At 41.3% G+C, this 72,089-nt stretch overlaps 3 protein-coding genes and 1 long non-coding RNA gene across 8 annotated transcripts; 2 read left to right on the plus strand and 2 right to left on the minus strand.

The window, feature by feature from the left end:
- Positions 1–1,595: 1,595 nt before the first annotated feature.
- LOC106405999 (F-box protein At3g08750) lies at positions 1,596–5,103 on the minus strand. The gene is made up of 8 exons (XM_013846571.3): positions 4,950–5,103; positions 4,605–4,868; positions 3,855–4,313; positions 3,648–3,760; positions 3,429–3,569; positions 3,265–3,346; positions 2,039–3,165; positions 1,596–1,819 (listed from the first exon to the last, which is right to left on the minus strand). Coding segments are annotated over exons 3-8 (1,521 nt in total). The 5' UTR covers positions 3,912–4,313; positions 4,605–4,868; positions 4,950–5,103; the 3' UTR covers positions 1,596–1,818.
- Positions 5,104–12,100: 6,997 nt separating this feature from the next.
- Positions 12,101–19,611, plus strand: LOC106389039. Of its 2 annotated transcripts, XR_007325960.1 has the most exons (5): positions 12,139–12,489; positions 12,849–13,066; positions 13,137–13,276; positions 13,423–13,679; positions 15,631–19,611. It is a non-coding gene; the product is annotated as an uncharacterized LOC106389039 (long non-coding RNA). The 2 variants fall into 2 exon arrangements; XR_001277953.3 differs by lacking the exon at positions 15,631–19,611 and having other exon boundaries at positions 12,101–12,489; positions 13,132–13,276; positions 13,423–14,565.
- A 6-nt stretch (positions 19,612–19,617) lies between these two features.
- Positions 19,618–23,591, minus strand: LOC106406782 (RNA polymerase I-specific transcription initiation factor rrn3-like). 4 transcript variants are annotated; one of them, XM_048762290.1, is made up of 16 exons: positions 23,436–23,591; positions 22,977–23,067; positions 22,805–22,888; positions 22,652–22,723; positions 22,486–22,557; positions 22,164–22,376; positions 21,953–22,063; positions 21,765–21,869; positions 21,560–21,676; positions 21,367–21,435; positions 21,114–21,220; positions 20,916–20,999; positions 20,737–20,821; positions 20,494–20,607; positions 20,231–20,397; positions 19,618–20,049 (listed from the first exon to the last, which is right to left on the minus strand). In XM_048762290.1, exons 5-16 carry the CDS (start codon positions 22,546–22,548, stop codon positions 19,800–19,802), a joined length of 1,485 nt encoding a protein of 494 aa, XP_048618247.1. In that variant the 5' UTR covers positions 22,549–22,557; positions 22,652–22,723; positions 22,805–22,888; positions 22,977–23,067; positions 23,436–23,591; the 3' UTR covers positions 19,618–19,799. The 4 variants fall into 4 exon arrangements, with proteins under 4 accessions (XP_048618247.1, XP_048618248.1, XP_048618246.1 ...); XM_048762291.1 differs by having other exon boundaries at positions 22,977–23,080; positions 23,436–23,563; XM_048762289.1 differs by lacking the exon at positions 22,977–23,067 and having other exon boundaries at positions 23,436–23,567.
- A 10,170-nt stretch (positions 23,592–33,761) lies between these two features.
- On the plus strand, positions 33,762–34,929 carry LOC106431304. The gene is made up of 2 exons (XM_013872113.1): positions 33,762–33,932; positions 34,102–34,929. The coding sequence occupies exons 1-2, from the start codon at positions 33,762–33,764 to the stop codon at positions 34,927–34,929; spliced, it is 999 nt and encodes a 332-aa protein (XP_013727567.1).
- The last annotated feature ends 37,160 nt before the right edge of the window (positions 34,930–72,089 follow it).

A 72,089-nucleotide genomic window follows, 5' to 3' on the forward strand; every position in this document is an offset into this window, starting at 1 on the left:
CTTCCCCACTCTCCATAACACCTTGCCCCTCAATCTTCTTATCTCTCTTTTTCATCGTGCAAACCTTCTCAATATGATCACATTTCTCACCTACACTGAGATGGTAACCATGGGTAGTAGAACTCTGCATTAAACTCCTTCCCCTCCAATGTGAAATCAATCTCCCTTGGCAAGATCTTCGACACATCCACATTTACGAACACTTTAGCCTCTTCAAAGTTAGAACAAGCAATAGTCTCAGGAAGAAGAAGCACAGGGAACCCCACAGTGCTAGTCATGAAGCTTAATGCCTCCCAAGAAAATAAATGCAAAGGAACCTTTTTCAAATGGACCCACATCGGAATTGCTTCTTCCACCTACTTCTCTTCTTCCGTTTTTGACGTCCATTTTTTAACCACCATCGGTGCACCAGCAATATTCCACATCCCCCTTTTGATTATCTTCTCACGAGCTTTCGAATTTGACACCTTGAATCTCATTGTCGTAGCATTGACATCATACACCTCCACTTTGGATTTCGAATCCCCATAGCTCCAGATCTTATTCACGAACTTTGGCAATACGTGGCGCAATATCCAGAAATTTCCTTACGACAAAATCCTCCCACATAGGAGTTGAATCCGAAAGGATCCCATCCGGAAACACCACCTTATGCTTACCATCCTTCGATTTAACCTCAACCTCATACTTCTTCAGACTCCTTTTATCTTGCACCACCGAAACACAACTTGGATCTCCCTTCGTAAAATCACCCACCATCGATTCCTTCTCAACCTTAGAGGCTTCACAAACCTCCTGAATCTCCCGAGCTCTCCCTGGAGGCTCAGATGAACCTGGCGAAGAAGCCAAATCGATCAGAAAATCCCTAGACTCTATCTCAGTCGAAATCGCCTCAAAATCGCCTTCTTACCAAAATGCATAGTTACCTCATAGCGATTTCTTGAACACTGATTGAAACTAGCCTATAAGTCAAATTCGATATCCAGGAAAAGATGACCATTGCACAATATGTAACTCTATAAATGTATCAAAAATTGATTAAGTCAATTGATGTTTCGGTTGCACATAGAGTAGCACAATACTATGCAATGATATCAGAATAAATTTTTCCCAAAATTCCAAATTAATTATTTTTCAATGGTAACTTATAGGTCTTCCAAATCAGAGAATTTATAAGCATAATAATTAATTTTTCTTTTTACTACGCCTTCTTGCTCCTGTTTTTTAGTAATAAGTAATTTTTCTTTTTGCTTCTCAAAGTCCTATTTTTTCCTTTTATTTTAAAGCAATTGACAATTCATGTGATATGAATTTCTGTGATCCCAATAAATTACCGTAATTCCAATTGTCAATTAACAAAATGAATTGTGAACGTATGAATGTCTAACGATATGTTACAAAGTGAATGTATGGTGTATTCATTCAAAAAAAAAAAGAATGTATGGTGTAACAACATTGTTCAATGTCTGTTAACGTGACACGGGAAAATGGTGCCGTTTTACTGTTCAAGACTTTTAAATTGTCGTTTTACTAGTTCAATTTGGCCTACATAAATTATCAAAGAAAGTAGAAGGCGTGCTGCAAGACATCTGGAGTAAAAGAAACGGGCCATAATGAGATTTTGTTCAGATATCTAAAGCAAAAGAGCTGTTGCAGAATTTGATCAAAGAAAAGCAAACATCTAAAGCAAAAGAAGTGTTGCAGAGTTTGATCAAAGAAAAGAGGTTCCATGAGTTCCACAAGTCACAAAAGCATGGATTTGGATTTGTCACAGTAGGTGAAACCGATGCTGCTGTTGTGTCGTATAGATCAACTGACTCTGCAAAAGAAATGACACGGAAAATAAAAAGCATGTACGGTGGTGCGCTAAATAGACGGGTTCTGTAAAAAGCATGAACAAAAGGGTTGATGCCAAATCGTGTAATGTTGCAGTGATTGAGATCACTTTCATCCTCTAATTTAAAAACCAGTCAAAACTAATCTCAGAGGTCAACAACAACAAAAAAAAGACATCGAAAACAAGAGTGATAGATGTTACCAGTAAGTAGTAGGCGTGCTACCAACTATTGGAAGTGGAACAAGGCTTGGGAAATATAGGTAGCCCACATTAAGCGTAACATCCCCGCCCTCCCTTTCGTTCACAATCGTAGACTCAAACCCTAAACCACCCTCCTCATAAAGTTCACAGAAAACAAATTTGTCAAACAACATAGGACTTTCCGCTTTGGCTTCTACTAGGCACCATGCCATGACACCATTGTTTTTCCCAAGCGTGTAAACAGGATGAGAAAAATGCCTCTGCAAATTTGGGATTCTAGCACTCATAGTAAATTTCCTCGTAAATGACTCCAAATTACTCTCTGTCACCCAAACTTCAATCACTCTGGTAGAAACAGATTGCTGGATGAGAGAGAGGCGATCCCTCTCAAAGCTTCCTAATCTAAGCGTTCCTTTCCCGTTATTAGGACAGTCCACAATAGATTTGAATTCTTCCGTGGAGAAATCAAAACTTAGAATGAAAGCCACCGGTTTTGAACTCTCTTGTAAACGCTTCCACGCAACCCAATACATCCTCCCATTGATAGACAACCCTTTACTCCAGCTCTCTATTATCCAGTCTCTCTTAGCCTCAACCGTTTTCCAACTATCGGTTCCGAACTCATATATCTCAGCCTGTTGTATATCATCTCCAGAAAAGTGACTGTTCTGAAACTGTGCCCTGTGAATAAACCTCAAGACTTTGTAGCTGTCAGGAGATGGTTCGTTGTATCCAAGCCCATAGAAATCAAAATTCGTGAAACCACCGGAGGGAGGGTTGATCCATCTCGCTTTGATCAAAACCGGATTCCAAATTGCTAGCTTGGCATCCATAAAGCTACAAAGGACCAATCCTTTGCAGTGAACCATAGAGGAAACAGCCCCTGCACCACGAAAATCCTCTGGAGTTTCTAATTCACGCAGAACTCGGGTCCCCGGATTCATTATCTGAACGGTATGGTTGTTATCTACTCTGATGAAAAACTCCAGTGCTTGATGCATCAGCAGCTTGTAGTTGTATGCATTGATTTCTTTGTTCACCGTTCTGAACCGCACAAGATCTTCAACCTCACACCTTGATAATATTTTTCTCATTACGTCAAATGGGAGTGGCACTGTGTAGGCTTCCTAAAAAAACAATGCAGAATGACGATATTCAAAGTTAGACACGTGCCCAATCAAAAAGTAACACCATGCAGACTGTCAATTAGTATTTCATCCACTCACAGAGGTATTATCTTTTTCCTTTGCAGATTGCTCATCCGATGTATGAGCTGCTTCTCCCAACACATCTGCTTGAACGGATGGTCTAGAGAAACAATGCAGGTGACTTAAAAAAATCGGAAACTAAAAGAATAAAATAAACGCAATATAGAACTAGATAAGCTTACCTCAGATCAATGGGTATAAAGTGATTCGGCCAAACTTCTGCGAGCCAAGTTGTAAAATCTTTAGCACGAGGCTGCACATCAACTGATTCGGTGATTGTGCCATCCTTAGCAGGAGGCTGCAGATCAAGTAATTCGGCCAAGCTGCGACAGGAAGAAAAGATACATAAGTATGCAGGGTATATATCAAAATGGATGTGAAAGCTTGAGTTATATAGTTACATTGAGAGAAAATAATAGAGGTCGGAACATGATTTCTTCAGCTGTTCATGAGAAGATGCATTGTCTCCACTAAGCTCCAGTTTAGCACTATCTTTATCCATTTGGACAAGTAACTGTCAAAAAAAAATGTTGAGAAAAAGGAAAATAACCGAAAAAGAAAGGAGGAAACGAAGACATTTATAAAAGGTGATGAGTTATGGATTTAACCTCGTTCTCACACTGAAGGAGATCGGCCAGAGCAGTATAATATGTTTTGAAAGCCATCTTGCAACTGTTCTTCAGTTCTTCAGTGACGTCGAGACCCTTAAAGAACTAGAGAAAACCTTGGTCACATTTAGCTAAAGTACAGGAAAGAAGAAACAGAGATGGGATAAAACATAAGTTAATCTAGAAAAATCTTCCATGCTCAGCGAAATCAATTAGCATTGGCACATAAAGTGGGATGCTAGCTCTGTCTCTCAGTCGTTCAACACTGGTAATATCCTTAATAACATTGACGAAGATGTCGCAATCTCTGATTACTCCGACATAGTAGAGCACCAGAAGAAGTAATAGGATCTTGCTTTTTTTAAACCAGTCGGCATTTCCAGGAGAGAAGACTTTCAAGAAACTTTGTTTTAAACACGGAGAAAACTCTTTGTGCCGCTGATGAAGTAGGGAGCAAATCTGTCAAAGCATACAGGATATCAGGAACAATATAAGGCATTTAAACATGCTCTATGCTACTTTTATGTGGCGCAGAAGAAAGAACAAACTGGGAAGAACCAAGAAGGGCAAGGTATTTCAACTGAAAAGGAGGTTTGACATAAACTATACAGAGAGGAATGCTGATCACGAGAGTTGCAAGGAAAAAAGAAAGTGTCACTGCTGATCTACTCCAGTCGGCAACATCCTAACAGTAGATAACTTGGTACAAATAGAGCGTGTTTGGATACTGTAAGAAAGTGAAGCCGTAACCTGAGCAGCTGCTTGTACATTTGAGGACATGATTACGGCCTTGCAAATGGCATAAACTGCTTCACTAGTGCGAACATTTACACCTCGCAGATCATCCAACGTCTTTTCTAGCTCCTCCTTATCCATCCGCTCTAAATCCTGGAGAAGTTCTGCCGTCTTCCTGCTACTAGTATCCAGAGTCCTCAGATATGCTGAATCAGGTCGTTGAGGGTTGAGATTAAGTTGACGAAGAGCCATTATAGCATCGTGACGAGCAAGAGCTTCCTACAATATCGGCAGAAATCGAATTAAGCTTTTGGAAACGAAAGATTCATAGTAAAATTCATCCTAATCCCGAAATCAAACCTCGTCTCCCCGTCGTCGCCTAGTTTCATCCATTAGGGTTAAAGCCGAAATTATGAGCGAAGCAGGTGACCGCTTTCTTCTTTTCGATCATATTTATTAGGTTTTAGTGTGTTCACGGGCTGGGCTGGGCTTTTTCCTTTCTTTCGGTTCAACTTATAAGTTGATTGACCAAAATTATAATACATTTTACACGCGTATGTGCGTGTGTGTTTTATTTTAGGCATTGGCCAGCCTTGGGCATTCGGTTCTCAGTTCCGGTTTCAACTTGGTTTTTCGGTTCTAAAGACTTATGATTCTTCACCGTTTAATTTGGTTCTAGTTTGGCCTTTTTTCGTTCTCATTTCATCCTTAAAAATGAAAATTTTAAAACTATATTTTCAATAAATTTACTCAAGTTTGATTTTTTAATCTTTCATTAAGAAGTTTTGAATGCTTGGAGAAGATCAGCAGAAAATCTCACTAGATCTATGTACGATATTCAAAAAAATCAGATCTTTTTCGCATAGAAGTTTTCTGATCAACGCAAATGTTAGTTTTACAATTGACTATTTTGTGAATTTTTCATGTAAATCTTCTCTGGAAGCCTACAAATTTTCCTTTGTAAACGTAAATGAGACTTCCACATCATATGGCTCCATCCTGAGCTTCCGTCGTCGGCCCTTGTCATTAGACCAAAAAGAAAATCGAGTCAATTTCCCGAAAAAATTACGAAAATCGAAGTTAATTTTGAAATTGGCCAAAATTTTTGAGAAATTTGATTTTTTTTTCATAGAAAACTGCTGAAGAAATATGTTGTGAGTAGATTTTTTGAAAAGTCTTCTTACTATTATATGAAGTCTTCAAAGTGTCGCAAGCAGTCTTCCAAGATCAGTTTTGCAATTAATTAGCAAACCTTTAGAGAAGTCTTCTCTATTTTTATTTTTGAGATTTTTGCTCAAATCTAGGTTTTGAGGACAGAATTCTTGGGAACTTTTTTATACTTCTGTAGAAGTCTTTTTTTTTATAAAGTTGAATATAGTCAATTGCAAAACTAACCTCACAGATGTGTTAACCATAAGTTCTTTTGTTGTCCATTTTTATATACGACTAAAATACTCTTAGTAAAATCTCTAAGTATAATCTTTATTTGAGTGTCACAAATGTTCAATATATTGTAATAATAAAATGTCTTGATATAAATGTGCAAATTACAAGAACTTAGAATATTCTTAAACATAGCTTCATTATTTGATATATTTTCAAATTTTGTATAAGAGAGTTCTTATTTATTAGAAAGATTTTTGAGATTTAACAATTAATATTTTTAAATGTATTTGAGAGGAAGTTATGGAAGTTGATTTTTTTTGAATAAATAGGATGAATATTCTATAAATCTATAATTAGTTGAATTTTCTGTTTATACATTAGATTGTGTAACTGAAAGGTACAATTCGTGTGATTAATTTTAAAGAAGATAATATATTGCAGCAGATCCCAGATTTTAATATTATAGAAGATAATATATTGCAAGAAAATTCCATTACTTCTTTTCGAAAATGATTGTTTTACTTATTTACAATATTGCCAATATCATCATACACCAACCACCATGAACAAAAAATTCAAGCTCTAAATGCACCTAAAATAAACATCTACATCTTCATATTCTTATTTCTTACACACACAAAGCATTTCTCTTTCATTTTCTTTCTTATTTCATCCCAAAATCTCAACTTTTTATTTCAAACTTTAAAAGCTTATTAGAGTTACTCAAGTTCATTATTCTTGGTCAAGAACGACTGGATAACTTTCATTACTAAGTAATGTGTGCTTGGAGAAGCTAAACATGAACCACACCGGTTCTTTTTTTTCTTTTTTTTTTGACAGCAAGAAATTCACAGACTCATGTTGACTCTGTAAACCATGTTGGTAACTCCGCATCCATGTGAACGACAAATGACAGTTGCTTCCTTGCACTACGTGCCAAGCTATCCGCCCGAAGATTTGCCATCCGAGGTACATGAACGATGTCTAAGTTGAGGAAACTTCCTTTGAGAAGCTTGATATCTTCCAAATAGCTTTCAAATGCTGGTCATTCTTCTCGTTCCGAAACCATCTTCACCAATTGAGAACAATCCATTGTAAACGTAACCTGGAACTTCTCTGCAAGTCTTCTCTACCAAGGAGACTTCTACGGAAGTCTTCTGATCAATGCATAGGTTAGTTTTGCAATTAAATTTCTTCATGTTTTTTAGAGAAGATTTTGCTGGTAGTTTTCAAAAATTTTCTTTGTTAACAAAAAATAGTAGACTTCCCTGGAAGTCTTCTCGGATAAACATGTTAGTTTTGCAATTGACTGAATTGTGTCAAAAAAATAACTTTCTATTAAAAATCTTCACGGGAAGTCTTCTCAGCTGTCGATGGAAGGCTTCTCATTGTCGGTGGAAGTCTACGCAGGTTAGTTTTGCAATTAAAAAATAGAACTTAAACATTTAATTTTAATTAGAAGACTTCATCGAAGTTTTCCAGATTTTTATTCTGTGATTCTGGTCAAACCTTTGGTTATCAAAAAAGACGTTTTTGGAAGTCTTGTGGCAGAAGACTTTCACGGAAGTCTTCTTTGAAAAAGTCAAATATGGTCAACTGCAAAAGTCAAATATGGTCAACTGCAAAAGTAAACTCTGCAGATTTCCACCGACAGTGAGTAGACTTCATGTGAGTGTAATAAGTCTTCTTTGGAAGTCATATTCAGGAAGTCTTCTGAGAAAAGGTCAAATACCTTCAAAAAAAATTTCAATTGCAAAAACTAACATGTTTATCCGAGAAGACTTCTCTGGTATTTTTGATGCAGCTCAAATCAACCCTAGAACCAATTCTCTCAAATAAGAGATCACATATAGTACTTAAGGATGAAATCCACAGGGAGCGAGAGAACACAATATATTATATTTTATGTAAGATTAATGATGCGCCCTGGATCGAGCACCGTCCTGTTTGGTTCATGGACACGGCCCAAGGTGGCGTTCTTGTTTACCAGCTCGATCAAACCGAGGTTTTCATGTTGGATCTTGCCAGTCCTACTGCCCGTGTCATTCCATCTGATCATTCCGTCCATGCTGATCATAATTTCCCTTTGGATCGTGCTGATCAGACCGTCCGTCCAGACCCATCCAATCACCCCGACTGTCCAGAACGCGCCTCGTCCGTCCTGCTCGTTACCGCGAAGGAACCACTTGGTTCAGACAAACCTGGACGTTAGTCATTTATGACCAGATCTGGAACTCAAGATATTTTCTACTTTGTCTTTAATTTTTAGATCCAGATCCAGATCTAGATCTAGATCTATCATTAATACTTTTCATGTGTTTTTCTACTATAAATATGCAAACACTTCTATCAATAAAATCATTCCATTTTCTTTCAACTTTTTGAGTCTTTACTCTTTGTTTTTTTGTTTAGAACTTTTCTAGTTTTCTTGGTGTGGTTAGCTCCAAGCAAACGCCCTTGTCCGTTGGTCTTGTGAGTCATATCAAGCAACGGTTCAAGATCGCCTCTTTGTTGGACCGGTGAGTCACATCCGGCAACAATCTGGTTCGGGAATATCAAAGGCCACTCTTTTCCAAATCCGGTCGAGTGATCCTTTTAAGGCGTATCAAAGTGGTATCAGAGCCACTCTTCTGGTATCTCTTTCCATTTCATCTTTCTCATCTATCATATTCTTCATTAAAAAAAATCTTCTTCTATATATCTTGAATCTTGGCCCCTCATTACCATCCATTTAAAAAAAAAAAAGATCTACGATTTAAAAAAAAAAAGAGTTTCAAGTTTGATTTGTGGATTGGTGGTGGAAGAGAAAGCCTGCTGGCTGAGGAGAAATCCAGCCTTTGAGGTGGTTAAAACGGATTCCAAAAGCTAAATCTCTTATCTTTCTCTCGTTCCAAAAAAAAAAAATCCCCTTGTTTGCTTGAAGTTTGTCCATTGGGATTCCTTGATCTGTTCTCTTAGAACATTGAGAAGAAACTTGTGTGTGATCACCTAAATCTGAGAGAAACACTTGAGTGGGTGAGATTAAACACTTGAGAGTGTGAGGTTTTATTTCCTAACTTTTGTGTTGAGATTTTCAAGTTATGATGTTTGGTCTTCAAAGGAAAAGTAGCAAGGAGAAATCCCCAGAACAAACTATCTCTCAATCTTCATATAAATATTCTTTGAATAATTTTGATGAGTTTGTTAGTGTGCAAGATAGGCCAAACAGGAGGTGCAATGAACCTTTCAACTCGTCCCAAGGTGAAGCTGATCCAAAGAGGCGATTCCTTCAGTTTGTGTCCAAGAGATATGTGACAATTTTGAGAAGGGAATGATGAAAGCCCTCAAGGACGTCAGTAAGATCCACATGAATAGCACATCCACACGTGCACCTGTAGCTGAGCCATCATTGTTCATCAGTGAAAAACCTAAAGGTAAATCTGAAACCCATGTTGAAGAGTTTAAAGATTTTTCGGATTCTTTATCTTTGATGAATCTGATGAAGAGCCAATTGAAAGCTTGTTTACTTGTGAGAAAAATTGTGATCTTCCTTTTCTTAAATCTGAGTTTATGAATGATAATGAACATACTAATGTAGAACTAACCATTTTGCAACCGGAGCACCCGAGTAGTCTTGTTTTGTCTCAACAGGTTTTTGAGGAAGAGCCACTGGATTATCCACATCAAGGACCACGTCTTGACACTAGAAACCCCTTGGATGAGGATCTAGGTCCTATCTTTGATGAGGAGGACGAACATGGCCCAGTCTTTGAAGAAGAAGCAACAAGCATCACCTCCATCGTCATGGATTGCCATCTATGCTTTGATCCCAGCACAACACATGCCTATTTGTCTCATGATCTTCAAGAGCACTGTGGGAAATCTGCTTTGATTAGTTCTCTGCCAAATATGTTTGTAAAGATCAGTTCTCATGATGTGATTCGTTTTGGTCTTGACAAGATGAAAGATTTTTGTGTTTCAAAATCTGTTTTGGAAAACGTAATTAATTCTTTTAAATTGTTTAAACCTGAGAAGCTTCTTGATCAAAAATGTTTTCAAAAAGGCAATGGAATCAGTTGTGACTTTATTTTGAGTTTTGATCACTTCTTAAAGCACAGCAAAAGCTTTGATCATTTTGAAAAATCTCTTGAGCTTGATTTGAAACAAAATGATTTTTGTGATCTTGATTTTTGCGATTCTGTTTTGCAGCCTGATCTTGGATGTTTTGAAACTAATAGAAATTGGCATCTTCTGAGATCATTTTGTGATAATTGTGTTGTTTTGAGTTTTAATGACATCTTGGTATACAACACCTTCTTTGACAATCGTTTAGATCAATTGATAGATGTTGTTCAAACTGAACTTACTCTTTTGTGTTCAGATGTTGAGAAGGATATGCATGTTCTGAAAATGAGTAATATTGTAGAATGCCTTGAAATCATTCTGGTCTGCAATGTTTACTTTGATGTTCATCTTGAAAGGCTTAAATGTGTGCTACTTGTTCTTGGAAAAGAGATCTTGATTTTTGAATTGAACAAGTACTTGTCTTGCACATATGATCCTGGTCTTTTAGTGTTTGTTTTGAGTATCCAGGAAAGACAGGTTCATCCTCTGAGAAATGAAATCATTGACCTTTCCCAACAGCCTGAAATTTGGAGAAGCTTTGTTGTCCAAACCGGGTATCTTGGAAATGCCAGCGATAGGGGTTCAGTCCAAAACGGATATCTCAACATTCAGAAGGTCTTTTGTCATTAATCCAATTTCCCTGGAAAGACAACTCACCAAGGATTCACTGAGGCTTGGAATAACTTGAAAAGCTTCACGGATGAAGGAGTTATGAATTTTCCAAACCGAAAGTTCTCCAGCCCGTCTATCCGCGAGTACCAGACTTCTAAAGGAGATTCAGGCCCAAGAAAGAAGCGGCCTGAGCCAAAACCGATCCTCCATCAACCAAAAGTGTTTCCTGTCTAACCCAAAATCACTTTGTTTTGAATGAACATGATAAGCATGATCATTTCCAAGGAGAGCAAGCAATGATGGACGCCAAAGGACTTGGAATTATTTGATGAAAACGACTTCAAAACTCCAAGGAAGTTTCGCTCCAAATTTATCCTTCAATGAATTTTACTTGTTTTTAAATTTATTTTTGTCTGATTCATTTTCTTTTGATTCAGGTAAAATGGATTTGAGGACAAATCCTTTTGAAGAGGGAGAGTATGATACGCCCTGGATCGAGCACCGTCCTGTTTGGTTCATGGACACGGCCCAAGGTGGCGTTCTTGTTTACCAGCTCGATCAAACCGAGGTTTTCATGTTGGATCTTGCCAGTCCTACTGCCCGTGTCATTCCATCTGATCATTCCGTCCATGCTGATCATAATTTCTCTTTGGATCGTGCTGATCAGACCGTCCGTCCTGACCCATCCAATCACCCCGACTGTCCAGAACGCGCCTCGTCCGTCCTGCTCCTTACCGCGAAGGAACCACTTGGTTCAGACGAACCAGGACGTTAGTCATTTATGACCAGATCTGGAACTCAAGATATTTTCTACTTTGTCTTTAATTTTCAGATCCAGATCTAGATCTAGATCTAGATCTATCATTAATACTTTTCATGTGTTTTTCTACTATAAATATGCAAACACTTCTATCAATAAAATCATTCAATTTTCTTTCAACTTTTTGAGTCTTTACTCTTTGTTCTTTGTTTAGAACTTTTCTAGTTTTCTTGGTGTGGTTAGCTCCAAGCAAACGCCCTTGTCCATTGGTCTTGTGAGTCATATCAAGCAACGGTTCAAGATCGCCTCTTTGTTGGAACGGTGAGTCACATCCGGCAACAATCTGGTTCGGGATTATCAAAGGCCACTCCGCAACCTTTGTGCGACCCCTCATTCCATTAGATCTCCTCTTCGAATTCATATCTTTTCCAAATCCGGTCGAGTGATCCTTTTAAGGCGTATCAATTAAGCTAGGTAAATCTTATACAATAAAGGAGAGTTGTCTCTCTCCTTAGGCTATCCACATCACCAACTACATAGGGGCAATTCATGACATATAGGGGCAATTCATGACATGTGTCATACTATAATTCTCGGATTTTGCTTCCTGTTAGCGTCTTGCAAAGTGGGTTTTCATGTTTGCAGAGGCCCAATAGGTAATTTAGGTATTGTAATTGATTCAGAATAGGTCCAAAGGCCCCATAACGCAACTCCTACATTCCAATCCGACGATTCAAAGTTCCCAGCCACCGCAACCTGTTCGTAACCGTCGACGTTAAACTTTGCAATCACTACAAGCTTTCAACGACTTCTTAATCCTTCTGCATATAATACATATATGGACTAGAAGGCATGAATCCACGTATCTCATCGTTTCTCAGTTTTCTCCTCTCCAAAACTCTCCAAAACTCTCTCTAAGGGCGAGTTTGACTATGGCGATTCTTTAACTGATTCTGTCTGATTTGAAGGCTGGTCTTGTCAGCAGGCTCCTTTGTTGTTGGGAAGGAATAAGGTCGAGAGCTTATTGGAATTGAAAAGGTAATTTTTGTCAACTGAATATTTTAGATCTTAAAATTATTGGGAAATGTTGTGTTGTTAATGGTTCAAACAACTGAAGTTCAATTTCGTTGCGGAAGTGGGTGTGGATAAAAGTGTTTTCAAAGAATTTCTCTACCGAGTAAGAGCTCCGCGGTGAAGTTGGTCGTGTCCATTTTGGATACACTTGTGTTGCTAATTACACTTTCGCATATTTAGTGTTTTCAATGGATCAATCCTAGATTTTTGGAATTGATTTATGGGGGATGATGAGTACTTTTACATAGATCTCCCCTGGCTATAATTTGGAAGTGCTCTGATTTTTTAGCGACGTTTTGGGTTCTTGATTTTTAAAATCGTAGAATCCAGTGGTCAAGTTTGTAGGAGTTGTAAACGCGAAAGAAAAAGTTATAGCAGAAACGATGCATCAACTCTCCCTGGAGATCAATGAGGTTAATAAGAAGAAATTTTATAATGCAAAAATGTGGGTGAGCCAATGTTGAATTTCAAGGAGTTGCAAGAGTTCAAGCATGTCGTTGATGATGCCCCTACCACTACTACAAACTTGGCTGAAAATAAGGTATGACTACAAACTACTGTATATAGATTAATAGAAAACTTTGATCATGAAAATTTATTCTTTAGGACAGATGAGCATGAATCTAGATGGGGAACTTCCATGAGATGATCCACTACATTACTTTGCTGTTCATGCTGTCAAGAGCATCCAAAACAGATCTAACTCTTTGCTACTTTATGAACTTCAATAGGGTGTGCATGCAACCCTGAGGTATGCCTACATGAACAAATTAACGATTCTGAATTGCAAGAATGTATGGTAGATTTGGCTGTCCTGTACCTAACATATTTTTGCAGTCTTTTCCCGCTTCAGGTTTGAGTAAACTTTCTGAGTAGTTTCATATTTTGTTCCAACAGACCTTTTTGAGGTTTATGGAGCTTCGTAGATGACATCAGGACTGTCGTGTATACACGCTTTGGAGATGTGTGCTTTTTGAGCTGTGAAACATGACTACTATATAGTGGAGTTATACGGGCATGAGATATCTTTCAAATGGAAAACCTCAGAAAATGGAAACGTACATCAACACATATTTCAATCCGCTATCCTAATGGAGTTTATAGAAGGATGATCTTCTTCTTTTTTTTGATCAATAGAAGGAGGATCTCTAAAGGTATCTTCTTTCTTTGAAATTTTAAGTCTATATATATAAGGAGAAATATCCAAAATAGCACATTTATAAGTTTATATTACAAAAATAGCACTCAAAAACTAAAATGACCAAAATAGCACATTTCTAAGTTTATCGTTTGAAAATTTTAATTTTTTATTTTTCAAAATTTGAAATCTTATCCCCAAAACTTCATTTCTCAACTTGAAACCCTAAATTCTAAACCCTAAACCCTAAACCCTAAACCCTAAAATCTAAACTCTAAACCCTAAACCCTAAACTCTAAACCTTAAACCCTAAACCCTAAACCCTAAACCCTAAACTCTAAACCCTAAACCCTAAACCCTAAATCCTAAACTCCACCATTTAACTCTAAACCCTAAGTTTGTGATTTTTGATAAAACATTAAGTGCTATTTTTGTGACTTTTGACCTTGAGTGCTAGTTTGGGAACAAAAACTTGATTTAGTGCTATTTTTGTCTTTTTCTCTATATATAAGCTCCTCCAACTTTATCGTAGCAAAAAATGATGAATATGATTAGGAAAATATGATTATATGAGATCAACACGGGAACCATGTGTTTGATTTGATCAAAAGGTAAACAGTGTGTTACATCAGGTAAAGAATAAGATTACTGGGTTCGTTGGAGATAGTTGGAATTATCCAAATTTGTAACTTTCGGTGACGAACAGACAAGTGGTGACTAAGCTAATGGTTTGTGTTTCCTTTACGTACTTGAAACATCCAATATAACCTGTTGTTTCCATCATATAGATTAGTTAGCTAGCAAAGGACTCTAAACTGATGCGTTTTGGAATATATGATGTTTTTGGTCGACATATATTTCTGACTTTACAAATCAAACACAAGAAACACACGTTAATCGTCCGAATCAGACCCACAATGTCCAGGAATATTTTAAAAATGGTTACTTAATTATTTACTAAATTCATAACAATATGAATTCAATCGGTTTTTCGTTTCCATGTTCAACCTTGATTAGCAACACTTACAAACCACCATCAAAATGCGAAGGGCATGGGGTTTTGGAATTAGGATTTAAAATTTAATAAAATAAAAAATAAATACTAAAAAATGATGGCTGACCAAGACGCATGTGCCATACACATTGGAATTTCTGACTCATTGGAATCGATCGACACCCCCACTTTTCCATCGATCGATTCCAATGAGTCAACAGTGACCGATGACCGCAACAACACGTCGCTCGACGTTGATCAGCTGGTTGACCATTTCGGTCCACCTAATCATTGTTACCCACACTTTGCCTTCCACCCTCCAAGCAAGAGAGGATGTGATGATTATTCCATAGGCAGTTGGGCAGACAGTGGTTTCCATGAAAGTTTTGCAGTTGACACTGTAATTACTTCACCTAACGAGAAACATACAGAGGAATACGATGAGGATTATTGGAAAGAACGTGCAATAGAAATGTCTTTGCAGGATGAAAGATTTGAAACACATAAGTTCACCAACGTTTCCAACATCGTTCGACGAAGTGCACTCCACATCGGTCGATACCCACCCTCGTCCAGCAAAACAACCGCTCACATCGATCGACACCCATACAGGAACATCGATCGATATTCGCGCTGCAGCGAAAATTCAGGAGCAGGAGAATATTCCCTCTCCAACTAGGTTTATAAATACCTATTTAAAATGTTTTGCACCTCTGAAACCACCTCCACACACCAAAGCAGACACACAAGCAGAAAAGATGAACACTCTTCCATCTACATCAACAGGAAAATCCATGAAGAGCAATCATCTCAAGAACAAAAGTTCTGCAGAAATTATTCTGCCCTCGATCGATGCATCTGTATCAACATCGATCGATACTACTCTAAACCCTAATCTTTCTATTTCTAAATTGAATGATAATGCAAACATTGATTATGGTTTTCTAACACCTGATGAATTTGGTATTTTCAGGGACCCAGATGGCAACGTACGTGCAATAGATGGAAGGATCTTACAAGTGTCCATAGAGGACATAGCAGATATCCTTCAAGTGGCCAATGGACCTGACAACCTATTCTCACAGCAACGTGGCACTCCAGCAGTCATTCAAACCGATCCAAACAAACACGTAGGAGTCGCCACAACAAAAATCAATCCAGATCTTTCATACCAACCAAAAAGTCAACCATCGATCGACGGGACAACTGAGACAGGAAGCGAGTGAAATCGCTCGATGGTAAGTCGCCGAGATCGACCGACGAACACATAATCACATCGATCGACGCCGAGTCTACACCAGCCAGCGAGCAGCTGATACACAAGACGATAGAATCAATGCACAAGGAACTGACAGAACTTTCAGCATACGCCTATGACAACATAGGCTTGCACCAGGTCAGCATTGACAACATTCAGGATAGGCTACATAACATCTCCAATGTACTTGAGAAGATGAATGACAAATAGACAAGAAATGATGAGGCCACAAGAAGTTTCATCGCATCTTGGTCCAGAATGTGCAGAGATGACGTGGATGCTTGTTTTCCAACAAGCAGTTGTTTCTCCACCAAATAGCCACTCACTACCACAGTCAAACTAAATGACTATAACCAAGCGCTGAGTGGGAGAGAGTGGGAGACAACCCACTATTAGGTATTTTATTTTTGTTTTATTAGCTAGCATTTATTTACTTTCGTTTTATTTCTTTCAGATTTAGGAGACCCAAGTAGGAGGACCTGAATATCGACCGCCGACGAAACGTCGACATCGCTCGACATAGACAACCACACGACGATCGATGTAACATTTTCCCATCGATCGATATCTAATCCGGTCAGATGTATCTTCCCTACTTGTTACATTTCGTACATCATGAACTATTCCATCATAACTCCGGCTGAGTAATACTGGGACAGTGTAATTTAAGTCTGGGGGAGATTTACTGATATAATTTATTTTATTCTTATATAAAACATATGATCAGCATGACCTTTAACAAATCCCATAGAGAAGAAAGCTTTAGATAACTTCTTGAACCATTGACGTGAAGCCTATTTAAGACCATAGATTGGTTTTCTCAACCGAAGAACATGACGAGAAGGAAGAGAGCCCCCCTGTCTTTCAGCATAGCCTTAGATGTATATCTCTTTCTCAAACTCACCATTCAAAAAGGCATTTGAGATATCAAGCAGTATTAAATACCATTTCTTCGAATCTGCAACTTTCAACAACAACTTGATAGTAGCCATTTTGGCAACATATATTCAGCTCTCGATGGTTCCTAATCTGAAGTTATCAAAGAGTGATGGTGTGATTCATGCTGATGATGGGATGTATAGACGGATTGTGGGACGTCTCATGTATCTAACTATCACTCGGCCTAACATATCTTTTGATGTCAACGAGTCATGTCAGTAGTCTTATGCTCCATGGACATCTCATTTGAAAGTCGTTTACAAAGTCTTACAATACATCAAAAGTACAATTGGTCAAGGTTTGTTTTATATCCATCAAGCGTTTCAACTGAGAAAGGTCCCCAAATATCAATATGCAACAACTCAAAGTTTGTGTTACAAATGTTATTGAGCAATATATATGGATATTTCTTCTGTTACACAGAGTCTTTATTCTTGAGTTTTGAAGTTCCTAAATCTTCAGATATCACATCCAGTCTTAAATATGATGGCTGACCAAGACGCATGTGCCATACACAAACATCCACGACTGAGTTAACTGAGGCTTGAAGATTTTGCGTGTCCAACACATAGAGATTTCCAATTCGTCTACCCTGACCAATCGTCAATGCCCTGGTAGGATCATGAATGAGACTCGAAAAACGAATAAATATGACACGAGAGTTCAAGTCTCTCATCAAAGAGCTGATACTGAGAAGATTCAGCCTGAATTCTGGTATGTATAACACATTTATTGAGACATATGTGCGAGTTGAGTTGAACCTTTGCAACACCACTAATCTTAATCATAGATCTGGTTGGTAGGTTAACATAACTCTCTACTGATGTATCAGTAGATATAAACAGTTGTGTCTCATGAGTAACATGGTGTATAGCACCAGAATCAAGCACCCATGTTTGAGAAGACAATGTATGCTGAGAGACCATTTAAATACCAACAAAGCTATATGTTGTTGATGAAAGAGAGATACTAGAATTAGATGTTCTCGCTTCCATGGTACCAGTTGCTGGAGATGATTGCAACTGAGATGTGAAAAGAGCGAAGAACTGCTGAATCTGATCCTTTGAGAGACTACCAAGCATATTCTCAACATTAGAAGTCTTGTGCTCGGTAATAGGAGGTGAACAACCATTAATCTGAGCAGCCACCGTTGGAAGAGAGTTAGACTTATCCTGAGGTTTGAATTTGGAAACGAAGCCTGGAGTAAAGCCATGCTTTTTATAGCAATGTTCAACAATATGTCCAGGACGCTTATAGAATGAACAAATAGCTTGTTCATTCACCAATGGAGGAATTTCAGAGACTTGAAACGTAGATGGAGAAGGTGAAATAGAAGAGAATCCCTTATGACACATCTTGATCCAAGATATTATAAACTTCCACCAATGAAGGCAAGACTTTCATCATAATAATTTGACATCTAATGATCGCATAAGAATCATTAAGACCTGCCAAAAACTTCACAATCTTGGAACGTTCATTCTTCAATTGATGCTTTGCAGCATTACCACATATACAAGGCTGATCCGGTTCATCATAACTCTCAAGATTATCCCACAATTTCTTCAGCGTATTAAAATATTCAGAAAGATACATTGAGCCTTGATGAAGATCATGTACCTGTTGAGTAAGATTAAAAGTTCTCGGAAGATTTTTCATGTAAAAAAGACCTTGTAGGTCACACCATATGTTAGACGCAGCATTCAATCGGAGAATACTGCGATAGATCTGGTTAGATACGGAATTCAATAACCATGACTTGACCATACTATTGCAGCAAGACCAAATACGAAAACTAAAATGAGATTCTTCAGGACGAGTGGGAGTTCCATCAATGAATCTTATCTTGTTCTTAGCATCTAAAGCAATTTTCATCTCAGCACTCCAAGCATCATAGTTTGAACCATCGAGTTGTATGGAGATAAGTTGTAAACCTGGATGATCGGAGTTATTCATGTACAGAGGAGACTGAGTGATATCGGTGAGATTCGCCATGGAAAACACGTGTGATGTATCAGTTGATGGAGCAACAGAAACCGGAGGAGAGTGAGTCACGGCGTTCGATCGAGACGAGTTTCGAGTAGTACTGCGAGGTATCTTGTTTATGGACACCATCAGAGCTCAAAAACGATAGATAAGAATAAAAAAGGAGCTGAGAAACGAAATATCAAAGCGGAGTCAAATGATAAAAGAGTTATGTGATTGGTCTGATACCATATTACGTATTGAGAACGAGATCAATGAAGAACGAAAGCTTTGGAGAAGAAGAAGTTTGTTAGAAGAAAATGTATATTGATCTGTTAATCCTATCGGTTGTTTACAAGTTAAGGTGTTTATATACAATACATATTTACTAAACCGAAATAGATAAACTGAACCAGCGAAAGAGAACCAATTCAGCCTAACTAAATAACCCGGGTTATACTTCAATAATCTATTTTGTTGATATGGAACCAGATTGGTTCAGAGTGAAGTATCCTTGGAAAAAAAGGAAGATGTAGTGATGGATTGATCTGGGTTGATTTTAATAGAGATTTAGATGAGTTGGCATCTTCTATATATGAAAGATGGTCCGACAAAACTCTATCGAATCATCTGAGATCTTTTCAGTTTTATCAAGTGACGTTAATAGGGAGTTTGAAGAGTGCACAAGCCTTTGGAGTCTAGACTCGCAGTGCTTGTTATGTAGATTAGCCATGTGATTGTATTGTTTGCTATCTGTCTTAGCTTGTATTTTCGATAATAATGAAATATATAGAAATAGAAAAAAAAATAAATAAAAGAAAAAAAAACGTATGATGTGATTGACATTTCTTAAACTGAACCGATTTAAAGGTTTTATAAAGCCAAAGTACACACAAAATAAGGCAAAAAAAAAGGGGGTCAACTTGAAAACTCAAAACACATATTGCAAAAACATTTAAATAAGAGGCGCTCCACTGGGGTCAGAGGGATTGGCTTGGACTTGTTGATGGTCTGATTCTCGAAGGCATCTTCGAGAGTCTCCATGTGTCCCGCATGTAAGACTGCTTAGGAGTTATAGACATCCTCTTCACGTCGTTATCAAGAACGGGGTCATCATCGTAGTCCTCATCATTGTCTGTATCTCCAGACACTATGACTTCCGCAAAAGCTTCATCTTCGTCATGAGTCCTTTTCACCATTGACCAGTATATAAAGTTCGGAGAGATAAAGCTTCAACATTTGACAAGTAACAAACGGGTGAGTAAAAATTATATAATGCAACTACTTGCACATCATCGTATTCAACACAAGAAGAATCTTTTTCCAATGATTTCAAGATATTCACTAGAATTTGCATTAGAGATGCGCAAGCCGGGGTAACAACAACAAAAATAGAGTTCAGATAGTGAACCTGTTGGAGATTTTGAACAAGCACGGGTCGAAGGAGAAGAAGCCACCAAAAGCACGAGAGGTCTCAGACTCAGGTAGGTCACCGAAAATGAAGGCTTCCGAGACAATGAACAGACCACCAGCTTTGGCTTGTTTAAGGAACTCAGAAACTACATATGGATTGCACTCCTGTGTCACACACAAAGTTAGTGCAAGCTTTACTGCATATGATACCGTGGTGAGATAAAACCGACTCCAGTGACACATGAGCTATGGGCGAGTTACCTTCAACGGGTTTAGTTTGTGAGATAAAACCGACTCCAGCGGTGTAAGCAGCAACTGGAAGCGAGGAACATCTAGGATTGATCTCATTCGGAAGCATAGCACGTACATGATTGCCTGAAACAGTCACAGTTATTACTTGATATAACCAGACGCAGATAGGCCAAAACAACTCCTTTACAGGGTAAATATGATTGATAAGTAGAGACGTAGAAGCAATAAGATGGTTCTAAAGTTTGACTATACCTGACATCCAGAATAGAAAACTAGATGGCCAGAAGAAGCACCAACATTGTATGTTCTGCAGTAATCCGCACACTCATCCACCAGTCTAGGAAATTTCAGACACGAGAGAAACAATGTTACAACGAAGTGAAACATTGAATAAGATCAAAATAATCTTCTTTTTGTCAGCCTCTTTCTACCTTTTTAAAATTCTAGCCACAAAAGAAGCATGCAAAAACTTTCCACGAGACAAGTAGCTGGCTAGATAATCCACTGCATTCGTCCTGTTTAGTAAGGGGGAGAAAACAAAACCCATGTAAAAGTGGTGAGTCTGTTGAACAGAGAACAGAATTAGCTTGATGATATCTTGCAGCCATGAAGGATAAGATGAAACTCACCTAGTAACTCGATCTTTGTTGCTGGAGAGAAATATGGCCAACAGCTTACTGGCAAATTTCACACCACAATCTTCAGGATCTAGTGAGCACGCATAGAACAACAGGAACTGCAGACGAAAGCAAAATGAAACACATCTCATTCCAACAACGAAGTAAAGTGTTAGGAGCCTAGCCTGACGAATCATCTAGATAAGCCTAAGGCATGACATCTCATGCCGATGATGAAGTAAAGTGTTAGGAGCCTATATATTACCTGTGGAAATTTTGGTTTGCACGTCGTCAGAATTAAGTTCTCAAACAAGTCGAAAAGAATTTCAAACACCTGCGCCGAAACCATGAAAAACAGAACCGGAAAAAAAAAAAAAAGATGAATGCATCTACCAGTAACCACAAAGGAAGGAAATGAAAGGAAAGATATGTTGATGAAGCACAAATTGGTGACATACCTCATCCAGACGACCAGCATTTTGACAGGATTCAAGATGCTCAAAAGATAGGACCATTAATTTGTCCAGCAACTCGGAGACTTTTGAATAATTCTGATTTAGAGACTGCACTGGACACTGCAAAAATAAAAATCGAATTTATGAATCAAAATCCAAATTTTCATAGCAAGAGAAAAAGCATCTTGTAGTCACATTTAAAACCTACCTCCTCTCCTTCATTCATGGTCTCTTCAACTGCAACTTCAAGTTCCATATCAAACAAGCCTAAAGTGGAGTCATCTTGGGGAATATCATCCCGCTCAATTTCCACCTACAAAGATGATAAAGCACATCATTCACTTATCATTTTACTTGGTGGATATATTATACTTGAAACAGTTTCAGTCCACTTACATCAAGATCTAGCAACCTCAGCATTATCACCCTAAGGATCCGGTCGCCAACAACCTTTCCGATTGAGCTGTTCTCCAACTTCAACGAGGCATCCACATATGTCACTAAACCCTGCAACCGCAAGACAAATGAAATAGTTGTCAACCACAGGTATAGGCTCGCTGTTACAACACTGACTAAACTTTTTTTTTTCTTTTTCTTTTTAACTTACATGGCCTTTGTTGTATATGTTAGGCATTCTCTTGACGAGTATGTAAAGTATTTGAGAGGGAGCCGGGGGAACTAAATAAGAAATCTTGTGAAGAGCAGAGTGCACCAAGGAAGGAACTTCCCGCATCTTCTTATTGAGTATGTGGGGTTGCGAGAGTAAATTAAATATGAGCATCTCCAAACAACAATTCAGATACTTTCCCCTAGTAGTGGCCTAGAGATGGAAGACAGCAAAAACTGTCAAAGCAGATAATATATATATATATATATATATATATATATATATATATATATTTGAGGTTGACATGAGGGGAGCTGTGTACCAGTGATATAATTAGCTCCAGCAATGCATATACTACATTAGGTGGGTGATCCCAAATTTTCATTCCAAGAATCTAAAGAAAATAATAAAAGTCAGAGAAAGAGGTAAGGTATGTGTGAATTCAACTCTAAGCTTCATGAAATTAAAAAAACAAAAAAAAAACTTACACGAATAAGAAGCTCTTCATGGTGAGCAGCATCTAAGAAAGTAACAGAGCGTGATAGAAATTTCAAGAGTGTCTGCAAAGCAAGTAAGAGTCAACAATATATGTCTCAGCAACAACAAATTTAAACCGAATAAAGGAGAAGAGAAAGACACACCTCTTGCTGTGCAACAACATCGACATGAGATTTGTTTTGAGTGTTCAGTATTTGAACAAGCTCAGTATACTTATGGGTATCCTCCTGGAATTAGCAAAAGACAATACTTTAAAAGAACACACACAGAAACATATATGTCTATACAAATGTGAAGAAGCAAAAAGACTCGCACTTTTGGCTGATGCAAGGGCCTCCCTAATGTCAGACACACAAGCTGTGTCTCTTAACTCAGCATCTATGTAATATTTCTTCGATTGAAAAACCTATTAAGCAAAACTTAAACAAATCGACTCATCAACCTGTTATCAACAATGGAATGATGTATATAATAAAATCATGGATCAAAACACGCTGAAATGGGTGAAGAAGAATCAGAAGTTAAAGATTTTCCCGAAACAATTCTTTTTCGCAGATATGTTAAAAGTAGACTAAGCAAAATTAAGTTCCAGAGCTAGAAAGCAAACGTTCGGACAGCCCCAGTAAAAACAAGTTATAGTTCCGGAGTTCAGGATAAGAGTACGATTTAAGTTAAAACACTTACAGTGAGATACAATTAAAGCAAATGAAGCTAATGTCTCAACACGGACACACAAACACGAATCGAAAATCAAAGATGTCTGAGAAGTCTTACATCGAGCTCGAGCGCGGTGGTCTTGAGCCAATTCGGGGTTGAACCCGATGCGGAGATTCCCTTTCTACAAAAGACAAAAATGACAAGAAGGAGATAAGAATCACAAAACACCTGAAGTCAAGAAAACAGATACAAAGATTGATAAGATCTTGACTAACCCTGTAGTGTTATAAATACATGATATGGATATGTGGATTGCTATTAACCATCAAGGAGGTTTACATCCGACCAGACTATCCGGTCCGTCTACACCTGTCTCCGGTCCGTCTACATCCGCCCGAGACTAGTCAAGATGAAGACTCATTCAACCGGAGCATTTATGAGCTTTGACCAAGACTATATCTTTGTGGTCAATATGTAATAAATGTGTAGATACTCTCCTTGTTGTAAACCCTTATGAACCTCCACTATATATTGATAGTGAGAGCTAATGAGAAAGACACAACTTTCACAACAACACTTCTCTCATATTTCTAACACGTTATCAGCACGATTGTGCTCTCCACCTGAGAAATCTCTCTCAGCCGGCGATCCTCTTTCCGGCCAGCTCCTCCGGTGCTCAGCCTTTGCTCCACCGGCGCTCAGCCTTCTCTCCACCAGGCCACCTCTCTCTCTCAAATTCCGGCCAACTCTCTCTCTCTCTCTCACGGTGGTCCTCTCAGATTCTTGTGGTGAAAAAGGTAAACAAATCAAAACCTTGAAATCTATAGAACACCATTATGTCTGAAACAATTCTAGGATCTATATGAATCCATAACTTATAAACAATCTATGGATTTAAAATATTGATCTTGTTTCTATGATCCATATGATCCATATGGAACTTGATTCTAAAAGTATCTTGAATCCATAAAACTTAAAATTCTCTAAAGGTTCTATGTTTCTCTAAAAACTTATAAACTTATCAAAATACCTAAAGATCTACATGAATCTTGTTTATAAAAACTTATGAATCATAAAATTATTAGAGAAAGCTTAAACCTTTTTGATTCAATCCTTTTGTTTGGCCATTTTACCAGATGTGATAAACATAAGTGTATAATCTGGCCAAAACAAAATTCCATCAATCCCTTGCTGTGCCATTTTCGGCCAGATCTCCTAAAATCAGTCAACCCATCAATAAAATCGAAATTAAAATCATTCATTGCATATCCTTGACTATTAATATTTATTTTGTAACTATCAAAGTTTTAAAAACCTTTTATGATTTTTATAAATGCATAATCGATTTTATAAATGCTTGTTTGAATTTATTAAGTGCATATCTTTGACTGAAAATTATTTCTAAAGTTTTATAAGCCATAGTCTTGATATGTCATAAGGTAGAATAAAATATGGTTGAAATCATTTGAAATCATTTGATCATATTGTTAATTAAACCAACCATGAACAGATTTTATATCATACTGAATTTTGATCACATAGTTTGCTAGTTAAAATAAAACTTGATCTAGTTTCATCCTTGAACCTGATTCTATGATTAAATTATGAACTGATCATTTGTATACCTGATAGTATCATTTAGTAAATCATTAGATCGAACTTGAATCATCCATGAACTGACCTTTGCATGCATCCAACTATCATATTGTTAAAACTGGACATAGGTATCACATAATTGAAACCAAACATACATGTTCGCATAGCTTTAGCAATGATGATACTAGTGCGTCTGAAGTGGTTCATGTTGTTTGCATCTAAATGATTCACACTGTTTGCATATAGTTAGACAAAATCGGTTTCCATTTAAAATTTAGTACATTTGCTTTATTCAAAATTATAAACCAAGTTTAACCGATTTTGAAAATCTACTTTGGTTTACAAATATCTTGAACATTATAAAAGTTATTTGTCTTGTCCATGATGCATTTTAATCCATCCATATTGATTGACAAAATTTTTATCTTAATGCATATAAAATATTTTCTGAAAATAAAATGCATAATAAACCATCATTATTATAAATCATCAAACTCCTTGGCATATAAATTCAAATCCTGAATTATATTATGAATCCTTACTCCTTTATGGATATTTGATTCAGATGTCGAAAATCAACAACCTTGAATATGCTTCCCTCAATCTCTCCGGAGATAATTACCTCCAATGGGAGCTTGATACCAAAATCCTCTTAAGGTCCAGAAACCTTGGTGATACTATCACTGAAGGCACTGAGCCATCAGACAAGGATAATTACAAGGCATTTGTTGTCATTCGCCATCACCTTGCTGAAGGTCTCAAGGACCAGTATCTCACAATTGAGAATCCTCTGGAACTTTGGACAGAGTTGAAAACCAGATTTAATCATCAGAAAACTGTGATATTGCCAAAAGCCCTTTATGATTGGAGAAACCTGAGAATCCAAGACTATAAGTCTGTGGAAGAGTATAACTCGGCTTTGTTCAAAATAGTCTCAAAGTTGAAACTTTGTGGTGAGACTATTACTGATGCTGATATGTTGGAGAAAACATTCTCCACATTCCACACCAGCAATGTTGTGCTTCAGCAACAGTACCGAGAGAAGGGTTTCTCCACTTATGCTGCCTTAATCTCTTGTTTGTTGCTAGCTGAGCAAAACAATGAGTTGCTCATGATGAACAGTGAGCTAAGGCCTCCTGGTGCTAAAGCATTGCCTGAGGCACATGCGGCCGTAGAGCCAAAAGATGAGACTCCAAGAGAGTCATACCATGGTCGCATGAGAGGCCGTGGTAGATGGCAAGGTCGTAACCGTGGGTTTCAACCACGTGGCCGTGGATTTCAACCACGAGACCATCTTGGTCGCAGCCGAGGCCGAGGCTATAGCCGAGGTCATCAAGCTAACCGTGGGTATAAGTCCGACTTCAAAACCCATGGCTCGAGCTCGACCAAATCTGCTTGCTATCGTTGTGGGATGACCAATCATTGGGCTAATAAATGCAAAACTCCCCAACACCTTGTTAAGCTCTACCAGGAGAGCATAAAGGGCAAGAACTTGAGGCAAATTTGGTCCATTATGATAATGAGAATGATCTGGACCATGAGGATGATCAAGCCCATGACAAAGATGATCATGAGGACTTTGAGACTTCAGACCTCCTTACAAGTGGCTGAATATGAAGATTTCGATATCATATTGCTTTTGTCTTTGCATTTTGAATTCTTGATTTGGCTTTATGTTCTATGACTTTGGCAATTCTATTTATGAAATAAAGTTTTTACTTTATATATATGCCTTATACAAAGTCGAAATTATTAAGAACATAAAACAAAGCCATTAAAACATACTTTAAACCTTAAGTAATATCTAAGGTGTTGACTCTTGTCTATTTTTCAGAAATGAAAGAAGACAAGAACCAGCTAGTAGTGGATAGTGGATCAAGTCACACTATATTAAAAGACAAAAGATATTTTGTTAACCTCATTTTAAAGAGTGCCAATATCAATACTATAGCAGGCACGGCCAGCCTTATTGAAGGCCATGGCCCGGCTCACTTAGTGATGCCTAAAGGCACGCATTTAGAAATTTCTAATGCATTATATTCTCCTAAATCAAAGAGAAATCTGTTAAGTTTCAAAGACATTCGCATGAATGATCTACATGTTGAAACTAGGGGCGAGGGAAAGAAAGAATTCCTCTTGATTTATGAAAATGCCCAAGGCCATAAGAAAGTCCTAGAGACTATCCCTGCTATATCAATAGGCCTCTATTGTGCCAATATAAAATCGAGTGAGGCTAACACTTCAATTCCTAATGAGTTCAGAGAAGCCTTTAAACAATGGCATGAAAGGCTTGGCCATCCTGGCAGATCCATGATGCGCAAAATAATCTCGAGCTCAACTGGCCATTCCTTGAAAGATAGGATAACTATCCCTATGAGCATTACATGTATTCCATGCTCACAAGGAAAATTAATAATAAGGCCATCACCTGGAAAGGTGAGTAAGGAAACATTAAACTTTCTGGAAAGAATACATGGTGATATATGTGGACCAATACACCCACCTTGTGGGACATTTCGATATTTTATGGTCCTCATTGACGCATCGACCAGATGGTCGCATGTTTGTCTATTATCATCTAGAAACTTAGCATTGGCAAGACTATTGGCACAGATCATAAGACTGCGAGCCCATTTTCCAGATTTTCCACTAAAGACTATACGTCTTGACAATGCAAGTGAATTCAGTTCCCAAGCTTTTAATGATTACTGTATGTCCATGGGGGTAAGTGTGGAACACTCCGTGGCACATGTACATACACAGAATGGATTGGCCGAATCCTTCATTAAAAGAATCCAGTTGATTGCTCGACCATTACTCATGAGGTCGAAGCTACCAGTATCAGCTTGGGGACATGCGGTATTACATGCTGCTGAATTAATACGCATAAGGCCATCCAGTGAACATAAATATTCTCCATCCCAATTACTCTCGGGTCATGAGCCAGACGTATCCCATATCAAAACATTTGGATGTTCTGTGTACGTCCCTATTGCACCACCACAGAGAACAAAAATGGGACCTCAAAGGAGGATGGGAATATATGTTGGTTTTGATTCTCCAACCATTATTAAATATCTTGAGCCTACTACTGGAGATTTATTTAAGGCCAGATATGCTGATTGTCATTTTGATGAATCAGAGTACCCAACATTAGGGGGAGAAAATAACAAGCTGGGAAAAGAAATTGTATGGAATCAAACATCCTTATCATGGCAAGATCCTCGGACTCAATCATGTGATTTAGAGGTCCAGAAAATAATTCATATGCAAAAGCTAGCTAATCAATTGCCTGATTCCTTTGCTGACCCGAAAAGAGTGACTAAGTCCTATATACCAGCTTGTAATGCACCAATAAGTATTGATGTCCAAGATGGACACAATCAAGTGGCTACAGAGTCTAAAGCACGTCTTAAGCGTGGTAGACCAATTGGTTCCAAAGATAAAAGACCTCGGAAACTAAAGAAAGGTGCAAAAGAAACCGAGGTCATAGATTGTCCAGACAAGGCCGAAATGGCCATGCCTAAGGTACCAACCAATGAGACTCGGGACGCCGAGCCTCATGGTACTGAAGGTGCTAATGATGAGATCTCAATTAATTATTTAATGTCTGGGACAAGATGGAACCGGAAAGATGTCGACATCAATGATATATTTGCATACCAAGTAGCCCTTGATGTTATGGACTTAGATGAGGATCGTGAACCCACGTCTATACTAGAGTGCACTCAAAGATCAGATTGGCTCAAATGGAAAGAAGCCATAAACGTGGAGTTAGAATCTTTTAAGAAAAGGAATGTCTTTGGATCGATTATCCGGACACCTTATAATGTTAATCCAGTGGGATATAAGTGGGTATTTGTGAGGAAGAGAAATGAACATGGTGAAATTGTAAGATATAAAGCACGGCTTGTTGCACAAGGATTCTCACAAATACCAGGCATCGATTATGAGGAGACATACTCCCCTGTGGTGGATGCAACTACATTTCGATTTTTAATAAGTCTGGCCATCAAAGAAAATTTGGATATGCGGTTAATGGATGTTGTAACCGCATACCTTTATGGTCCACTGGATAACGAAATATATATGAGATTACCAGAGGGTGTTGAGCTCAAAGCTAATAAAGGTTCTCGAGAAGAACACTGCATAAGGCTGAACAAATCCTTATATGGACTTAAGCAAAGTGGTCGAATGTGGTATAATCGCTTAAGCGAATACCTTGCCAAAGTTGGCTATAAGAACGACCCTATCAGTCCATGTATCTTTATAAAGAAGTTTGCAAACAATGGATTTGTTATCATAGCAGTGTATGTTGATGATTTGAACATCATTGGAACCCCTGGGGAAATCGCCCAAACAGTTGAATATCTCAAGAAAGAGTTTGAAATGAAAGACCTAGGTAAAACTAAAGTCTGTTTGGGGTTACAACTTGAGTACATAAAAGAAGGAATCCTTGTGCATCAAAAGGCATATACTGAAAAAGTACTCAAGAGATTTAACATGGACCAGGCTCACCCATTGACCAGCCCAATGGTCGTGAGGTCCCTTGGAGTGGACACTGACCCATTCCGTCCTAAGGACGAGAATGAGAATGTCCTGGGTCCAGAAGTGCCTTACCTCAGTGCCATAGGAGCGTTACTGTATTTGGCTAGCCACACTAGACCAGATATATGTTTTGCCGTGAGTCTCCTAGCCCGTTTTAGTTCATGTCCGACCCAGAGGCACTGGAATGGAATTAAACATATCCTACGTTACCTTCAAGGAACTAAGGATTTGGGTCTATTTTATACCAATGAAACCAAAGATGGTTTAGTAGGCTTTGCTGATGCAGGCTACTTATCTGATCCACACCATGCTCGGTCCCAAACCGGATATGTGTTCACTCATGGTGGTACTGCAATATCATGGCGTTCCATGAAACAAACTATAGCAGCCACATCATCAAATCACTCAGAAATCTTAGCCATGCATGAGGCAAGTCGTGAGTGTGTATGGTTGAGGTCTATGACTCAACACATCCGATCAGATAGTGGAATGGTCGAGGACAATGGTCCGACCATCATATATGAGGATAATGCAGCCTGCATTGCTCAACTCAAAGATGGGTATATCAAAGGTGACCGAACCAAACATATACTACCCAAGTTCTTCTTCACACATGAGTTGCAGAAAGCCAAGGAGGTCAGCGTCACTCAAATCCGGTCAAGTGAGAACTCAGCCGACCTCTTCACCAAGTCACTTCCCACCAGCACATTCAGGAAGCTTACGCAGCAGATTGGCATGCGAAGACTCAAGGACCTTCAGTGATGTCCAAATCAGGGGGAGTAATGTGTGTTGTACTCTTTTTCCTGTCCTTGGTTTCCCTTTTTACCACATTGGGTTTTGGGTTTTCCGGGAGAGGTTTTAACGAGGCAACGTTAGCACATTACAAGCCCGATATGGTTATGGCATCCAAGGGGGAGTGTTATAAATCCATGATATGGATATGTGGATTGCCATTAACCATCAAGGAGGTTTACATCCGACCAGACTATCCGGTCCGTCTACACCTGTCTCCGGTCCGTCTACATCCGCCCGAGACTAGTCAAGATGAAGACTCATTCAACCGGAGCATTTATGAGCTTTGACCAAGACTATATCTTTGTGGTCAATATGTAATAAATGTGTAGATACTCTCCTTGTTGTAAACCCTTATGAACCTCCACTATATATTGATAGTGAGAGCTAATGAGAAAGACACAACTTTCACAACAACACTTCTCTCATATTTCTAACATGTAGAATGCATATCTTCAAGGATTTTAGGGTTTCTTCACCGTCTCCATGAGATAACTTTATATACCCCAATTTTATTAAAATTTGCAATTGGGTCCCTAGCTTTACGTTTTTTTTCAAAATCCGAAAAAAATCATATTAAATTAAAGGTTTATTTGTGTAATAATCATATTTGAAAGATAAATTAGTTAACTAACATTGATTTTGATATAATTCAATATCAGACATTTGTATCACATTTTATCTGGTTCTGTTCCATCGATTAAAAGGTTTTTAGTTGCAAATCAGAAATTAGGTGACGTCTTTCTCTTGATGGAGTCATCCACATATACATTTTTTAACCACATACATATGCACCGAGTATTCTATTCTATATTACATAAATAATATAAGATTATAAGTCCACCTACAACCTTAAATACTAAACATATTCCAACTCTAGTTATCCCTAATCCCACCACAACCCCTGGATATTACACCCTAAGCTCAAATCAGTAAACTCTAAACTCAAGTCTAGATCTTAAACCCAAATATAAACTATAAACCCAAATAAAATGAAACAAAATAAATAACATAATACATAAATTATGAAATTTGTGTGATTACACGTAAGAAGTTAATGTTGATCCCAATCATAACCCTTCATCTTCTAAATACTAAACCCTAATCTCTAATTACTAAATTCTAACCCTGAATCCTAAACCCAAATATCAAAATCTAAAAAGTACATAATACTATGTAATATTAAATTATATTATGTAATATTAAACTATACAATATAGATCACAATACAATTTTCACAGATACATATAAAGATAGTTAGAATTTAAGAATATTACAAACTATATTTCTAAACAAAATAGAACACTTTCTATTAACAAAAAAATGGAATGGAACATGATAAAATAGTATAGTAACATAATAGAACGCATAACAAAGTATACATTTCTATTTTATATGCATAGAATAGAATACAATGATAAAAACTGTTCATCTTCTCCCACATACAACAAATATTTCCTGTAAATTCATATACATACATGTTCTAGTGTCTTCGCTACCGTCGCTTCTGGAATTATGAGAAGCATCTTTTTTCCGTCATCGACAAAGCCTCCTAAACCAATTTTTTCCTCCACAAAACTTTCCGGGAAAGTAGTACGTAACGTCTCAAAATGAGAAATCTATTCATTTTTTCAAATATCAGCAATAAAAAACTTATTTTGTGAGTGTGTCTAAGCAACAAAAAACCACTTTTTATCTTTCACAATCAATAATCATTAATTTTTTTTCTTTGAAGGTTGAGTTGGTGAAAAGGAGGACTAATACAGTATTATTATATAAATGTAATTGTGTATATAGGAATGTTAGGGAAATTGGTTACTCTGTGAATTAAGCTTTTTTCATGTCATACAGCCTAATTTCCCTTAAATTAAAAATCCATTTTTATGGGACCATGAGCTTCCCTGCCCCCACATCTCAAGAAACAATCGCCTATGCCCCTCCTAATCGCCTATGCCCCTCCTAATCGCCTATGCCCCTTTCCTCTTTAATGAAACTTGAATATCCGATTTTATCCTTTTGTATTTTTCAAAATTATTATTTTTTAAATAATTTTGAAATAATTTTCAAAATTATTTAAGAAATAATAATTTCAAAATTTCAAAATTCAAAATTCAAAATTTCAAATTTCAAAATTCAAAATTTCAAAATTTCAAAAATTCAAAATTTTCAAATTTCAAATTTCAAATTTTAGTTATCTACGTACAACTGGTCAAATTTCGTTATACTGAGTAGAATTGAATTTTACTGAGTTGTACTGAGTTGTATTGGTTCTACTAAGTTGTTCTGGTTCTACTGAGTTGTACTAGTTCTAATGAGTTATACTAGTTCCTGTTGGGGAAAATACTCCGATATCATTTCCTCCGGCCTTCAGGCAGGACCAAGACCCTTAGGTCCCCGATAAGTGAACTCTCCAGGTCCCCTCTAGAAGGAACCCTGAGTTCGGTCCCTGGAACCGAGCTCCCTTCCAAGAAGTGGAAAACTTCCGATAAAGAGAACCTTCCATATTTCCGAATATGGAAGAGTTTAACCTAAGGAAACCAACCCCTAGACGACTATATAAGAGCTACTAAAACCCTAAAGCAAAGGATAGACTTCCCCAAGGCTTAGAGACTAGAATTAGGCGGCTAGAACTAGGGTTCTTATTCGATACCTTGTGACCTCCCTTGTTCCCGTTTGTCTGATTAATAATACCTCTCTTCAAGCCTATCTATTTATTATCCTCTCTAAATCCTCACGAAATACATACGAATTCATCAGGTTTACCAACTTGTCCAACGTTCTGTAGTACTCACAACGAGCCTACACAAAAATCCCCTAACAGTTTGGCGCTAGAAGGAGGAGAGTAATCTAACTACGTGATGATAGCGATGGATGAGCACGGTGAACCAATTGAAGCTGCTCAAACAACAGCTGATCTTCAGAAGAAAGTAGATGGCTTGCAAAGCCAAATCACCGACATGCATCGAGCCTGGGAGACTACCGAAGAAAACCCACCTCTCTTCAGAAGTTCAAAGTCTGAAGGAAAAACTTGACGAGCACTCCAAACAGCTGGAGCAAAGCGCTGAGAAGCTAAGCCAGCTTCATTCGGAGAACAACTTCCTCAAGGACCAGAACCAAGCCCTCAACACGACAGGCAACAAAAAGCGTCGTTTCAACACCCGTGTCCGACCTAAGGAAAATCTAAACACGCCCAGCACCGAAGGAGGTACTATCGACAAGCCTCCCGCACTTGGGGTAGCTGGGGCAAGTCGGGAAGGGACCGAGAATCCTCAAATTCACAACCTGAAAGAGAGCGATTCTGAGCCGGAACCCGAGAAAGAAGCACCGGGGAGGGCTGCAGCAACAGAGTCCTCCATAACCGCCTACCTGGAGCAGATCTTCTCTAAGAGATTCGACGCAATGCAGTCCATGGTAGAACGCTTACCATGAGTAGCTTCCCCAATTCGGAGGAGCAACCCGGATTCCTACGCCGATACCCCCTTCGTGGAAGATATCGCCTCAGTCGAGATGCCTAGAAAGTTCTCCTTCCCCAGCATCAAGATGTATGACGGTAGCGGCGACCCCGACGATCACATCGCGCTGTACAAGCAAAGGATGCTGACGGTTGCACTCCCTAAGCAATCCCGCGAAGCCACGATGTGCAAAGGGTTCCACTCTGATCGGACCTGTCCTGCAATGGTACATCAATCTCCCTACCAGGTCCATATCCTCCTTCGCGGGCCTGAGCGACAAATTTGTGGAGCAATTCGCGAGCAGTAGGAGCCTGGAGAAGACTTCAGATGGCCTCTACGAAATCCGCCAGCATCGAGTGGAACCCCTGCGAGACTACATAGCCCATTTCAACTAGGAGAAAGTGGCGGTCCCGGAATGCAATATCCCTATTGCGATCTCTGCCTTCAAGAGAGGTCTACTTCCAGATGGAGGGCTATACAAAGAACTGACCATGTATCCTTACAAGACCATGGAAGATGTGTTGTCCCGAGCCTGGACGGAAGTAAAATGGGAGGAAGATGTTGCCAGCCGTGCCAAGGCTCAGCCAAAGCAGGACCAAAGATCAGCCCGATCAGATCGAGAAGACCCGGACGAAGGTCCTCCCAAAAGGGATCCAATAACTTTGGTAGTAGAAACAAGAGCAGGTTCCAGTATCAGCCTCATGAGAGAGAAGGAAGAAGGGATGTCAGTATCTACCTGGCCTGATATCTCCCATTTATCAATATCAACACCGGAGCTAGTCAGCACACGAAGACAGATGGGCCAACAGGTTAAGTGGCCTCCAAAGATGAAAGCACCTGACTCATTCTGGAGCCCAGAACTATGGTGCGACTTCCATCGCGATCATGGCCACAAAACCGAAGATTGCATCGCCCTGAGGATAGAGGTCAATGAACTACTCCATAAGGGGCATCTCCAAGAATTCCTCTCAGAGAAAGCCAAGGCCCACCTCAGCAAAGAGACAGGAGGGAAATTCAAAGGAGCTGCACCAGCCTCACCACCTCGCCAGGATCGGGTGATCCACGTCATATCCGGAGGATCAGAAGTAAGCGGAGTGAGCCACACAGCCGCGAAGAAAAGCACTCATAACGCTCAGCACGGTCTGGAAACGACCCAACCGAAGCGCCTACTTCTAGGCACCAACGAGATAAGCTTCACGGCTAAAGAGCAAGAGAGATCTTAGCTCCCCACCAGGATGCCCTAGTTATCTCTCTCACCGTAGCAAACTGCTTGGTGAAAAGAATACTAGTAGACAGCGGCAGCTCCAGGAACATTATCTTCCAGATGGCGTACCAAGATCTAGGGCTGGAGGAAAACACTCTAACGCGCAAGCCCCACTCATCGGCTTCAGCGACAAAGTCAAGCAAACTGCCGGAGAGGTTATCCTCCCAGTATACGCGGAAGGGGTCAACATGTCTACCAAATTCCTGGTCGTAGATTGTCAATCGGCGTACAACATGATCTTGGGACGACCCTGGATTCACAACATGGGAGCGGTCCCCTCAACCTTATCAGATGGTAAAATTACCTACACCCTGGGGCATCAGAATAATTAAGCGAGATCAGGAGAACTCTCGATCCTGCTACCAGAACACCTTGAAGGGAAGACCAAGGTCTTATAGCAATTACAGAAAAGACCTTGGACCCCGCAAACTCAGGGATCAGAGGTCAAAGATACAAGAAATTGGGGATCGTTCCGGAGAAGCCGAACTCTGTATCATTCCAAGAACCCGAGGAATCTTCGGAAAACCTACGTCGACCGCCCCGCATGATCTCCCTCGAAGCCCTTCAAAGTTACTTCTGCTCGCAAGACCTGGTTCTCGCAGGACCCTCGTCCCCCACCTCACATAAAGAAGGCCACCAAGAACCTTATCAGGTATCAGCCAGTGGTCTCACGGATAAGAAAGTGGGGCACGAGTACTCCAAGGAGACTTCCTCAGAAGGTACATCAGACGGGTCTGGAGCAAAGGGCACCTCACAGACATAGGCTGGAGAAACTTAGCCAGGCAGGAGACCTCTGAACCTGGTCGCTCCAGTGGATGAATGTGACTACACATTTCATGGAGATGCTTAAAACCTTCATCAGCAGGAAACGGTGGTCCCCGAGCACTAACGGCCGGGGCATGAAACAAGTCTCAACCACGATACCTAGACCCAAGAAAGAAGCAGAGCTCTGCAGAAGAAGGAGGAACCCTCCAAGAAGGACGCTCGTCCCAAAAGCCAGTAAAAACCTACGGGTCACCTAGCAACAAGAGGTAAAACATGGCCTAACCACCGGGGTACCTCGCAAGCTGATATCTTGTACGGTCTCCGGACCATGATTTCTATTAATTATCTTATCTATTATTTAAGCATTATGTTTTCCTACTCCTATGTACGCCGAAACGTCTCTGGACAAAGCTTATATAATAAATTAGTTCCGACTATAAAATAGTAGTAGGAATGCCATAATACTTAAAGGGGCAAATGAGCTGGATCAGGTCCAAGAGACCTTCGGTCCTGGCCAACCCTTAATTATAAGTGGTATGACCACAAAAAAACAAAATGGGTATGAGACATAAGGTAGGAATGGGTCTGCGCAAACCTGAGTATGCCGTCAATACTACCTAAAACCCATGTATAGCCTCAGGCATATCGGGGTCCCAAACAAAAATACCAAAAATGTGAAAGTACCTGTATTAAAACGCTACGTGCTAGAATAATACAGGGGACACGAGGTATAATTGTCGTTGAGCAAGTGCAAAAGTCCGGGAGCACCACATAATACTCTACTTCTCCAGACGTGGAAAGTAGCAAATTCTGTGGCACTTGGGTTTTCACCCACACCAGCACCCTCTAAGTCTGATAGTGGCTTTCTGCAAAAATCAGAATGCAGCACGGGAACTCGATAGTGACCAGCTTCCGAGCGGTAGAATACGATACCCCAACAGGTACCAGTAGTGACCTCACCTAGGATGGCAGAGTACGGTCCCTTTAAACTTTAATTTCGGGTTCTGAGAAAGAACTCCGGGCTCATACAGGCCTCAGGACCAAAAAAGCTATTGGATCCCTAAAAAGACTTTAGGGTCCCGAGCCTTAGTACTTGTTCGTAAGATCATTGCGATCGTTACAAGAGATTATAAAAGCGTCGGCCGCAAGAGCTGACAGCGAATTATCTAGTTCTAGCAACCTCAAAACTTTAAACTTAGTTGAGTCATAGCTCGATAACAGAAGATGAAAAAGATACGAAAAAGGTTTTGATTGATTTCGGACTGAACCTTATGAAAGGCTGCCTACGTACCCCTTTCGAGGATCAAGCCGAACGTAGTTCGATTGAAAGAGTAGAACAAGAGATCGAACTGCCTGGACGAGTTCGTCTAGTAATCGAGTGCCAGTCATAGAAACAAAACATGTCGAGAATAATGCCTAAAAGTTTCTAACTGCAGAGAGTTCTAAGAGTAAAAAGAATTGTGTCCCTGCATCTTCAACCTCGACATCCTTACATACTCCTCTAGAGGCGGTTTTCTATTTTCCTTTCTGCACTCGGTCGAGTTTATCACTTTGCGAAAATATTACATTTTTCTTCGATCTTCGTGTTTATCTTCAGAAACTTCACATTTATCCTCCGAACTTGACATTTATCCTCTCCTGCATAACAAAAGATAAACCGTCATAACGATTGGGCTTGATTTCGTATAAAATCGTAAGTGGGCTCTTGGACGCGTTATGGGCCCTTTCAAGCTGTTTTCCGACTTAGGCGTTTATACAATTTTATAAAAAGAGCGCTTTTGAAACGACATCGACTCCGAAGAACATTTAAATTCCTCGTATAGCGTAGGCAATTCGAGGTGTGCAGTTAATCGTTGCCGTTTTATACGATCAATCCGAATGTTATACGAGAGAAGGAGTTCTTACGATTTTTAAGCCGTAAAGTTTCGACGGTGACTCCGATCGAGATGAAACAAGAGTTAGTTCGATCCGATCACAAAAAAGGGAGCTACGTGGATGGGATGAAGGCGGGTTAGTCGATCCAACTAGCCCTTTCGGGGAGCTGGACGGGTCCAACTCGCCGAACGGGCGAGTTGGATGAATTGCTCGATCCAACTCGCCCATTCTGCGAGTTGGACGGAGTGGTTGATCCAACTCACCGAAGGGCGAGTTGGACGGCTTGCTCAATCCAACTCGCCCGTTCGACGAGTTGGACGATGTGTGTTTTGCTGTCCGGGATCCGTTGTCCGAGACCTTGAGTAACCTTTCTCGAAGACTTATCGTGTGAATCCTTTTCGGAATTTTTACAAAACTTGATTTTTGGTTTTCCCACTTCTCTATTCTTTTGAATTTTATCTTTCTTTTTCGAAGAGGACATTTCCGGAGAACTTTCCGACATTGATTCCGTCGTGACCAATTTGACCCCAATAAGTAGACAGGGCCGACTTGAAGCCCAGAAGATCCACATAATTACAAGATTACCAATGGCCGAATTTTACCTAGTATTTATGTGTTTTTGCCAATGTTTGGGCAACACAAAATCTTAACCACAACTTTTACCACCTTTATACATTCTTAGGGTTTTTAGTAGATTTGGTGAGAAGATCCAAGACTTCTTCAGAGATTTGTATTGGAACTTTATTGTTTTCTTACTCTATTCTATTTATGCACTCTATTCAGACCATTGCTTTGATGGGTTCTATTATGTCTGAGTATTTCATTTGTTAGATTTAGGGTTTATTAGGGTTTTGATGGATTAGCCAAACCAAAGAATTACTAGGTTGAATTATTAGATTTCCTTCATCAAAATTGTTTTACTGCTTGTGTTCTAAAGTATCTAAGTAGAACCTTGAATTTAGGATTGTAGACAACAACGAAAGTAGGATCACACCCTGAATTAATTATGCTGAGCTAGGTTGTTAGATACACATGAGAGCTGATCTAGGAAGGTAGTGAACATATCGTTTAGGACTATAAACCGGCATGAGGAAGTATCGATCGATACTTAGACAATAGTATCGATCGACATTCGTTCCCTGTTTATAAGTGAGAGCTGGAACATAGGACTTAGACAACTGAGTAGACTCGCAGCGAGAGCTGGATATTTTTACATTAAAAAATTCGAGTTCTATTCCACACCCTTAGTTTCTATATCAATTATAATCTTGATTGCTCGAAACCCTAGATCTAGCTATTTTATCATATATTCTTACAATCAACAACCAAACAACTGCTTTGATTTATTTACTGCTTATTAATTGTTTGCCTAGCTTAATCATGATATTATTGATTTATTGTGTGTCCATGCTCCCTGTGAATTCAATCCCTAAGTACTACAACTGAACCTCGTATTTGCGAGAGTAAAGTTGCTCATATAATTTGAGTGATATCAATGCTCCAAACCGTTTACGTCCTGGTTGCTCACAGTCCGGTGGGTTGAGGAGGTGAGGATCGCTCGTCATGGCGATGAACGACACCGAATACTAAGGCTGTTTTCGGTGGAATTACAAATAGTGGAATGTCTACAAAATTAACATGTGCATAATGAAATCCTATGCTAGCTTTAGTGATGCTACTCCCTGGTTGCGGGGATAGAGAAGCGAAAGTCGAGATGCTGTCAAAATGTGATATCACTCAAATTATCCCAAGGAGTGACTTTTACTCTTTCAAATAAGAGGTTCAGTCGTAGTACTTAAAGATCAGATCCACAAGAAGCTAAGACACACAATAGATCCTAATTAGTTTATGATTAAGCTAGGCAAACATAGTAATTTAAATAAGAAGGGTGAACAAGGCAGTTGTTGAGTTGATTGATTGATTTGGTTGAGGTTGTAAACAATTATGAGAAAATAGTTAGGATCTAGGGTTTCAGGTAATCAAGATTATAATGATATATATACTAAGTGATACACTAAAAATGAATCCTTGCTACTGTCAAGTTTAACAGTTGTAATTGTAATATTTGAGATTCAATCCAGATGACCAGTTCACACTTTATTCTTATGAGTTCAGTATGAAGCTAAGAACAATTATGAGTTTTGATTTCAATAGTGACGTAGGAAACAAGTAACAACTTAATCAATGGATTCAATTTAAAAGGGGCTAATCTAGAGTGAGTAACGAGTGCGTACAACCGCAACCAAGCAACTATTCAGGTTTGGATCAGTACGATCTAGAACTCTGATCACTTGGTTAGAACAACACACTGTTGTGTAGCTGTTCCTTTAACCGATCAGACTCAACGCCTAAGATGTCGCTTGGTCTGAGATACGATGGTGAACCTTATTAAACAAGTCCGATCTGTTCACAATGCGCCTTAACATCTAATTTCGCATGGCTAGGGATACAATGCTCATTCATGCATGATATAACAACCTATGACACTTTTGATGCACAAGTTAACCTAGGATCAAACGCTTGATGATCAGTTTAGCGTAAGCATTAAACAATGAATGAATGAAGACTTAATAAATAATAACCTATGTATGCTCAGTTGTGACATGCACTCTATCACCCTAGATTAACAATCGACTACTCAATCATGATGCAAGGAATAACAGAAGATGAAACCAAAATACACATGATATGATAGAGAAGAAATAAACTACGGTTAAGGTTGTTCTTCTCTATGAGAAAGATGAAGCTGTCGCCCTTACAAAAGCTCAAATCCAAAAGTAAACTTGTCTTCTCAAAAACTAGCGTAAACTATAAAATAGATAAGGTAGTGTTTTTATATGGAGGCGTCGATAGGTTAGAAGGAAGAATAGGGTAGCCAGGGCAATGTCATCTTGGAGATTTCCTTATTTGTCGAGAACAGTCACTTGGCTGTTCCGCGAGGATTGTTCCCACCTGGCTGTTCCGCGTGAAACACTCCAAAATGGCATCTTTCTTCATTCATCATCTTTTCCAATCTTCTACCTACTCCATACCTGAAATGATTACAAAAGGACTAGACATGCTCGATAGAAGACTGAAAGACTTCAAGAAACACATACACTATGATGTCAAAAACACCATATATCAATTCCCCCAGACTTAGATCCTTGTTTGTCCTCAAACAATGTCAAGCATCAAGAACAAGGAGAAAGGTTTGAAAGTGTGGGAACTCGCCTATTCTCAGTAACCATACCATAACCACGAATCTCTAAACCATATAAGCAGACGACTAGGACTATACACCTTTACCAGAACCCCACTGACTGCTGTTCAAAGATCAGCTCCATAATCTACATCTCTGAACCTGAAAAAGCTACACTTTCGAGACAGAACTCCTTTTATTCAATTAAGAGTTGCGTGACCTTCTCATCATAGGCACTAATTCAAGGGTAGATGGGCTAGGCATGAAACATGCTATTTAAATGGTGAGCTAAAAGTGTTTAGAGAGTACAACTTCTGTAGAGAATGCAGGATATCGCGCAAAACTGCAAGAGAGGACGGTTCCATTGATGTCCACAGCCCCTAATCGTTTCTGCTCTATTCGGCACGGGAACATCTGTTCTCGTTTGACGGAACAGACAACTGATTGTTCTGATTCCGCCGTCCCCATATACTCTTCATACTTGGTACTGACTCTTCGCTCAACCTCACCAGTGGGCTGCGTCACTCGAATTCATCTCCTTCCCCATCACCATATACAGAAACAAATGAAGATTTTTTGGTTTTTTTTAACTGAAATTATGAGGCGATGGAGGAGGAGGTAACATGTTTGATGATGATGACGGTTGCCACTGGTATTTCTTTTTAGCCTTAGCCTTGAAATTGATTTCCACCTTCTGATCTTGCGCAGGTCCACTGGGTGTGAGAACAGCTGTTTTCGCTTTCCGATTGATCCCTTGTATTCTGAATCTGTAGGGCATTAACGAGTAAGAGGCTGAGTTGTCCTGCGCTCTCCAGCCTTTTTGAACATATCTACACATGTGAAACTGAAAAACAAATGCAAAAGGTTGGAACAATGGTTAAGGTGTAAGGTGGGAACTAGCTAAAAATGAACTAGCCACTCAGGATCAGCAAGATGGATAGAAGGAATAAGAAGTCCTGAGTGTAGATCTCGTTTTCCTGATCTAGTGCCCATACCAAGAAGAATTTCAGTCAAGATAAGGTTCAAGTTAGGTGGAGTTAAGTCTACCCAGTGTAACCTGATCGGCTGAGAACTTCCGGAGAGTCAATTGAGATAAGTCATGCTGTTCCAGGTCCAGATGGTGTCTTTCATCACTGCTAAGGTCACTGAATAAGATAGTAAGGCACGAGGTGGTTAAGAAATCATCACAAAATAAGGTCATGATTCCCACAAGAGTTTAAACTGATTCGATCCTAAAACTGACTCGATAAAACATAGAAAGCAAGGAAGCAAACAAGATAGTAGCACACAATCGCCTCCCTAGACTTACATCACACCATCCCTGGTTGTGAATATAAATCGAGGAAGGCAATAACAAACCAACACAAACAAGAAAAATAAATAGTTCTAATGGATAAGACAATGGGATATAAATTAGCCCTTGCGGACTCAGTCAGAGTCTCTGCTCCCTGAGTGTTCAGCATCACGTGTGTTCCTTCCAAGATGCTCTCCTCCTGCCGAAGACTCAGCCGGCTCCTTTCCTGCTCGGCGGTTTTGTTGAGGCGTGTTCGCTTGCTCCCCTGCTGAAGTCTGACTCTGGAAACAGCCTCTAGTGATCTCTCTCAGAATCCTCTTCATGAGGCTGTTGTTCTTGCGCTGCGAGTCTATCATCCAGCGACGGTAGGTGTAGAAACACGTTAAAAAAAAGAAGAGAGAGAGAATGGTCGAGTATCTTTGTGGTGGTCGAGTCGCAGGCGATAAGGATCGATCGAGAAGTTTTGAAGTACGAGGTTGGCGAAGAAGTGATCCTGAGTGAACTATGAGTCGAATAAGTTGCTCGACCATAGTTAGAAGATGTCTTAGATTGATGAGACAGACGTTATAGAAGCATAACATTTTTTGAAGCACGACGGTTTAGAAGCTCGACGTTTTAGAAGAATGACGTTTCTTCAGCACGAAGTTTTCCGCGAAACTTCGCATCAGCGGAATATTATTTCGAAGACATTGGAAGCAGGACGGGAATTAAGCACGACGGGAAGCAAACACGACGGGATCGAAGCACGACGGGATTGAAGCACGACGGGAAAACCCAAAGTTGGGCGTAAACCCTAATTTCGGTGTTATGAAGTCTTCGATGAAGCCGAAGGATCGGGAAATATTTTCTCTCAAGTTCAGAGATCAATTGGAGTTTATTAAAAATATTCAGAGCATCAGAAATGGCGTAGAAAAATATTTGGGATTGATCGCGGGACGAATATTCACCGGAATAGTCAAAATCAGACGAACAAACCGAGAAGCTCGAGGTGGCTCGTTGCATGGGATCAGAACGTGGTGTAAGCTGTTCAGCAAGCTGAGTGTCTACAGAAGCTCGAGGTGTCACCGTGCATGGAAGCTGCACATGCAGCTTGACATGTAGAAGCACGAGGTGGATCGACCAAGCACCAGGTGTCTTCGCGCATGCAACCGAAGCATGTGTGTTATGCTGTGGCACCTTGCATGAGTTCCAGTGTAATAATCCTCACGAGACAGTTAATTTTTGGTCGAGAAAAACTCCGATCGACCAGTTTGGAGTTGGTCGATAAGATTTAAAAATAAAGTCGACCCGGTGAATTAATACCTCGACGGGACTGTCTTGTGGTCGAAAGGCCTCTCATTGATAGTTCAGGTAGAGTGTTAATAATATTGGTTGAATTTTATTTAAGCTAGGCAAGCTTAGTTGAAAGCAAGACGAGATTCGAAGGATGAGAAATTTTAGTCGAAAACTGTTCGAAATTGTCGTTAAGTTTCGTAACTAAATTCCGATCAGTCTAATACCTTCACCAGCTATTCTGCTTGCTTTCTCAGTAAATCAGTCACATGAGCTGCACCTACCTGCTTGCTTGCTTCACTAAAGTCACATGAAAGTCACAAGCTGGTTGCTTGTTTAATAAAAACAAAATAATCTTTCTTCAAAGGAGGGAAAGGACAGCAACTTGCTTTGGTTTAAGTAAACCCTCAGCTGAAGCAACCCCTTATGCTATAAAATACATTCTTCTCTCTTCTGGACGTCCTGTTGCACAAGAAAAACCAGAGAAAATTTCAGAGAGAAAGAGAGAAAGAAAAGAGAAAAATCTGTGAGAAAAACTCATGCAAAAATTCAGAAAAAATCAGAGAAGAGAAGTGAGCATGGACGACCCTTTCTCACCCTTCTGTGAATTTAATCAGTGAGTTTTGGAGTGTTTAAGAGCTGAAGATTTGGCGTCCTGAAGTAGAGAATCACCCATGTTCTTCAGCCTTTGATTTTGATCAGTTAATTCGTGGTTAGCTTGAAGAGAGACAACCAGTCAAGTTTAATTAGTTGAGTAAAACCGATGGCCAAGGAGAGTATTCGGATCAGCAGGATCCTTGTGATGGTTCTGAACCAAGAGTGATCCAGAAGTGAAGTGTGATTAGCTTGAGCTCGAGTCTAGTCTTCCTTAGCCAATCTCATGGATTTAAAGGTGAGTCTAGATAGATGATGAATGAATTATAAATGAGTATGCATGATTGCATATTGAATATGGTTGATTAATTAAGAATTAATCATGAATTAATTAAGGGATAATCATTGATTAATTAAGAATTAATCATGGATTAATTAAGGAGTAATTATGGTTGATTGATTAAGTATTATCCCTTGATCTATATTTATATATGAAGTATTTATCTAGTTTAAATACTTTAGAATTAATAAGAATAATTCTTTGAGGTTATCCCGAGCCTTAGTACTTGTTCCCAAGTACTAATCTATAAGTATTCTATTAATAAGTGTGAATCATGTGAAGTCTTATTGTATAATCACTCTCCCGAAAGTCCCGCATTGCCGTGAATTGGTCCTGCGATATGGATCAAGGTCATGAAGACACGATGATGGGGTCGCACCCTGGAGCCCGTGTAACTGCATGCAGCGTTGGATGTTCTATCTTGGAATATCTGATGGAGATGATGGTTATATTTATTCCCCGTTAGGCTCGGTTAGCCTTGGTGGTTTTCCGGGTTTAGCATATATATATATATTAAGAGTGAGTGATTGGCGGGTATCATGGAGGTGATGTTTAAGATAGATTCACATGGATGGATTGAGAGGCCTTATAATTATATTAATTATGGAATATAATTCCACTGAATTTTAATGGTGTCGCTTGCTCGGGATACTATTGATATGTGTTTGGGTGTGGGATTAGACTCACTGAGTAAACTAGTTACTCATGACTCATTTGATATGCAGGTAACCAGTAGGTGGAAGACCTTTACTCTAGGACGGGAAGGAATGGCATTAGCCAGCGGTAGTTTTATTATCCTTGCAGTAGTTTTGATATACTTTATGTATAAGGTTTGTTGACCGAAAACCTCGAGGTTAATCTATAAGATTTTGTAAGATTCTTTTAAATGAATAAGTATATAGTGTATAAAGAATGTTTTTAAAGTACGGGTTCCAAATGATATTAGTCCTTGTCCGGACGAACCAAATATTGGGTATTACTCTTAAGGTTGTAAAGCCTCGGGTTGTACCTAATAGGATATGTGTACTTAGGCGGTTGGCCTAAGGTACCTGGATTTATTTCGGGAACTTCGGGTTAGTCGTTAATGTACACATTGTGGCTTCTCGGTTTGGTTTCAGTTACGAGTGATCGGCTGTGCATGTTCTTGTTTGATTGTTGCACGGCTGGTCGAGTCAACTTATACTTAGACCAGATCGGGGGTGTCACAAAGGTGGTATCAGAGCATGGTTATACGATGCTTGAATGGGACTTGTTTCAAATGTTTTTTGAGTCAAAATGAGTCGCAAGGATAACTAGGATATGCTGGCTTGTTCCTTCATTTTAGTATAGATAGTCATGGGTAGTTACCTTAATGTTATCTTTCATACGAGATGCATCAAGACAAGCTCGACGGAGTGGAGTGTACTTACCAATTTTGATCCTGTCAAGATCGAGATTCATACAGTCATGATTGAGCTTTCTACCGTCATGATTCGGTTTGTTATCGTCATGTTTTGGTTCAATCCGGTCATGCTTCAATCCATTATCATCATGCTCGGGTGAGCTAACGGCGTGCTCGGGTTTGCTACCATCATGCTCGGAGTTGGTATCATCATGCTTTGCTGCGGTTCCTACAATTTCTAGTGTGGATATCGATATTCAAAGACATATGAGACAGAGTTGACACATCAATTACATCTTCGGCCCGTGTTTTATTGAAGTCAAAGTTGACGTTGTTGGTGATGATCCGGTTCAGAATATCCGACCTCATATGACTTATTCTTTCGGCTGCTCATTTCAATCCAGCTTATGCCCAAACGTACCAGAACCAGAGACGTACAAGCCTGATTGATTCAGCACTTGTTTCAAGCTTAACGTTGGTGGCGGAGATAGTTCAGCAGTAGTGTAAGACGATGGACGCACCAGCACCATTCCTTTGAAACAAGACATCTTGAAGTTTGTGAACAAGATAAAGAAGTTGAGACAACCCCGACAAGTACCAAACAATTCGATGTAGATTTTGTATAGAGGAAGATTTCGAATGCAACACTAGGAGCAGAACAACTAACGTGGCTCATTGTTCAGAAGATTGCAAGAAGGATATGGAACCATACATCATCAAGAATGATACAGTAAGTTGGTGATTAAGCGTCAAGCATCATTTGGGAAATGTTAGTCCAAGTTAGGCGGATTTCTTTCAGAGTTCAAGATGGAGTGTTTTCTACCCAAAACATGGGACCGATATGGAGTTCGCACAGTGAGATGTTTCCGCCAAGATTTCGAAGTCAAGTTAATCTGATTCATCCATTATGGTTTGGAGGATGAGCTAAAGATCATGAAGATGTACTATTGTGACTTAGCCATTAATCTCAGAGTAACCCAAACTATAAAGCTTAAGAGCTATGAGGAGTTGGTGGAGGATCACATGAATTCTATAGAAGCCGTTTTTACTGAAGAAGTTTACCAAGTCATGCAGATTATTTAACTATCAACCTATTCAGATAGAAGGTCAGTTTCAAGTACCAAATCAAGAAAGTCGATGGAGATAATTTTTGTTGGACATTTCATCAGATCAAGACCGAGGACCCTGAGTTGTTTTGGTTTTGGCTAGCAAGGAGAGTAAGGTGATGATTGTTCAAGTATATAAAATCCTCGATCGCTTACGTCATTCGCGCTTCGGTGGTGCCAGTAATGAGTGCAGAGGTTATCCTACCATGGCCCATAAAGTTACCTGATCTTTTTACCTATACCTAGGGTACCGCTTGTTAAACTTGTTCGCTTTCCTTACCATTAGTCACTAACTAAGTGTTTGGCTATTTAGGTAGAGCCTACACTTTATAGTTGACTGGACCGTCAAAACCTCTGAAAAGGTCCAATCACAGGTTTTCTTCTTATCACATTGCGTGTTGTGTGCATTTTAAAAATTTATGAATGATAAAATAAATAAGTGAAGGAGTGATCAAGGTGTCGTATGAGACCTTGCCTATGGACGGAATTTTCCGCCCATATTGTGTTTGATGCGGGAACAACACATAGATGTAGTTCTCGGGTAGTGTCATTGTTTTAGGAAGGATTCACTTTAGTGAATTCAGGTACACTGTTCTTATTCGTGGAAGTACTGGCTGCCATTTAGAGTTATGGTATGCCTTCGTATTCCATCCCCATTCCTTAGTACTTCCATTAGAGTGGTTTGTTTCTATCTAGAGTGAGATTGGCTATCTAGTTATTGAGCTCAATTAGGATGTTGTTGAGGAAGGAAGTTTTTGAGAGAAGACCAGTTACCGTTGGCCTGCAGTGGTATTCTACAAAGTGTTGGAGCCTCGCTCATATCAGTCTGGAGAGTTGGGAACCTTTTGGGAAACGATGAAGTGGCGTATTCCGTTATCATCATAATTGGGCGGAGAGAAAATAACTAAAAGAAGAGTATCGAGGACAGTTAGATAACTAGGGAACATGAAGCTATGTTTAAGAAAGTGGAAAATTTGTTGACATCCAGAAGTAACCCGTCAAGTATTCTGGTTGAACCTTGATTCGCTGCAATAGCCTAGGCATCTATCCAAGTGGTTATAGCCGAATTCAAGTAGCAGTCAGAAGATTTGTTTGGAGAAAGGTTTCGTTCGACTTAGTTATTTTCTGTGGAGTGTACCCATGTCAGTGGTAAAGAAGAAGAACCAGAGTTTGCGGTTATGTTCGAGTATAAAATCAAGGACGTGACCATCATGGTCAAGTATCAAGTTATAGAATTGAAGAATGGTTAAGATCGGTCGCAAGGCGCAGTTTTATTCCAAGGACGTTTGATGGACGCTTCACGTTGTAGTAAATATTTCTGCACGGAAATTGGAAGTTAGATCCCTTAATCAGTAAATGGAACAAGGAGTTATTGCATATTTACAAAAGATCACTACTACTACATAATGGTCGTACTCAATTTCAGTTATCGAGATTCGAAGTTCTGTGGATTGGCGGTTACCATCAGAAGTTTGTTCAAGAGTTAGAAACCATATCCACCAATGAGTTGATCGACTGAGAATGGTGTTACCTTGGAATGGAGTAAAAGTATTGATGAAGTATGGAATCAGTTAGAGGAAGTATCTACGTCTATGCATATCTTAGACTTGCATGAGCCTAACCAGCCATATACTATTACATGGATGTATTATGTGTTGGTCTAGGTGAATGCTAATGCAAGACGATATGATAATCGTTTATGCATCAAGGGAGCTAAGAAAGCATAAGGAAAACTATTTGATGCACAAGTTGGAGTTGGTGGCAGTTCTGTTGCACATCAAATTTAGTGATCATTTCAATATGGAGAAAGGATGCAAGTTTTCACTGATCAAAGAAGCCTTAGGAAGAGCAAATATTGCTGCTTATGCTTTAAGAGGAAGTGATATTAATGATGATATAGAGTAGGGTCTCAAGAATCATGAAGCAGAATTGGGAGCGATTCATTTTTCTGCCTTATAAGGAGAGAATAGAGAACCTTCAAGATTGCAAGTAGAAAATCAAGATGGCTTATTCATTCGTATTTTAGGAACTCAGTTGAAGGATGAGAATCTAAGGAATTCATAGAAGGAACTAGGTAAAGAGAAATTCGAAGAATAGTATGAGGACTGTGTCATGTACAAGTTCATGAAGTGGAGATGTGGGAGAAGGAACCCAAATTCAACCTAAAATTAAGCAGATGTGAAGTAAATCCCAAGGAAGATTGAAGAGTGCAAGGAAAAAGGTATAAACATAAGGCATATGGGAATGCTCAAGTTGTTAAGAGATCAAAAGATGTATTAACAGAGAAAGTGTGAAGTCATCATACAAGAGTACTTCGTTGGTAAATCAAGTTTGGTATAGGCGGACTTGTTGATTCCTCAGTTACTAGACAGAAGAAGGAAATCAGAAAGTAATATAACAAGACTTGGATATGCAAAACTTCAGTGAGATTGAGTCGTTCAGAAGTTTTTGAAGAGTATCTCAGATAGATAAGAAGGGTATGGAATATTGTAAGGGAAATCATTCCTGGAATAAGTGTGTGTGTGTGTGTGTGTGTGTATTTGAGAGTGGCACCCTTGGTCTGAATCATGTTAGCGTGATTGATCGTGCATGTTCTTGTTTGATTGTTGCACGGTTAATCAAGTTGACATTGACCAGACTGAAGATGTTACCTTCACGTATGGCACATCACCTGACGTTCCATATTTCCATGTTATTGAACTGGAGGAAAGCAGATAGAAGGTTTCAGAAGTAATGGTATTCAGAGATTCAACGATGTCAAAGGAAGTATGTAGACCGCAGTATATGAAAGTTATCTGCGATGAAGAATTGGTTACCGTGAAAGTGTTTGCTCAGAAAAGAAAGAATTGTTTTAGAAAAGTTGGGGAAATCCACAAATCTGTTATTTGGTCTGTACCGAGTTGTTCAGAGTTGAAATGGTTATCTGTTGACCGGAACTTCTTTTAGTTATGCTATTGGTGAGCCGATTTTGCGTAATCTTATATCAGACCCAGTATGATAGAACTGCTGAGACCAGAAAACTTGTAACCCTTTTTAGCCTATCCTAAAGGTCCTTTGCGGATAGGTGAGCACCATATCAAAAGATTGGAAAAAAGGAAAAATTTGTAAAAGTTCAAGTATTTGGGGAACCATCAGTTGTTTTGGCACGGACAGATGAGGAAAAGTTCAGAGTTGGTTATCTTAAACTTCTTGCAGAGACTCAAGTGTTCAGTAAAAGTCTGTACAACTATGTTTTGAGAATTCGGGGACGAATTCTTTTAAGGGGGGAAGAATGTAATAACCCTCACGAGCCAGTTAATTTTTGGTCAAGAAAAACTCCGATCGACCAGTTTGGAGTTGGTCGATAAGATTTAAAAATAAAGTCGACCCGGTGAATTAATACCTCGACGGGACTGTCTTGTGGTCGAAAGGCCTCTCATTGGTAGTTCAGGTAGAGTGTTAATAATATTGGTCGAATTTTATTTAAGCTAGGCAAGTTTAGTTGAAAGCAAGACGAGATTCGAAGGATGAGAAATTTTAGTCGAAAACTGTTCGAAATTGTCGTTAAGTTTTTTAACTAAATTCCGATCAGTCTAATACCTTCACCAGCTATTCTGCTTGCTTTCTCAGTAAATCAGTCACATGAGCTGCACCTACCTGCTTGCTTGCTTCACTAAAGTCACATGAAAGTCACAAGCTGGTTGCTTGTTTAATAAAAAACAAAATAATCTTTCTTCAAAGGAGGGAAAGGACAGCAACTTGCTTTGGTTTAAGTAAACCGTCAGCTGAAGCAACCCCTTATGCTATAAAATACATTCTTCTCTCTTCTGGACGTCCTGTTGCACAAGAAAAACCAGAGAAAATTTCAGAGAGAAAGAGAGAAAGAAAAGAGAAAAATCTGTGAGAAAAACTCATGCAAAAATTCAGAAAAAATCAGAGAAGAGAAGTGAGCATGGACGACCCTTTCTCACCCTTCTGTGAATTTAATCAGTGAGTTTTGGAGTGTTTAAGAGCTGAAGATTTGGCGTCCTGAAGTAGAGAATCACCCATGTTCTTCAGCCTTTGATTTTGATCGGTTAATTCGTGGTTAGCTTGAAGAGAGACAACCAGTCAAGTTTAATTAGTTGAGTAAAACCGATGGCCAAGGAGAGTATTCGGATCAGCCGGATCCTTGTGATGGTTCTGAACCAAGAGTGATCCAGAAGTGAAGTGTGATTAGCTTGAGCTCGAGTCTAGTCTTCCTTAGCCAATCTCATGGATTTAAAGGTGAGTCTAGATAGATGATGAATGAATTATGAATGAGTATGCATGATTGCATATTGAATATGGTTGATTAATTAAGAATTAATCATGAATTAATTAAGGGATAATCATTGATTAATTAAAGATTAATCATGGATTAATTAAGGAGTAATTATGGTTGATTGATTAAGTATTATCCCTTGATCTATATTTATATATGAAGTATTTATCTAGTTTAAATACTTTAGAATTAATAAGAATAATTCTTTGAGGTTATCCCGAGCCTTAGTACTTGTTCCCAAGTACTAATCTATAAGTATTCTATTAATAAGTGTGAATCATGTGAAGTCTTATTGTATAATCACTCTCCCGAAAGTCCCGCAATGCCGTGAATTGGTCCTGCGATATGGATTAAGGTCATGAAGACACGATGATGGGGTCGCACCCTGGAGCCCGTGTAACTGCATGCAGTGTTGGATGTTCTATCTTGGAATATCTGATGGAGATGATGGTTATATTTATTCCCCGTTAGGCTCGGTTAGCCTTGGTGGTTTTCCGGGTTTAGCATATATATATATATTAAGAGTGAGTGATTGGCGGGTATCATGGAGGTGATGTTTAAGATAGATTCACATGGATGGATTGAGAGGCCTTATAATTATATTAATTATGGAATATAATTCCACTGAATTTTAATGGTGTCGCTTGCTCGGGATACTATTGATATGTGTTTGGGTGTGGGATTAGACTCACTGAGTAAACTAGTTACTCATGACTCATTTGATATGCAGGTAACCAGTAGGTGGAAGACCTTTACTCTAGGACGGGAAGGAACGGCATTAGCCAGCGGTAGTTTTATTATCCTTGCAGTAGTTTTGATATACTTTATGTATAAGGTTTGTTGACCGAAAACCTCGAGGTTAATCTATAAGATTTTGTAAGATTCTTTTAAATGAATAAGTATATAGTGTATAAAGAATGTTTTTAAAGTACGGGTTCCAAATGATATTAGTCCTTGTCCGGACGAACCAACTATTGGGTATTACTCTTAAGGTTGTAAAGCCTCGGGTTGTACCTAATAGGATATGTGTACTTAGGCGGTTGGCCTAAGTTACCTGGATTTATTTCGGGAACTTCGGGTTAGTCGTTAATGTACACATTGTGGCTTCTCGGTTTGGTTTCAGTTACGAGTGATCGGCTGTGCATGTTCTTGTTTGATTGTTGCACGGCTGGTCGAGTCAACTTATACTTAGACCAGATCGGGGGTGTCACATCCAATCATGCAGCCTGACATCTTGGAGGAGTTGTGGTGTCCTGCATGTGTCCTGGACATGCAGCCAGACATGTTGAGTACGAGGTGTCGCCGCGCATGCGTCTGGAGCCATGCGAAGCGACACACGGGCTGCCACCAACCGAAAGCTGATTGGTTGCTATGTTTTATAAATAGCCGACGATCCCAGCTCATTTATTCACATACAGACTTGTCCAAAGCCAGTTAAAACCGTTAGTAGAAATGTAGAAAAATAAAGCATGTGATTCCGAGCTATTTCGAGAGTTTTAGAGAGTTTTCGAGGCAAGTTCTCTACTGATTTCGAGTCAGCTCCTTGGAAAGGTTCTGTCCAACTGAATATCAATCAAGGGAATATCAGTTCAGATTGGAAGTCAACGTGGTTGGAAGTCAACGTGGCTAGAGAGAGAAAGAAAGTGGTCGATCTAGAGTATGGTCGATTCTGAAGACCGTTACTCCACCGAGAAGGCCAGTTCCGTCCAATCGTCGATTCTTTACGATTGTGATGCGGAAGCTCTGTCCAAATGATTTCGTCCAGGCCAGTCAGTTCCTTTGATGATCAACTGGAGATGCTGTCCGGAGTTAGTTCAAATCCACGGGTTCAGATCAGTCGAAGTTCTGCTCGATACTCCGCCAGGAAGTCCGAAGAACTGTCCTGAAGCTAAAAGAGGTTCTGTCCGAGTCCAGATCAGTCCATCCAGACCTGTCAGTGTCTACATGGTGAAGACGATGTTCTGTCCAAGTCGAGATCAGTCCAGTCAACTCTAGTCATGTCGTCAATTGGGTTTTGGCCAAGTCTTCCCGATCAACCAGCCGCTTATCGGCAAAGAACACTGTGAGTTATGATCAATTGATTTCTGACTTGTTTTCATGCAGGTTCCCGTTACCTGGAAGTTGGATCATGGCAGGGGGCCGGGTCTAACTGAGTAACGGTTTGATTAGTTAATAGTTGAGGTTAGGTTGATTTAGTTGACAGCATGCTTAGTTATTGCTTGGGAACCATAGTTGCATGCTAACGGTTAGGTTGATTGGTTAGTTAGCGAATGCGGAATGCTTAGATGATATCGCTAAGTTGTGGATAGTTAGGTATTTTGGAATTAGTCTTATGCTAGATTTTAGAATATGATTGATTGTGTTAATTTGCGATTAATACTAGGAACTTTGTGTTATTTTTACCGGGTTTAGTATTAATCGTATATTGGACGATAGCATTTGTGTAACCCACAATGCTACGCATGTTTGAAGTTGAATGTGTTGATTGTGTGGTAATTAATACTAGGAACCTTGTGTTATTTTTACCGGGTTTAGTATTAATCGTATATTGGCCGATAGCATTTGTGTAACCCACAATGCTAGGCATATTGGGGGTGAGTTAGTGTTCCTTCAAACCTCTTACCCGGCGGGTTCAAGGAAACCCCTCATTCGCTGGATCGGGAAGACTCAGATAGACGGGGTCATGGCCTATGGCTGAGTGATTACACGACGGTGTAATGTGGCAGTAACCCAAAGGACTGTGGGCTGTCGCGCGGTGACCCGAAGGACAGTGGGCCGCGGTCGGTTGAAAGTTCATTCTTTTGGCCTTTGTGATAGGAAGAAAGGATATTGCCGATAGTGAAGGAGGAACATAACTTTACCAGGGCCCGAGTTTGTTTTATATATTATATCGTGTTTTGGGTTGTTAAACCCTAGTCTAAATCGAGTTTGAGTTTGGTGATGAGCTAGTAATTAGCATAGTGCTAGTTATCTTGCTATCGCTTACCGCTGCATATTTCAGATATTACTTATTGTTATTGAATTGTGTTGTTAGGTGAACCTCTCGCTTTAGATTGTTTGGGGTGGGATAGCGAGAGGTTGTATTTGCTAGTTGGGGATCATAATTCACTGAGTAACATTAGGTTACTAATCCAACTCAGTTGTCCTTTTTGCAGGTTCTTTAGGCAAGGATGATCGGATAGCTGGGTGCTGGACGTTAGGACCGCCGGTGTTGATTTTCATGCCTTTTGAAAACAGTATTTTGAATTTGTTTTTAGTTGACTCGTTTTGGCATTAGGCCGAGACCGGTCTCGAATTGTATCAATGTATGGATATTTCTCGAATCAATAAAGTAATTGGTTTATATGCGCTTCATGAGTACTCTGATATTTGACTAGTCCGGTCTAACACAACGTTAGGTCGTAGTACGGGTTGAAAAGCCTTATGCCTCGATCTAACAGAAAACGCTAACTCTAGGTACGGGTTGCAAAGCCTTGTGCCTTGACGCAGCAGGACGAGTTAGTGGATGAACTGGTCTAGGTCATGGAGTAAATTTTGTGACTCTGACCGGATCATCCCTAACCCGTCACGTACTGCTTCTGGACCATGGTGTTGGGTTGGACGGCCAGTCATGTTCTTGTTTGATTGTTGGCTGGCCGGTTGGCCTATCATCTCCACCCCTGGGTGTTGGACGGTCGATCGGTCATATTCTTGTTTGATTGTTGGCCGGTTGATCGACCATATGTCTAGGATGGTTCTGGGGTGTTACAGAGGTGGTATCAGAGCATGGTTTTGTCCATGCTTCCAGAACTCATGATTTAATCGGTTTTAAATATTTATCGAGTCAAAAAGAGTCACAAAAGGCATTAGGGAAACCGGTCACGTCCAGCGATAGGATTTGTGGTTTTAGGAATTAGGATTGAGATAGTGGAATCTAGAATTACTAGGTTGCTTGGTTTGAACTGTTAGGTTGCTGGTTTGCATTGCTAGGTTGTTTGGTTAGCATTGCTAGATTGTTGTTAGTATTTGCTGGGTTAGTAGATTATTTGATTAATTGTCTACTAACTTGCATGTGAGGTGTTCTTTTGAGTTGCAGTGAGTAAGTGTGTTCGTTGATCGGAACTTTAAGGGATGAAAACCTTAAAGTGGAGGGAGTCCGAGGCCAAACCTAAACCCGAAGCAAAAGAGGAGAGACAGGTTCATAGGGACTGGACAGTGGTATGGACTGGACAGATGGGAGGAAACAAGACTTCGTTGGGAAAGGACTTCTTCAGTAGTTGGGAAAACGAAGATCAAGAAGGTTGAGGAACCTGTACAAGGATGTGATGAGATATGAAGACGATTGTGGAGGCCTTGAAGAGGACACTAAAGGAACCGCGGTGGACAGCGTAAAGAGGTTATGGAGCCGAGTGGAGAATGTTGTGAAGACGAGCAATATCGCAATTAAGAATTCGAGGACGAATTCTATTAAGGAGGGGAGAATGTAGAAACCCGTTTAAAAAAAAGAAGAGAGAGAGAATGGTCGAGTATCTTTGTGGTGGTCGAGTCGCAGGCGATAAGGATCGATCGAGAAGTTTTGAAGTACGAGGTGGGCGAAGAAGTGATCCTGAGTGAACTATGAGTTGAATAAGTTTCTCGACCATAGTTAGAAGATGTCTTAGATTGATGAGACAGACGTTTTAGAAGCATAACATTTTTGGAAGCACGACGGTTTAGAAGCTCGACGTTTTGGAAGAGTGACGTTTCTTCAGCACGAAGTTTTCCGCGAAGCTTCGCATCAGCGGATTATTATTTCAAAGACATTGGAAGCAGGATGGGAATTAAGCACGACGGGAAGCAAGCACGACGGGACCAAAGCACGACGTGAAAACCCGAAGTTGGGCGTAAACCCTAATTTCGGTATTATGAAGTCTTCGATGAAGCCGAAGGATCGGGAAATATTTTCTCTCATGTTCAGAGATCAATTGGAGTTTATTAAAAATATTCAGAGCATCAGAAAGGGCGTAGAAAAATATTTAGGATTGATCGCGGGACGAAAATTCACCGGAATAGTCAAAATCAGACGAACAGACCGAGAAGCTCGAGGTGGCTCGTTGCATGGGATCAGAACGTGGTGTCAACTGTTCAGCAAGCTGAGTGTCTACAGAAGCTCGAGGTGTCACCGTGCGTGGAAGCTGCACATGCAGCTTGACATGTAGAAGCACGAGGTGGATCGACCAAGCACGAGGTGTCTCTGCGCATGCAACCGAAGCATGCGGCCAGCCATGTGTGATGCTGTGGTGCCTTGCATGAGTTCCAGTCATGCAGCCTGACATCTGGTAGGAGTGGTGGCGTCCTGCATGTGTCCTGGACATGCAGCCAGACATGTGGAGCACGAGGTGTCGCCTCACATGCGTCCGGAGCCATGCGAAGCGACATACGGACTGCCACCAACCGGAAGCTGATTGGTTGCTATGTTTTATAAATAGCCCACGACCCAGCTCATTTCTTCACATCCAGACTTGTCCAAATCCAGTTAAAACCGTGAGAAAAAAGTAGAAAAAGAAAGAATGTGATTCCGAGCTATTTCGAGAGTTTTAGAGAGTTTTCGAGGCAAGTTCTCTACTGATTTCGAGTCAGCTCCTTGGAAAGGTTCTGTCCAACTGAATATCAATCAAGGGAATATCAGTTCAGATTGGAAGTCAACGTGGTTGGAAGTCAACGTGGCTAGAGAGAGAAAGAAAGTGGTCGATCTAGAGTATGGTCGATTCTGAAGACCGTTACTCCACCGAGAAGGCCAGTTCCGTCCAATCGTCGATTCTTTACGATTGTGATGCGGAAGCTCTGTCCAAATGATTTCGTCCAGGCCAGTCAGTTCCTTTGATGATCAACTGGAGATGCTGTCCGGAGTTAGTTCAAATCCACGGGTTCAGATCAGTCGAAGTTCTGCTCGATACTCCGCCAGGAAGTCCGAAGAACTGTCCTGAAGCTAAAGGAGGTTCTGTCCGAGTCCAGATCAGTCCGTCCAGACCTGTCAGTGTCTACATGGTGAAGGCGATGTTTTGTCCAAGTCGAGATCAGTCCAGTCCACTCCAGTCTGGGTTTTGGCAAGGTCTTCCCGATCAACCAGCCGCTTATCGGCAAAGAACACTGTGAGTTATGATCAATTGATTTTTGACTTGTTTTCATGCAGGTTCCCATTACTTGGAAGTTGGATCATGGCAGGGGGCCAGGTCTAACTGAGTAACGGTTTGATTAGTTAATAGTTGAGGTTAGGTTGATTGAGATGATAGCATGCTTAGTTATTGCTTGGAAACCGTAGTAGCATGCTAATGGTTAGGTTGATTGGTTAGTTAGCGAATGCGGAATGCTTAGATGATATCGCTAAGTTGTGGATAGTTAGGTATTCTGGAATTAGTCTTATGCTAGATTCTAGAATATGATTGATTGTGTTAATTTGCTATTAATACTAGGAACCTTGTGTTATTTTGAACGGGTTTAGTATTAATCGTATATTGGCCGATAGCATTTGTGTAACCCACAATACTAGGCATGTTTGAAGTTGAATTTGTTGATTGTGTGGTAATTAATACTAGGAACCTTGTGTTATTTTTACCGGGTTTAGTATTAATCGTATTTTGGCCGATAGCATTTATGTAACCCACAATGCTAGGCATATTGGGGTGAGTTAGTGTTCCTTCAGACCTCGTACCCGGCGTGTTCAAGGAAACCCCTTATTCGCTGGATCGGGAAGACTCAGATAGACGGGATCATGGCCTATGGCTGAGTGATTACATGACGGTGTAATGTGGCAGTGATCTGAAGGACTATGGGCTGTCGCGCGGTGACCCGAAGGACAGTGGACCGCGGTCGGTTGAAAGTTCCTTCTTCTGGCCTTTGTGGTAGGAAGATAGGATATTGCCGATAGTGAAGGAGGAACATAACGTCACCAGGACCCGAGTTTGTTATATATATTATATCGTGCTTTGGGTTGTTAAACCCTGGTTTAAATCGAGTTTGAGTTTGGTGATGAGCTAGTAATTAGCATAATGCTAGTTATCTTGCTATCTTTTACCGCTGCATATTTCGGATATTGCTTATTGTTATTGAATTGTGCTGTTAGGTGAACCTCTCGCTTTAAATTGTTTGGGGTGGGATAGCGAGAGGTTGTATTTGCTAGATGGGGATCATAATTCACTGAGTAACATTAGGTTACTCGTCCAACTCCGTTGTCCTTTTTGCAGGTTCTTTAGGCAAGGATGATCGGATAGCTGGATGCTGGACGTTAGGACCGCCAGTGTAGATTTTCATGCCTTTTGTAAACGGTATTTTGGATTTTTTTTTAGTTGACTCATTTTGGCATTAGGCCGAGACTGGTCTCGAATTGTATCAATGTATGGATATTTCTCGAATCAATAAAGTAATTGTTTTATATGCGCTTCATGATTACTCTGATATTTGACTAGTCCAGTCTAACACAACATTAGGTCGTAGTACGGGTTGAAAAGCCTTAGGCCTCGATCTAACAGAAAACGCTAACTCTAGGTACGGGTTCCAAAGCCTTGTGCCTTGACGCAGCGGGACGAGTTAGTGGATGAACTGGTCTAGGTCATGGAGTAAATTTTGTGACTCTGACTGGATCGTCCCTAACCCGTCACGTAGTGCTTCCGGACCATGGTGTTGGGTTGGACGGCCAGTCATGTTCTTGTTTGATTGTTGGCTGGCCGGCTGGCCTTTCATCTCCAATTCTGAGTGTTGGACGGTCGATCGATCGGTCATGTTCTTGTTTGATTGTTGGCTGGTTGATCGACCATATGTCTAGGATGGTTCGGTGGTGTTACAGTAGGTGTCAGAATATGCGTCATACTCGATCGGCCCGAGGTCATACTCAAAAGGGGTCGTGTCATCCATCTCGACATCCAGAGGTTTAACGCGTGAGTCAGCACACAAGAACTCAGGTTCAGGAAGGAACCGGATGTTCTCGAAGACATACAGGCGGGTGTTCTCTTGCTGAGGAGCCAGCAGTAGAGCTGGTTCCCTTCTTGATCGTGGAGCATGTATGTGTTCTCGTCTCGCAGGATGTGGCAGTTGATAAGGTAGAGGATGTCGATGTACTCAGATTCGGGTGTGAAGTTGTATGTGCTGAGATCAATCCCGAAGTGTCGGAGCAATGGAGTAAGCAGGCTCCCATAGTGGTCCTTCTTCTACGACCTTCTCCTCAGCGTGGTCTGTTTCTCGGAGAACATCTCGGCGAGAAGGTAGCCGGGGTTTGTTCTCACTGACGCCACCAGTATTCTAGCTCTCGCGGCCCTTATATGATCCACAAGCCCCGAGTACAACATCTGTAACTTGCTGTTGGTGACCTTTGAGGTCTGATCTTTTGTGAACAACATGTTGTTGAGGACCTTGGTGTTTGGGAAACATATTCCATGAAGAAATTTCTCCAGCTTCCGGCTTCCAGGTTCCTGCCCCCGGGTCTTGGTCCCTGCACCCGGGTCTGGGTCCTGCCTCCGGCTTCCGGCTTCCAGGCCAATTGATTTTTCTTGCTTTAGGATAAACGGAAATCTTCCTTTAATAAGGTAACCAGCTTGGGAAAGAAGGAATCTCCCTAACTCCGAGAAAAAGAGGAAGTATTCCACTACATATGACATCTCTTAAGAAAATGGAAATATTATATTATCTAAGGATATAATGAATATTTCCAAATCCTAAGAGGGAGGCACGACTTCTACTATAAAAAAGGTTTATAAACCTAAAGGAGAGATGTCGAAGGCATCCAGGACCAGAGCTCACAATTCTACAGCCGCCAAGGTAAGGTTCCACACCTAGAAAACCTTTCTTCGACACGCCCATGAGAAGCTGATTGATATACCATCGATTTGACCCATTTTTATCCTTGGTATATAAGTGTTTTACTATCTATATATTATATATTCTATCCTATTAGGTATTTTTTCAGGTCCAGGAGTATCTTGGATTAAAGTGATGATTATGGAGCATTTAGGAGCTTAAAAGAGATTTCATCCGAGCTGACCATTAGAGGTCGATATGTAGAAGAAGCAATCGATCGCTGCACACCTAGTGCCGTCGATCGATACAAAAGAGAAGCCTTGAGGATTGAAGATTATGATCGATCGATGTACATCCTGTACCATTGATGTCGAGACGCGTAACACACGACTTGGTTCCAGCCGACTTTAAACCCAACGCTACACCAAATTACAAGATTACCCATGACGAGTTCTTAACCTAATAGTTATATACTTGCCTAAGTGTTAGGAGGCAAGGAGAGCTTTTACCATCATTGTATTCTTACTTTCAGCAAGAGAGAGAGAGAGAGTTTTAGGAGAGAAGATCATAGAGAGATTTGTGATTGGAACTCCATTGATTCATATATTCTATTCTATGCAGTTTTTATCTATATTTTTTGTGTCATGAATTGCTTAGTTATGTATGAGTAGTTTACTTGTTAGATTCAGGGTTTAAATATGTTAGAGGGATTAGCCCCAACTATAGAATTGCTTAGTTGTGATATTCATTGATTGATTGTTCTTAATGCTTGTTCTAGCCTTGCTAACTAGAATATTAAACCTAGGAATTTTCATGTGTCAAGCATCCTTGATCATCCTGTCCTGAATCTAATCTGTCATGTAGGACTGCTAGAGAGAGCTAGGCGCTGATCTAGGAGACTAGTGAGCATTATCAACCTGCGCCTAGGGCTTAACTAGAAGCTATCGATCGATATCGTCATCTGACAATCGATCGATATTGTGAAAGGTGTATCGATCGATATCCCTATAGGATCATCGATCGACACTTTCTTGTGATCAAAAGACGACAGTTGAGATCCAAGATCTAGTTAGTTAACCAGTGAAACATTGCCATCGCTGATCACTATGATTAAGGAGTTGGGCTCTAATATATCATGCATGCAACTATTAGGCATCTATAGGATTATAATCTCCGACACCTGAATAGAAACCCTCCATCTAATATACCTTCCAATAAAGTTACACCCCCAATCATCTTGTTAGTCGAGCAATAGACTTGTTCAATTAGGATTGCTATTTACTTTTAAACCCATAAAAGAACAAACACCTAGAATTAATAACCTGACTAGATTTAATAGGTTCCCTTGCTCCTTGTGGATTCGATCCCTAAGTACTGCAACTGAACCTCTTATTTGAGAGAGTAATTCACTCCTCAGGGTAATTTGAGTGGTATCACTGATCCCGGCAATTACTATCAACACGATGAAGTTACATGCTCACTGCAGCACGTCAACAACTCACTCTCCTTCTTGGCTCAGGCCACGATCTCCAGCTCATCAGCAAGATCCCTCCATGCTCACTGCAGCATATTGACAGGTTTACCATCTGGTCCGACCATGTGCCCTCTAGAACAGATGACTCTTACAACTACAGAGCTACGTGCTCCCAAGGCTACGTGCCCATTAGGCCATGTGCCTACTAGAGCCACGTGCCCATCTAGGCTACGCGCATCCATTTACATGAACTACGAACGACTTGATCTCTTACTGAAGGGTACATTGGCAATCCCCACTGAAGGATGCAGCTAGAAATCCAAACACCTTCCACGGTTCCACACTTAGACGCTCAAGGACCGCCCCTGGTAGTCGGAACCATCGATCATAGATCAAGAAGACCCTGCAATCTTCACTATTGATAGGCGGCCCTCGCCTAACGACCAATCTCCCCTGCTGCTACTAAGGCACAGACGACATATACTGGGCCATACCCATATGACAGTATCCTAAGATCAGGATTTCCTGGTTTATCAACTATCGAAGCAGGAGAATACATTGCAACGACATGTCTCCTTCTTCCTATCATTACGTAGAGCTGAGCACGAATTGCTTATACACAAAAATACCCTAACGGTTTGGCCCTAGAAGGAGGGGCAGTCACATACTACGTGACGATGTGATAGGTAGGAGGAACAATACGTGTATCCTCTCGAAAATCTCTCCACCCCAGCCACCTGGGGGCAAGAAACGACACATTCCCACCAGATCTAAAGCTCATGCAGCTGGAAACACCTCTTCAAGGAGGATAACACATTCATAACAGTAGTAGTGAGATCCAATGCATGAATTACCTATGAGTTCCTGCTAGTCCCTGTTGGTCTCGGGCCTAAACCACAAGTCAGACCTCTACAGTCTTTGGTTCCTGCTGGTCCCGGGCCTAAACCATGTTGGGGTCAAAAACGGTCACGACGGAATTACCACCCGAAAATCCTCGGAGATCGTATTTCCGAAAGAGATAGCAAAAAGAAAGATATAACTTTCGTGAAAAATAACCAATACGAAGTTTTTACGAAGAAGTATCCTTGAAGAATCAAACCAAACAAACCAAGCTCGGTCGTTGCGTAATTACCGCGCATACACGCCGTCCGGTCGCTACGTAGCAACCAAGTCCGGGCCGATATCGGCCGCTACATAGCGACCGAATGTCCTACCCGCTCGGTCGCTACGTAGCGACCGAGCTCGAGCCGAAGCTCGGTTGCGACGTAGCGACTGAGTGATCATCCCACTCGGTAGCTACGTAGCGACCGAGCTTGAGCCAAAGCTCGGTCGCTACGTAGCGACCGAGCGCTCGTCCCGCTCGGTCGCTACGTAGCGACCGGGCTCGAGCCGAAGTTCGGTCGCTGTGTAGCGATTGAGCTCTTTCGAACATCGATACGGCACCAGTCCATGCATTCTCGTCAAACCTTTAAATGCTATCTCCCGAAGACCGTAGCAGGCTCAGTCCATGTTTTCCGCTATTCTAACTCATCGATCAAACTTCGCGGATTAGAAACCGCGGAAAGTTCGTTCTTTATCAAAAGAAATCGTAGTAAACGTGTCGAGTCGGAAGACGGCCCAAAGGGACCTAAAATACGACTCGAGGCCCATCCCACGATTTCTTAACCAAAAGCCCGTAAACCACCGCACGGTTTACGCTTGGTTCACAAGGAAGGATAAATGTCAAGTTTCCGCGGATAAATACGGAAGTTTTGAAGATAATTGTGAAGATCGGGAAAAAAGGAATATCTCCATTTTTATGCTATGACGGCTTAAGGGCAGAAGAGTAAAAGCGTAAACCGACCTTGGAGCTAGTATATAAGAAGTCCTAGGCGAGGAGCATGGGAGGAGAACATTTTCAGAGCAAACTTAGCACTTAGAGCAATTTAGGCAATTTTCCGTTTTTTTTGTTATTTCGAGCTGCGACTTAATTAGGTTTAGCCGTCTTAGGGTTGCTAGAACTAGGAATCTCGCCGACAGCTCTCGAGCCCAGGCTTATACCTTGTTGTAAACGCTCATACGCAAAATTCGGAATAAGATCTTCTTTGCTCTCTTTTTCGATTTCTTATTCTTTATCGTTGTTATTCTCGTGTTCTGATTGCTTGACGTGTGGTAATTAGCAGATATCCAGGTCCTCTGAGAAATTAGGGTTTTCCTAGTTTCCTTATTTAAACGGAAATCGACAGTGCGAATTTTGGTTCCCACAGTTTGGCGCTAGAAGGAGGGGGCGTACAGAACAATCTAACCCGCAAAAGCCACATCACTCTCGATCAGACATGTCAACTAACAACGCGGATAACGTGCAAACTCCTCTTAACAGAGGCAGCGGCACAGATCTCCACACTCCAGTAGCGGACGTATCCGGGACCAACGCACAAGCCAACGCCCGCGACGCTCGAGGAGTTTAAAAAGATGTTCGCCACCTATGAGAAAAGGTCGGAAGAACAGGATAAGCTCGTGAATACCTTGACCAAACAGGTTGAAACCTTAACGGCAAGGACTCAAGCAATCCGTCCCCGCGGAACCACCAAAATCCGTGGGAAAAGGCTCGACTTCGCTACCCCATTCGACAGATCAGGAGTCGCGCGGGAACGACCTTCCGGTCAAAACCCTAGCGAGAAATCTCCCATCGAAAAGGGGAACCCTGAAAGTCTTCCGCCGCCTGCAAAGGTCTCGGAGGATAACAAAGCCGAACACATTGACCTGGATCCTAGCGATGTCTCCAACGACAACGACGAGGATGTCGACATGCATCCAAGAAGGACCAGATGCCGATCGGCTCGGGAAGGCTCCCCGTTCGAAAAACCAATGGCGGAAGAAGAGGAAATCGCCTATTGGAACGAACAAGAGGAGCTGGCTGAAAAGCAAACCGAGCTCACTCGCAGTAAACGCCGACAAGCTCGGAAATCCACTGACGAGACATCAGATATACGCGATCTTCGCGCCTACATCACCAAGACTGCGGCAGAAGTGAGGGCCGTAAAGTCTCAAATCCATCATGCTACTAGTGCTGCCCCCGAAATCGATCGACTGCTGGAAGGAGCTCGGAAGACCCCTTTTACCAGTCGCATTTCGGACATGAGAGTGTCCGATCCGGGAAAATCAAAGTACCGAAGTACGATGGTACGGCCGATCCAAAAGCGCACCTTCAGGCTTTCCACATAGCGATGGGAAGAGCAAGACTGAAGGACGGCGAAAAAATGCCGGCTATTGCCGCCTGTTCGTCAAAAATCTTGAAGTAGCAGCGCTCGAATGGTTCGCACGCCTTCGTCGTAACACCATCGGGAGTTTCCGACAGCTCGAATCAGAATTTCTCAAGCAATACTCTGTATTCATCGACAGAGAAACTTCCGATGTTGACCTCTGGAGTCTCTCCCAGAGGGAAGACGAACCTCTCCGCGAGTTTATCAGTCGGTACAAGCTGATAATGTCAAGGGTCAGCGGGATGAGCGACAAAGTGGCCATCGACGCGCTGCGAAAGATGCTCTGGTACAAGTCGAAATTCAGAAAGTGGATAACTCTCGACAAACCGCGAATGATCCAGGACGCCCTCCACAAAGCGACGGACTACATCATAGTCGAGGAAGAAACTAAAGTCTTATCGCAAAAACATAAGGCGGTAAGACCATCCTCGAAAGACGTGGATCCGAAAGGGAAAAAGAAGAACTCTCGTAACGACAAGTACGTCCATCACGAGGGGGAAGATCTCCAAGGGGCGCATAACTATGCGATCAATTTGGATCAAGGCCGTACCACGGGCAACACATGGACTCGCAGTCATGGGTATGACGAAAACACCTTCTTCGAGTTCCACCAATCCCGAGGACACTCCACGACCAACTGCAAAGTCTTGGGAGCAAGACTGGCCGCGAAGCTACTCGCTGGAGAGCTCTCAGAAGTAACTAGCGTCAAGGATCTCATCCTCGATTCTGATCGTCCTCCAAAGACGGACAGAAATCCGCCCGCTGAAAAATCCCCTCAACGAAACCAGCCTGGGGATAAACGCGGTAGGAGGACAGACGACAAGGGAAACGATAACAATCGTCGCAGAGTCAACATGATCATCAGAGGATCACAATACTGCGGCGATACTGTGTCGGCCATCAAGGCTTACCAACGGAAGGCAGAGTCGAGTGCAAATTGGCCTACATGGTCTCCTCCTCTAGATGGCCAAAATTGCTCGATCACCCTCACAAAGGAAGAAGCCGGCGGCATCGACAAACCTCACTGCGACCCGCTCGTCATAGATCTCGTCATACGAGATTTAGAAGTTGGAAGGGTACTTGTCGACATGGGAAGCACGGTCAACGTAATCTTCCGCGACACTCTCAAGCGGATGAGCATCGAACTTGGAGAAGTAATTCCGACGCCAAAACCACTCGCGGGTTTTTCAGGCGAAGTATCGATGACTCTTGGATCGTCCCAATTGCCAGTCATGGCCAAGGAGATCACGAAAGTCGTCGAGTTCGCGGTAGTCGATCATTCCGCTATCTACAACGTGATCATGGGAACCCCATGGCTCAACGCCATGCGGGCAGTTCCGTCAACCTACCACCTGGGTCTCAAATTCCCAACCCCAAGCGGAGTCGCAGCCACCTGGGGGTGCCAAAAACAGTCGCGGCTATGCTTCCTCGCAGAGCACAAGTTAAGGCAAATCATGACTTCTGCAGATGTAAATGGCAAGCGCACGAAGATAGATTGATTTTCGACCAAAAGCACCCCGGGAAAAGATGAATTAAAATCGTCTACCGACGCAAACGCATCGGACGTCGAAGCTCGACACAACTCTGAAGCCCACGCTACAACTCAACCGGAACATCCGGAAAACAGCGTTGACCCTGCCACGATCGACATGGTTAAGGCGGACATCGCGACACCTACCGCCGAGTAAGAACACTCGCGGCACGAAACAGAACTACGAGATGGCTTGATCCTCGAAAGGGGTACGTAGGCAGCTCGTCAAAAGAAGAGTTCAGCTATCCCCCTCTCTAAAAAGGGGGGGGGGGGAGTGGGTGCGTATACTCGTATACTCCCACTTAGAAAAATCTTCATTATTGTAATCGAGTTTTTAGAAACTTCAAAAACTTTTACTACCATATACGTTGTCCTTTTCATCGAAAACATTTACGCTTCAGTAAAACACAAAAGAAACTTTCAGGACACACCTAGAAACATTAAGACTCTTGTCTACGGCCTCATCCGGCCCGAAAATCGTAAAAATTATCATCTTTCAAACACGCAAGGATACACGTATAATCCCCGAAACAACTGCGAGACGTCGCAAAAGTTAAAATTCGAGGATAATACTAGCAAATTGTCCGAACGCGACCACCAAAAACTTTACACCCCATTCGTCAATTGGCCCCGACGAACACGCCAGCCGTCTTAAACAAACACAATTCGATCACTCTTTTGATCTTCAAAAAACATCCAACACAAGGACGAAAGCGCGCTACAACAAAAATTCGAAATTTTGGTCTAGCACTTCCAGTTGACTCTGAGAAGATGCTCGATTTGTACCATACAAGTCATATAAGCCGAGAACCTATCGCGGACTTTAAACCGGTGCGAGTCAGGAAGAAATCGCAACAGGAAAAACGATAGCCGGCTAGTCACCGCACAAACCTTAACCGAAAGTAAACCTAGGTCTTGCCCTAAACCCAACACGCTGGTCTGAAACATCTCAAGGCATGATATCTAAAAGATACGAGATCCTAAACCATGTCTCTCCGTTCGTATCTCAATGTTCTCGAAAATCGTAAAAGATAAGTAATTCTTTACGAGAATCACTAACAGATTGAACGTCTAATCGGAATTAAATACGAGACGACAACTCGTATTTACTTCGACCCTATTCAGGAAAACTCGAAAACGAAAACATTCATCATATAAATAACCGCGTAAAGCGGTAAGGGGATTCAAAGCCACCAGCGGCCAGTCCCGATAAGCAATAAAAACAGCCAAAACAGGCCCATACAAATCTCTCGGCCACACTCGGCCATAAACATAAAACAGAAAGACGAGCATCTTTCTTTCGTTAACTACTCCACCTCTCATAATCCAAAGTCAAAGTCCCCGGACAACGAAGCACCGAACGCATCCGCGGGACGATCCACTTCCTCGCCACCGTCAGGAAACCCGATCGGAATCTCCTCGGTATCAGGAGAAACCGGGATGGAATCCCAGAACCCTTGAATCCGCTCGTCGATCGAAGGGATGAGCGCCTCAGCGTGGGCACGTTCGTTCATCCCACTCTTCATCAAGCTCATTTCCTCCTCGAACACATAGTCATCGGCTCGCATCCTCCAAAGACTTCCGACCGAACACGACATTCACGGAAATCACCCACCGAGGTAAAGGCATTCTTGAGGTTCTCATACTCAACCTGGAATTGAGAGGCACGAGTCTTCATCACCTCGACGATTTCCCTTTTGCCTTTCCTTTCCACTTTGCGGATGGCCCGCGCATGATCGCGAGTATGTTGCGCCTCTCGCTCCAACATCTCGCCTTGCGAGCGAGCGAGATCTCGCTCCGCTTTCTCCGCTTTGAAGCGGTAGACCATGGCTTCTCTATGGCCCGCCTCAATGGCCGAGCCCAGCAAGCTCAGGCCCTGCAAAATCGATTGACATGTTATAAACAAAAAAATATATACATAAGACGATCAACAAGAAATTCTCAAAAAACTAACCCCATTGATAATGCGAGATCCTTCCGCGACAACTTTCGGCCTCGCCGATTATTTCGTAGGTGGAGGAGCATCGAAACCCGGTGGCAGACCAGCAAAGAAATCATCTAAATCCGAAATAGGGACCTCGCTCGAGCCACTCCCATCGCCATAAGCAAGGTTTGGATCCCATCCTGGAAGCATAGAGTCATCTATCGAAAATTCTATGTCGCCAAGGTCGATATCCTTTCCCTTCCAAGAGCTCGACTCCGACACGGCCGCTGGAGCTACAACGGGATTCTGATCGTCAGGTTCGGAGTCGCTTCCCGTGTCCGCAACCGAAGCAGGACCAGGGTGCATGAACCTCAGTGCCCTCCAAACCCTCTTCGGCGTAAAGGAAGTCCAGAACAATGGACCATTCCTAAGAAGATCCCTCACCGCAATCATGTCCTCAGGGAACGGAGCAAGAGGATTGATGAAAGGACGATCGTTCGGCAACCTCCGGAATAGTGGAATGCAACTCTCTTCGACGGACGCAACGTCTATACGAACAAAGAAAAAGAACTTCTTCCACGAGTTGAAGTTTGAAATGAACTTCTTAACCACTGACATAAAATTCTGAGGGACCAGCTTATGCTTGTACGTATCTTTGACAAGTTGAAGCCTCAAAAGCGCTTCAAAATGATCGACGGAAAGGGAAAGGCCATGCTCATAGCTCAGGATCAGGATCCCAATAAGATGCTGAATGGCGAGGGGAGTCAACTGGCTTATCGCAACCTCGAAACGATCCAACACTCGGACGAGGATTTCAGGGATTGGGAACCATAAGCGACAACGCACTACGAATGCTTCGTAGCAAGTGAAGTAACCCTCTGGGGGGCTGTTAGCACACTCCCCGCAGCGAGAAACCCGGAACTCCATGGCATCCGGGATGTGATAGAACGATTGCATGATCGCGAGAAACTCGTCGGTACTCCTGCTTGGATCCTCTTTCTCGACTGCACGGTGGTTCAGGACCGGGAACGACTTCTCTTTGGGAGGGTTCATTGAACCATAATGAGCAACCCACCATGCCTCGTTCTTGGCGGGATGTACCGAGTGAGGCACGAACTCCATCTTCGGAACAATGAGCTCTTCGTAAACACTCGCGGACGAATACCCTTTTTCGAAATCTTTTTCTTGCTCGACATGGCTACACTTCTCTTGAGAAAATAGAGGAAAGGGGTGGAGAGAAAGAAAGATAGTTTTTCTTAAGAAAGATATTAGAGAAAGACAAGAAAGTGAAAAAATTATGAAACAAGTTACCTCCCTTCTTATAGGCATGAGGATTTACTATTCAAACTCGGACTTTCGGATATTAATTCCATCCATCACGCCTAACTTGCCAAACATGCCTAACCGCACGCTAGGATCCTACGATGCATGATCCTAACGGGCTGGGGGGCTAACTGTTGGGGTCAAAAACGGTCACGACGGAATTACCACCCGAAAATCCTCGGAGATCGTATTTCCGAAAGAGATAGTAAAAAGAAAGATATAACTTTCGTGAAAATAACCAATACGAAGTTTTTACGAAGAAGTATCCTTGAAGATTCAAACCAAACAAACCAAGCTCGGTCGTTGCATAATTACCGCGCATACATGCCGTCCGGTCGCGACGTAGCAACCAAGTCCGGGCCGATATCGGCCGCTACATAGCGACCGAACGTCCTACCCACTCGGTCGCTACGTAGCGACCGAGCTCGAGCCGAAGCTCGGTCGCTACATAGCGACCGAGCGCTCGTCCCGCTCGGTCGCTACGTAGCGACCGAGCGCTCATCCCGCTCGGTCGCTACGTAGCGACCGAGCTCGAGCCAAAGCTCGGTCGCTACATAGCGACCGAGCGGTCGTCCCGCTTGGTCGCTACGTAGCGACCGAGCTCGAGCTGAAGCTCGGTCGCTACGTAGCGACTGAGCGCTCGTCCCGCTCGGTCGCTATGTAGCGACCGAGCTCGAGCCAAAGCTCGGTCGCTACGTAGCGATCGGGCGCTTGTCCCGCTCGTTCGCTACGTAGCGACCGAGCTCGAGCCAAAGCTCGGTCGCTACGTAGCGACTGAGCGCTCGTCCCGGGCCTAAACCACAAGTCAGACCTCTACAGTCTTTGGTTCCTGCTGGTCCCCGGCCTAAACCATGTTGGGGTCAAAAACGGTCACGACGGAATTACCACCCAAAAATCCTTGGAGATCGTATTTCCGAAAGAGATAGTAAAAAGAAAGATATAATTTTCGTGAAAAATAACCAATACAAAGTTTTTACGAAGAGGTATCCTTGAAGAATCAAACCAAACAAACCAAGCTCGGTCGTTGCGTAATTACCGTGCATACACACCGTCCGGTCGCTACGTGGCAACCAAGTCCGGGCCGATATCGGCCACTACATAGCGACCGAACGTTCTACCCACTCGGTCGCTACGTAGCGACCGAGCGGGACGAGCGCTCGGTCGCTACGTAGCGACCGAGGTCGATCCAAAGCTCGGTCGCTACGTAGCGACCGAACTCAAGCCAAAGCTCGGTCGCTACGTAGCGACCGAGCTCGAGCCGAAGCTCGGTCGTTCCCACTCGGTCTCTACGTAGCGACCGAGCTCGAGCTAAAGCTCGGTCGCTAAGCTCGGTCGCTACGTAGCGACCGAGCTCGAGCCAAAGCTTGGTCGCTACGTAGCGACCGAGCGCTCGTCCCGCTCGGTCGCTACATAGCGACCGAGCAATCGTCCCGCTCAGTCGCTACGTAGCGACCGAGCTCGCGCCAAAGCTTGGTCGATACGTAGCGACCGAGCGGGACGAGCGCTCGGTCGCTACGTAGCGACCAAGCTTTGGCTCGAGCTCGGTCGCTACGTAGCGATCGGGCTCGAGCCAAAGTTTGGTCACTGTGTAGCGATTGAGCTCTTCCGAACATCGATACGACACCAGTCTATGCATTCTCGTCAAACCTTTAAATGCTATCTCCCGAAGACCGTAGCAGGCTCAGTCCATGTTTTCCACTATTCTAACTCAGCGATCAAACTTCGCGAATTAGAAACCGTGGAAATTTCGTTCTTTCTCACAAGAAATCGTAGTAAACGTGTCGAGTCGGAAGACGGCCCAAAGGGACCTAAAACACGACTCGAGGCCCATCCCACGATTTCTTAACCAAAAGCCCGTAAACCACCGCACGGTTTACGCTTGGTTAACAAGGAAGGATAAATGTCAAGTTTCCGCGGATAAATACGGAAGTTTTGAAGATAATTGTGAAGATCGGGAAAAATGAAATATCTCCATTTTTATCCTATGACAGCTTAAGGGCAGAAGAGTAAAAGCATAAACCGACCTTGGAGCTAGTATATAAGAAGTCCTAGGCGAGGAGCATGGGAGGGGAACTTTTTCAGAGCAAACTTAGCACTTAGAGCAATTTAGGCAATTTTCCATTTTTTTGTTATTTCGAGCTGCGACTCAATTAGGTTTAGCCGTCTTAGGGTTGCTAGAACTAGTAATCTCGCCGACAGCTCTCGAGCCCAGGCTTATAACTTGTTGTAAACGCTCATACGCATAATTCGGAATAAGATCTTCTTTGCTCTCTTTTTCAATTTCTTATTCTTTATCGTTGTTATTCTCGTGTTCTGATTGCTTGACGTGTGGTAATTAGCAGATATCCGGGTCCGCTGGGAAATTAGGGTTTTCCTAGTTTCCTTATTTAAACGGAAATCGACAATGCGAATTTCGGTTCCCACAAACCACAAGTCAGACCTCTACAGTCTTTGGTTCCTGCCGGTTCCGGGTCTTAACCTCAAATCAGACCCCTGTAATTTTTGGTTCCCGCTGGTTCCAGGTCTCAGCCTCAAAGCCGACCTCTGCAATCTTTGGTTCCTGCTGGTTCCGAGTTTTAACTTTATATCAAGCTTCTACAACCTTTGGGCCCGACGTGAGCAGTCATCACCAACATCAGTATCAGCGGGTAATCAACTGCAACAATCTAGCAAGCCCTAGACGCCGTGAATGCTTCCAAGCTTACTGTTAGCGGATTTTTGTGTAGGATCTTTTAGAGTACTACGGAACGATGGATAAGCTGGGTTTCGTATAGATTTATAGGTATT

Source organism: Brassica napus, chromosome C7 (assembly GCF_020379485.1).
Source record: "Brassica napus cultivar Da-Ae chromosome C7, Da-Ae, whole genome shotgun sequence".
In the NCBI taxonomy this organism is placed as follows: domain Eukaryota; kingdom Viridiplantae; phylum Streptophyta; class Magnoliopsida; order Brassicales; family Brassicaceae; genus Brassica; species Brassica napus.

Excerpts from the sequence above, each read along its gene's own strand:
- LOC106405999 (XM_013846571.3), bottom strand. The coding sequence starts at position 3,911 with ATGGCTTTCAAAACATATTATACTGCTCTGGCCGATCTCCTTCAGTGT. Across the intron at positions 3,761-3,854 it reads TCCTTCAGTGTGAGAACGAG|TTACTTGTCCAAATGGATAA; the intron begins GTTAAATCCATA and ends TTTTTTTGACAG. Across the intron at positions 3,570-3,647 it reads CTCTATTATTTTCTCTCAAT|CTTGGCCGAATTACTTGATC; the intron begins GTAACTATATAA and ends TTCCTGTCGCAG.
- LOC106406782 (XM_048762290.1), bottom strand. The coding sequence starts at position 22,548 with ATGAAAATTTGGGATCACCCACCTAATGTAGTATATGCATTGCTGGAG. Across the intron at positions 22,064-22,163 it reads ACATATACAACAAAGGCCAT|GGTTTAGTGACATATGTGGA; the intron begins GTAAGTTAAAAA and ends TTGCGGTTGCAG. Across the intron at positions 21,677-21,764 it reads CCATGAATGAAGGAGAGGAG|TGTCCAGTGCAGTCTCTAAA; the intron begins GTAGGTTTTAAA and ends TTATTTTTGCAG.
- LOC106431304 (XM_013872113.1), top strand. The coding sequence starts at position 33,762 with ATGCCTAGAAAGTTCTCCTTCCCCAGCATCAAGATGTATGACGGTAGC. Across the intron at positions 33,933-34,101 it reads ATCGGACCTGTCCTGCAATG|GAGAAAGTGGCGGTCCCGGA; the intron begins GTACATCAATCT and ends CATTTCAACTAG.